Here is a 55841-nt window from a genome sequence, read left to right on the forward strand (position 1 = left end):
CCTGTACACGGGACCAACGGCTTTACGTGACTTCCGAATCACGGACGAAGCACATACACTGCATATATCTGCACGTGATAAGCAGTGTATGGGGGCGAGAAGAAATATTCTTCAATTAAATTCTGGAATTAAATAACTGAACTGAATTGAAGGATTCCTGACCATATAGGAACTTTTGGGAGGGAAGAGAATTTTCACCTACGGCAAGCCCAAGGCTCGAACCCTCGCCGATCGTATCTCCCGGCCGGCAGCGCAACGCCTTAACCACTGGACCATCTCGCCCTCTTATTATCCTTTAATTATCGCATCCTTTAAGGGCTGGGGTTTGAACGTTTGGACAGTATTTATTGTGGGACATTAGAGCACATCAGACATATCGAATTGCATTCTGAATACGAAGAATGTCCTTCTGATATCAAATAATTTTGATTTTTTGAAATTCGCAATTTAATACACATTTTATGGCAAATCATTAAAAATTGATATTTTTGATATTTTTTATCAAGGGTTGATTTACGCAGAGCTACAATCTTGGAAATAAGTCTTGGAACGCTCATGCCTGTAAATAACGGAAAACTATCACCCCCTTTGCCCCATGCAATGTTGAGAAATGCCAATGTCTTCAGCGGGTTCCCAATGTGTCCAACATTAATTGATGGGGAGAGGGGAAGGGTAAATCATTGTTGACATGTTTGTTCCCAAGCACAATATACGTCATTTTCATGATCATAAGAAATTATGGACGGAATTTACGTGTGCCAAGCGTTCCAAGTACTTTTTTCCAAGATTGTAGGACATAGAAACCCTTACCCTTTTTTAGCAGCTGAACCTTGGTTTCTTTAAACTCAGTACACTTTCTTAGTCCAATTAACATCCAACAGTGGCTCCGGAACCGGGGGTCCTGGGGCGGGGTGGCCCCCTCAATAATTGTGGTGAGGGGGGCCCATGTACCCTAGAGCCCCCTCCCCCCAATAATCTGAGGTAAAATTCATAATTTTAGGATCAAATTCATAATTGTAAGGTAAAATGATAATTTTAGGGTAAAATTCAAAATGTAAGGTACAATTCATGTAAAAATTATTCATTTCAAAAGCTTCCGTGCTTCAAGCCCTTCAGCGTTTCTCGCCTCGGAGCAGGTCAAAAAACCCCCCTAATATTCAAAATCTTCCGGAGCCTCTGTCCAATTAACATTGTGCAACGACGCTGGATCCGCAATCAAGGAAAAAATAGTTGGCACACATTGACAATATATTGCAACTCAGCTAACTCTTCACTGCCGCTCTGATAGTTTAATGAAATTAGTATAACTATGTTTGATGAGAAGAACGAACCTCCCCCTTTCCTTCTCATCAATCAATGTTGGGGAGACTAGAGATTACGATGGCAAAAGTACTTTCATCAGCATTGAATTACGGGAGAGGGATGGCGATTTACACATTAGTATGCCAGAGTGTGCCAAAATTAATTTCTTTGATTCCGGTATTCAATCGTGTTGTTGGAATGAACTTAATTATCTAGCTCATTAATGTTTAGGCGACACATTGTAAGTGTAATTCAGCCTAAAATTCTCAAAATGCTTAAAAACAGTACAAAATTTCAGTATAATTAATCGTCCTCCATACAAATAATATTGTGACTGCATATAATGCCGTGCAATAAAAGTATACAGAAGTAAGGTAACAAAATGTATAAACAAAGAAATAAATGGGAATAAATGTTTAGATTTCTTAAACACCTTTTTGCACCCGGGTATGATCAATGTTATAGATATGCAGATTCTGTCCCAGAAAAGCAAACTTCATTAATAATATACATACATTTCCATACGACTTTTAGATAATATTGCTTGTAGAGTAAGCATGATTCTAGCACATTCTCGTAAGAATTACATTGTATATAGAAATTACATCGTATACCGTAAACGTTCGCCTAATGGCGGTATGGAGTTCATGGAAATGAGAGAGCGCCATCCCTGTAAAAGCCGACTATTATCACTGATCATTAAGGGTACGTGTAGTTAAAGGATGAAACCTATCGACACATACAATTATGAGCAAGATCGAACAAACTTGTTCATGATAATGTCGTAATCATTCACCTGATACGTTGTGGCCCAGTGAGCAGAGCATTAGACTATAGACGAATCCAACGAGCCAAGTCATGGTCAGGATTTGGTCGGACATCTTTGGTTTCCCGCTAGCACCAACCTGGGGTATTAAGCTCCCGATTGTGCAAATAAAAGCCGCCTAACACCTGGAGAAGATGCAAAGACGAGGAGGATTAATATAATAATATATACAATACAGGTAATCCTGTCGCATCTATGCATACATATGGTCGAATCCAATGAAAAGTGTACACGGCATGTTCAGGGCCATAACTTAAAAGTATTAATCAATTGGCACTTGTTTTTGTATTGTGTTTATTCGCCTTGATCATACGCTTCGCGCCATATATAATAAGACCCCTTCTGTGAAAAACTTAGACACAGAGACCCCAAAACATGCTATTTTTACCTTTTTTCAAAATATTTCTTAAGGTATTTTTAAAAACATCTAAATCAGTTATGAAAAGAAGTCATTGGATTGAATCTAAATTGATTTCCTGTGTATATTCAAAGATTGCCTGTTCAATTTTTCACATATTTGTACATAATTATGAATTTTTGTGATAATTTTTGAGTGGTCTTTTTTTTCATTACCTACGAATACAATTTTTCATAGCACTAAATATATCTTTAAAAAATTGAAATCACTAATAAATGCGCAATTGATACAAGCTTTGATATGTCCAATACTGAAATGCATTGCATTTGGACATCTTTATTATTGTGTTTAGCTGCCAGAAATTCTAAATGGCACAAAGGTAGGTTTGGTAAAAAATATGCATTACCTCCGAATACATGTTAAAAGCTGTGTCATTTCCACAAACTGATAGAATAGTAAACAATAGTTAAGCAATAGGTGCAGGGTAATACACTCTTTATTTCTATCAAGTTTCAATAGCCTGCGTTTAAATATTTCTGAGATGTCAACAATAAAAGCAAGTATTCGTAGGTAAATTTCGGTAACCGAATGTTACCTACGAATACAATTTGATCATGACAGTATTGTGAAACACCGCCATTCATGCCAATGCCCATATTGGTACATAACGAAGGCCTGTATGTTTGCTATCAAATCATATGTCAATGAAAGTTGCGAATTCACATACAAGCCCACCATGCAAAACTGAATACGGCTTAATTGTTGAAAAATATGTACTGAAATAGACGACGGTCTGCTCATTTGAAAGAAAAATCAGATTCGAAGAAGATTAGAAGGGGATAAATACTTGGATTTGTCAGCTGTCATGTGTGTTTTATTTTAAACGTTTACCAACCTTCTGGTTTGAGTAATTCGTGTCCAAATTGGTTTATTCGAAGGTAACTTTTGACGTTTTCGCTAAGTTTACCTACGAATACCATGGACAAAAACGACTTTTCTCATTGTCTCATGATCTAGACAACACAGTGGTGGACCCTAGTACAAAGCTAATTATAGTTGCCCTCAAATGAAAGGCCACAATACGTTACTGACTCCAAGATGGACTTCACAAGTCTGCAATAACGGTTTAAAGCGATTTGTGTGCAATTAAGCAAATTAAAGTCACTTTAGTGCCTTTGTTTCTTACTTCAATACCCTTTCAACCACTGTGAACCGACATTAGATATACATGATATGGTCTCAAGTATCAATAAACGCACATAAAGAAAATAATACATTCAAAGTGCTTTATAAAATGAAGATTTGATTGCGATATCCACCAAAAGTCTAATTCTTACCTACAAATACTGAAATGTTACTTACGAATACAGCCTAATACATGACATGTGTAATGAAGTGTCCCTACCAATGGAAATTAATTGTTAAAAACTTAAAGCGGTACCCCAGGACACTATTATTACCCATATACGGATTCATTCAACAATTATTTATTATGTAAAATTGCTGATTAACTACTTGTATATCAAAATGAAGTGGTCAAAATCTTGCTAAAAGCATCAAATGTTTTTGGATCTAAGGTAATAGCATTTATTCATTGGACGTACCATCTGAAAGAGATCTAAAAACTACCATTTTATTAATTCATTACCATAATAGCAACATTTAAACCTCTAAACTCAATATAGATATTGTTAAATCGCTCATGTTACCTACGAATACCCGGGTTTCTTCACCTTTTCATTGTATAAAGCGTTAGGTGTATGCGTATAATTCCTAGTATTCTTGAAAACATATATCCTACTCGTTCTTATACAATGTGTAAATTGATTCATACTCATTTGATAAATAAAATACAGAAACTGACCTAAACTTCGTTTTCAAAAATAAACTAGCATAAATTGACTAAAACCATATTGATCGCGTTATAAAAAAATAAAAACAAATATTTTCTGGTTGAGTTAGCATTTTCCTGACACCCTGTGGTCTACATTACACGAAAAAAGCGTTAATGGGAATATTCCATTTGTTTTAGGTTGATTAGTATTGCGATAATGAAAGCATCCTAGTGGTATTCGTAGGTAACATTGGGTTTTGATATCACATTTACTATCACACGTCCTGGATTTATTTTTCAAAATTAGTAATGGCACTTTTGGTTCCTATAAGGCCAATATGTCATCAATCAATGGGCAAAAGGAAAACATTGTGGAGACATTTTTATTTCGGATTTTTATTTTTGGCCCGTGGACACTTTTGGTTGGATTCGACCATATAGTCCTTTTGTTCATCCATTTGTACATCTATGAATACATGCGACGGGACTACGTGCGGAATTATCTTTATAGTATTATTCTATTAACCCTCCTCGACCTTATCTAGGTGTAAGGCGGCTTTTATTTGCACAACTGTTGGAACTGTATTGTGTTGTAAACTTAAATGAATCTTTTGACTACCTGTGTTTTCGCGGAAGGTGTAAAACGGGTGATGGAATGCAGTTTAAAATTTCCACCAAGGCCGAATCATTTCACATTTTGGATGCATTGTAGCCGGCGGGGACCCAACTAAAGGCTGCTAGTCAGGTGTAGGGATGCGTGTATTTGGATTCCTCTATAGTGCGAGGATAAAGAAAACTTGTTGAGAAGATTGATGGTTCGAATCTCATGCAGTAATTTCTGACAGATTATGATGTCTGTCAATATTTTTTTTCTGATTTGAGGAAATTTTATTCTCTATTTTCTTGATTTTATCTTTAACATTGTTTATATAATTTTATTATTTTATCTTGTATGTGTCTTTTTTTTATTATTCTTTGTTTTTTTCGTTTCATTTTAGAGTAACTCAGTCCATTCAATCAAATGTTGTAATGAACCTATTTGATTGTATAGGCATTTGTTATGTGTGTGAGACGAACTGTCGCGTGCGACAAGTCTTTCAATTCGCGCGAGTGTCCTTGCCTATGCATCAGTGGTCATAAGAGGTATATCATTTTATTCGAAAGAGGGGTCCCAAATATACGGGGGTCATAAAGTCTTGGAAAGAATAATAGCAGGGGGTCATAAAATGTTTTATGACCAAAATGTAGGGAATCACACGATGACCACAGAAAGTGTGTTATTTTATTCAAAAAGACTGATTTCAATACAATTTTGGGGTTTGGGATCATAAAATTTTTGTTGCCGAAATAGGGGGTGCGCAATTTTATTGACGCAGACTTTTTGTAAATTTGGGACCCCCCTTCCGAAAAAAAAAAAATGATAGCCCTCTAAGAGGATTCAAAAGATAACCTCTGCCCCAATAATCCCTAGCTATATTTGTTTGAAACTGTTCCACGGAGGATGTATCATAACAGGCTCAGTCTTCTAATGATATAAATAAAATTTGAATGAGTGAACGAACAAAATCATACAACGATCAACTGAATAGAGGCTGTGCATATGACGTATCATCCCGTAAATCTAGTGGCGGACTACTCAAATGCATTCAATAAAAGCATGATTACATCTACCGCGACAGTTCGTCTCACACACATAACAAAATGCACTACGATATAGGTTGATGACAACATTTGATTGAATGGACTGCACTGCGCCATGATTACGGGGAAGAAACCGGTTCAAATCTTTTGTTTGGAGCCAATCGATAAACGCAAGGCCTCTATAGCTATCATTGAATACTGGCTAGGATTCCACAACACAATGAGAACATGTTATAAGGCGCTTTGGAAGGCACACAATACCCCAATCGCTTTCCATATTATGTGCCTCAACAACTATTCAGTATCGAAGCCCGGTATCGAAGTTACGTAATGTTACTATGTCAACGGGATCACGCGCTTAAGTAATGAACCACGATCGAAACAATCAGTACACAAAAGGCATACCAAAATAGCGTGATCGTAATGATCGCCATATAAACAGTGCTTGGTTCCGATACCATCACGGAGTTGCGTAACTACTTCGTGGTCTGATAGTTATATGATCAATGGTCTGATCTACTTGGGTTCGATCCTTGTAAGAAAAGAAAAAATAGCTGATCATTTATAATGCATAAATGAATAAAGTAATCTAGTTACACAATTTGAAACATTGAGGCCGTTCTATTTTTCAAAGGTCATTTAACTGTTAAATGTAGTGGAATATATCACGCATTGATAGGTAGCAGGTGGAGCAAATTTTGTCAGCGGTTTTTGTTGCCGTTTGTTCGCAGTGCCTATTTATCTACAAAAAATAAGAAAATTAAAATTAAATTAAAAAAAATTCACAATATTCTTTCGTAAAATGGGGACAAAATCCAAAAACATTTCTTGACCCTTCTTCACATAAAAGTGGGGGCAGAAATCAAGATTCGAACAAGTACCATTCACCATTCAAGGCGCACCCTCTACCGACTGAGCTAACGGGTCAGACAATAGAAGTGTGTAATTTTGAACTGAAGAATATTAAAAAAATATGAAGAAATTACAATGTTATAAAAGATTTACCAAAATGAGTTAGGTATAACGTATGAATCGATTTACAAATTAAGTCCAATGACACTTTGAGAAAGAATACCCGAAGAAACCCCAAAACATTTGCTGCTCTAGCAACTAACCTAGTGACCTAAAGTATTGGGTCATGTCACGATATTTTTTTCTGAGGCATTATGTCCAGGTTTAACATACACGTATCCTTAATGCTGTTGAGATTTTACAAGGATGGCGCTCTCACATTTCTAAGAATCCAAAAGCGCCATTAGGCGAACGTTTACGGTATAGTATTAGTAACCTGTACACATGCTGCAGAAATGTGCTTAAATGATGACCTTTAATAGTCATTAACTAATAACTACTATTATTTCCAATACTTACACAAAATGAATCATATCATAAGTCAAATTGTTTATGGTCGATACATTGACGCAAAAATCCGGTTTTACCTTCATGCAGACCTAAACAATCAATGTCTTATAGCATTAGGGCTAAGTTTTGCTTCCGTTTAGTGTTAGGGTCTGATAGGGCTGACGTTAATGTTTAAGGTCATTAACTTTCATAACCAGACTTCAACTGCACATATTATGCGTGAATGCTCACATGTAAAGGCAAGTCCAGAATGTCTCGACACCTAGCAACAACGAAGGCGTCGCCAGCATAGCGTAACTAAACGAAGTGAACCAAAAAAATAAAAAAAATCAGATAGCGAAATTCTGTGAGCTGAGAAGATGTGCAGAACATTTTTGGCACAATGGATAACATACTGAAAGTTGATAAGTCAATTTTCCTTTCACAGCTTCATCTAGCCCTTGTTTGTTTGTTTGTTTGTTTGTTTGTTTGTTTAAACGGTCGCTCCGTTGATCATGATCACTTCTTGCGATTTGGTTCAACGCATGTTCATGATTGTAATGTTTGCTGCTTTAGAATTCTGTAAAAACAAGCTATAATTATTCTATTAACTACTGCTTTTTAGCCCAATGGCTTCCAGCAGATAATACGCGGTATGTCAGTTTATGACACTGCTTGGGCACTGTCGGTCTCAAAATAGGTCGTCAAAGCGATTATTTGCCATGTTAGCTTCATCAGACCAAGCTGGGTATTCGGCATTGTCCATTTCTGGTGCAAGCTGGTTGCCTTCTCGCAGTCTGTGCCCTGTACCTCCAATCGTTGATCTACACTCAGGACAAATCCCTTCTTCCGCTGCACCTCCACAGTCTCCAATAGCGTAGATATGTCCCTTGGGACACTTGAACCAATGTCCAGCAGATAGTCCCATCGCTGTGACTATGCTGACACGTTCTTTGTCAGAGATTGGTAATCCACCGACGGTTTTGTTCAGTCGCTTCAGTAAGCTTCGCGCTGTTGTAGTCTTGTCGTCGGTCAGAGGCAAACCATCAGTAAGCATACGTTTTACCTGCACAAATATAGTATAAAGAAATTGAATACAACTTTACATATCCTTAAAATATTTTCAAAGAACCTTGCAAAAAACTTACCAGATAATGTATTTTAGTCTGCATAAAGTGAAATATTTTTCGAAAGGTTTTTAAGATAAGATCGCAACCATTGAAAGGGAATTTTACTGAATATCCTAAATAACCAAGAAGGAGAATTACATGAACAAGTAGTAGTATGTGAAGAAACAAACCCTATCGAAAAATAAGAGTGATCATATTAATTGACAGCTAACATGAGGTGCTTAGGATTAGCAAACAGTTGGATTAGCATTACGATTATGACAACACTCCCCTCCCATTTTGAAGGTGCCCTCCAAACGGACGCCCTGAAGTATAATTAGTAAATATATTATGTGATGCGATCAAGCAAAATCAGTTGGATCTCGGAAATATCGATTTTGAAATATAACCAAACGAAATATCTCCTTTTGTTTCCTGTTGTTTTGGAAACTCTTTTTAAAGTTGCTCATATCTTTGGAACTGGTTGTTTAATTTTAAAGGGATTTTCTGCAAAATCCAGCCTTGTAAATGCATTTTACTATCCTATAAGAACATTTTATATTTCCGAGTTCCGACTTATTTTGCTTGATCGCATCACATATGCGCATATACAATGGGGTGATGTCAATGGCTTAGTTTACAAGGAACAATAATCCTTTGGTAGGTACATGAAAATCATAATTCGCACTTTCGGCGAGCACTAATCATTTCAATTATTAAAATCAGTATCTTTAAAGCATGGAGTAGGATAAACTTACTCTTAGTAGATCTGTTTGAATTTCAAGACTCTGCAGCCGTCCTTGCTCCATCGCTCTGCTCTCAATCGCTACCATCTGACAGACCATAGATAGACGCTGTATCTCTCGGCTTATATCCTCCAATTGCTGCTCACTCATTCGCATACGAGGTTCCATCAGCCACTCCTCAAGAGCACCAAGTTGCTTCTCTATGCTACGTTTCTTTGACAGCCTTTCGGCATGCTTGATACCTTCTTCAGCGTTTTTTCGCACAATTTCAATCATAGACAGCAGGTTGTACTGATTTTCTACGAGCGTCACCTGCTCTAGGGTTAATCGCTTTAAAAGCTGCTCACTCATGTGCATCCATGCCGTAAAGTTCAATTCTTGATTCCTTCGGCTGGTTGTTATTTTCTTTTTCAGCTCAAGACTCTTACGTCTGATTGCAGTCTCGTCTCCAAACATTCGTATCTTGACACTTTCTATATCCAGCAACATCTGCTTGATGATATTTCCATAACGAAGATTTCGTCTGATGATCGTCTTGCATTTTGGACACTCTTTCAGTTGAATATCAACTTTTTGACCAGTTGCGGCTTGTTCCATCCACGTGTCCATAGAATTCACTTCTATAAAATGATCACAATCTTCCAACTGCACAAATCGAGCATTGGGGTCATCCTCTTCTCCAAACAATATCTCCGTGACTTCTTCTTTATCGCATATTCGGCATTTCTTCGGGCACGGTTCGCCGCAGAGACCGATACATGGATGTGGGCATTTGAGAGGCTTCCTCCTACAAGGCTCATTGCACGGCGTACGATCACATGGCTCACTACATAACTTACTGCATTCCTTATGCTTGCATCGCCATTCACAGAGCTCCTGACACGAAACGCATGGATTGCCACACTTATCTTGGCATTTGCTGTGGACACATCGGTTGGTACAATTTTCCTGGCAAGGTGGACACGTCTGAGTACATGGTTCTTGACATAGATGACCGCACACAAGAGGACGTCGACACCCTTCTGCACATGCTTTGTGAAGTCTTCCTCGCTGACATTCCCCACAAGTTCCAGAGCATTTGTGCTCGCATAGAAGAATCGACCCACATGGATGTGAACAGTCTTGGAGTTTAGCTGAACACGGCATAACAGGTCTATGTCCACAAGGCAAGCCAAGATGTTCCACCAACTCATCGCACTCCCGACTACAGGTCTCTCCGCATTTGTTTTTGCATTGGTGGCCACATTGCAGTTCTTCCAGACACGGCTGCTGGCATTCAAAAAACTCTGGATCAGAAAAGCATGGCATAAATGCAATATGGCCACACGAAAGATCCTCTTGCACCAGTGTTTGACATCTTTTATCACATTTTTGGGAACAGAACTTCATGCATCGATGACCTTTTTGACAACCAGAGATGATCTTCCCGCAAGTTTTATTGCATTTGTATTCTTTGTGATCCAAGTCACGTGGATGACATGACATGGCGCATGCGTGACCACAGGCAAGTCTCGCCTCGCATTGTTTGCTGCAGCCACCTTCGGGTACATTCAAGAAATCCAGGGATGTGCTTACTTCTGTAACCTGATCTGGGTGGTTACGGCAGATAAGTTTGAGACTTTTCCCGAACGATCTGTTGGCTTTCATTTCAACAACAATGTCTTCCCAAAGCTGACCTTTACTGGCTAGGAGATTGAAATTCCCGATACAAAAGAGACCTTTGCGTGCTCGAGACAGTGCAACGCAGACACGGTTAGCTACTTTCAAGAAACCAATGCTCCCTTCTTCGTTGCTGCGAACTAAAGATAGTAGAATAATATCATTCTCTTCTCCTTGGAAGTTGTCAACAGCACACACTCGGACGCTTTTCAGCGATTGGAAGGAAGCAAGTTTGCCTACTGAGCGTTTGAAGTTGAAGAGCTGCGCAGTGTATGTAGTCAGTATTGTTATTTGGGAAGGATCGTATCCTTGCTGGATGAAGTATCGCGCCAATGCTATCAGGAAGTCCGCTTCGTGTGGATTTGAGTGGCTCTTAGTGTCATCTATATAGGATTCCACTTTATCGTGATCAATGAAGAAGACGTTAGACTCAACACCTTTGATATCATCAAAGTTGCGAACAGACACGTGATCTTGTAGTGTGGGGTAGAAGTGCCTCAGCTTCATAATGGACGATATCTCTGGACGCATTCGATGTTGTTGCGTCAGACGTTGACATGGCAATCCATTTTTGACCATCCTTTCGAAAAGTGATATCTCCAGGTTAAAATCCTTGGCCAATTCAAATACGGTGGGGTTTGGTCGCAGCTGCTGGTGATCTCCAATCAGAATCAGTTGTTGGCAATCGCTACTCAGTGTGCTGATGATGTGAGACTCTAACACTTCTGCTGCTTCTTCAACGACAATGATCCGTGGCTTTACTCGTTGCAGCAAGGCTCGATACTTAGCTGCACCTGTAGTCGTCACTCCAATAACCTTGGTTGTTTCCAAAATGGCCAGGTCTTCTTGGGTTCGAACCTCTTTCATCTCCATTGCTAGTCTTTCATATTGTTCTTGCTTCTCAAAAAGAGTCTGTGCTTGTCTATCACAGTAGCCTCTAACCCAATATCTATATAGCCGCCATCGATTCATGTGATCAGGAATAGCCCACACGTTGGTAATTCTTTCTGCTTCACGCATGGTCATCATGTTTTTCGACTCTAGATTTCGTCTGATGAGCTTCTTCATACGACCCTTTCGTACCTTCTTTACTTGTTGCCATTCATCTACAACCTCTTCTTCCTCCATGTTCATTGCTTCAACATCTAATGCAAAGTCGTGTCTTATAGTATTAATGTCAAACCTATTGCGAGATGCATTGTTATCTGCTACATCTTGATCATCTAACATCCGCTGTTCCTCCATAACATCCGCTTCTTCTTCTATCTGGTCCTCATCTTCAAAGTCCGCTTCAAAGTCATCGTCTGCGTCCAGAAGTGGCTGTTGATTCATAGCAGGTGCGACATGAAAACTACCATCTAAACCTAGCCATATCAGCATAATACCAACTCGATAAGCAACTCTCGCGGGAAGTTTGACAGGGCACTGGTTGACTAGACTGGAATAGTGTCTAGGCGCCATGTACGGAAGAAGAGTGTCTTCTTTTAGTACTGCATGTCTAGTCGCATTGATTCGTGCCTGAGCCTCTTCCATAGGTTGTCTACATCTTCCCATCGACATCGCAACATCACGGCTTGTTTCAAATATGAATCGCTGCACTTCCCTACGTTTTCTTATCTCTTGTTTTAGGGAGCTCAAATTGAATGACTTCAAGGCTTCGCTTGAACTCCTGCCACCAATGCGAACTATATCCGACTTCTGAAATTCTAAGATTCCTTCTAAAAACTGATCCAATGCATGGTTGGTATAACAAACAATGAGAAGCGGACGTGTCTGTGAATTTCTGTCATTGAGACGTGCACCACCATGATCATCTTTACACCATACACGACTGTTATAAAGCAAAGCTTGAACAACCTTCAGTCCAATATAGGTCTTGCCGGTCCCTGGTGGTCCCTGAATGACAGATAGTTCCTTTGTTAAAGCCATCTGTACCGCGGCTAGCTGTGAGTTATCCAAATGCATGTCTTCTGCCGAAGGCCATGCTCGCTGTTTCATTATCTGCACTTTGGTGTTTTCTGAATCTATGAGATCTTCTTCATCGCTTCCTTCTGATTCATCTGACAGACTCACATCAGACACTAATGGTCGTAAGTCATAGGTGACAGTCGGGTTTTGTTGCAAATATTGAGGGGCGTCAACCTCTTTAGTAACATCGATGATGTACTTTTGGAAGCACAGTGTGTCTCCTGTGACTTCCTGCAATCCTTCCAGAACATGTCGATAAGCTTCAAAATAAGCTGACGTTTCGGCCATAACGAATCGATCGTCTTTAGAGTCTTCAATAGCTGCCCTGTCTTCAAATCGGAGATCAACAAATCCCTGTTCTAAATCATGTGGATTTCGATTGGCAACTGTGGCGAACAAGAGAGTTTGGAAATCGTCCTTTGAGAGACATACAAGAGATCCAAAAATCAAGCGCTTGGTGGCCTGCCATCGAACTCGCCCAAATCTTGTCTGATCAAAATGGATTCTGTAAATTATTCCATCCCAGGAGCACATTGGGTACTGGATCTGAACATCGCTGTAGATTCGGATATCTTTTGGTCGCTGGTGACGCTGTTGAGCCGGAGCCGCTGTTTTCATTCGCAGATATTCTTCAATACCATTACGTAGGGGTCGGACGAAGTCTTCTCGTAAAAGTCGAAACTGCACATCCAAGTAATGATCCGCGTCTTCATAGCCACCACGTACGATGTTCTGTCGTAGAAAAGGTTCCACGTCTGCGTTCAAGTCATTGATGTCGGGAAAAATTGAGAGTTCTCTGAAATTATCTGGAGGTGGTCCAACGCTACCAACTTGCCTCGGCCGTTTCGCCTTGTTTCTGTCTTCCTCTGCTTTTCGTTTCATTTCCTCATGATAATCTATCAACTTCTTCAGTGTAGCTTTAGTTTCATCATCGAGGTCACCACATCTTAATTCTAAGCCTGGAATCACTCCCTGGAGAAGCAACACGTTAACAATTACAGAATTGGCTGATCGTGGAAGTCGTTGCAACATTACCAAAAGCAAAGTGGTTATGCTTTTGATCTGTTGTGGAATAGTTTGGACATACCTGGGATCATATTGTACAGTCATTTCAGTGACATACTGGGTCAAATGTTGCGACAGAAAATACTCGTTTGCTATGTTCAATAGCTTGACTAGATTTTTAGGTTCTGTATCGCTTTGACATGCACGGCCAAGTAGAGTCACAATGAAAGCTTTTATGTCACGTCGAATGTCTGGTTGTTTAAGAAGCTCGATGAAGCCACTTCGGGATGAGGAGAGTCTAAAGATAATTTCAGTTGGGTTGGTATCAAGCATTGCCTCAAGGCTTTTGTAGCCAAGTCGTCTTGGGCCACGTTCTGATCTTGCGGAATCCCCGCCCTGATGTCTCCCATGTCCAGCATCAACGACTCTGTACAAAAATGCAAAGATGGCCTGTGCGTAATGATCAAAAACCTCGTGCAATTCATCCAGAAATGGTTATAAAAAAACACTTATTGAAGAGGTTAGGACGATCAAGGCACCCATACTTCATATAATTATAAGGGCTTAGCTGATGCTTTTCAGGACTGCCCCAGTTATAATCAAATATACGACTATAATCTTATGCCTGGTGCTGATAGAAAGATCACTGTTCAATCTCTGGAATCCAGGGACTGCCTTTTGAGAAGAGTGAGAGCGATCCTCTACAGCTCTTCTTAAGTTGCATTTGAAAGAGCGATTTATAGCTCCTCTAGGTACTCGTTATATTCTCTATGCTTTAATGGCCACATGTGCAAACAGCTCGATCTTCTAAAAGCTCTTCTTGAAGAGACCAGAAGAGCATTCTACAGCTCTTTTCTCATTTTCAAAAGGCAGTCCCTGGGAACCTTCATTTACTTCCATCGTCCAAATTCGGGCAACAACTGTCTAGTCTGAAGGCTCCTTAGTCCGAAGGTTCGCAAGTCCGAACTCATAATATACCATTCGCTAGTACGAATTCTGAAAAAGGTTCGCTAGTCCGAATATCGGGTTCTCTATTATAGTCCGAATAATAAATAAGGTTCTCTAGTCCGAATATAGAATAAGACTCGCTAACCCTACTAACCCTAAACCCTAACCCTAGCTAAATACATTCGGACTAGAGAACCTTGGATTAGCGGACTTAATTTGGTTTTCGGACTAGCGACCCTTCGGACTAGAGAACCTTTGGACTAGTGATCCTTCGGACTAGAGAGAAGTCACGCATATTCGTAAGCTAGTTCTTTTATCCGTACCCTTCCCGCTGTAGTACTGTTTATTGAGAATCAACGGTCATTTAAATCAATGCAGATGGGCAATAGGCTTACCTTATAGATGAGCTTAGAAGGTCAGGTTTGAGGATCAGGTTGTACAATGATTAGGACTTGCAGGACGATTTGAGTCAGAACTAAGGTATTTTGGTATTGAGATTGTCATTCGAGAAGAGTCGGGGTAAGAGGTCAGATAAGTTTTATTTTCAGTGGTAAAATGCCCTCAGTGTGAAAGACACACAGGTAAAAACAACATCAGCATATTTTAATGTGATGTTGAGCCGGACTGTTTATTGTATTTTAGGAAGTTAACATTCTTACACTTTAATTGTGACATTCACACAAGACACAGGTCGAATGTCGGTTCACGCACCATAGCTTACACAATACACAGGGGCGTAGCCAGCTTTCTTGGTCGGGGGAGGGGGGGGGGAATAACAATTTCTTCTCGGTTTTTTACATTATTTTGATCCTGTATTATCGATGGGATATAATCATACATATACCATATATAAACTGTTCATGTAAAGAATTCGAGCTTCCAATAAAGGACGCATGTGCGCGAGTAGCGAACAAGTATTTTGTATTTTATCCTATTTTAACCCATGATCGGGATGAATGTTGGTGGGAAATGAGCTCCTTTCCCCCTTACTTTCCGTTTGCCTTATTAATTTTTCTCTTTCACTTTTTTTTGGGGGGGGGGGCACTTTTCTCTTCCATTTTTGAGAACACGGGTAAAATCCACTGTAGGGCCTACCTGATCCTACGTACCTGTGAGGGTATCCGTTGCCATCCCCTCTCGGTCTCTGATGAAGCTGACGATCCTCTCCCCGCCGCCTCAGATGGTCCATTCTGTCTTCTCCTCGTCGCCTTCTGTCGTCGTCCATCGCCGGCCGTCACGTTCTGGCTCTTAACCTTATGGACAAAACAGTAAAACACGTATTAGGGGCCTAGTCCCACGCTTTTGTGCGATTTTGGCCCGATAATATGGTCCAAGACCATATGGTCCGTCCTGCTCCATCATGGTCCTACACCACAGTCCAGCACCATATGGTACAGGAGCATGTTTGACTTATAAATATTTTCAATTGAAGTACATATGCTCCAGTAGCATGTTTGACTAGCCAAAAATATTTTTAATTTAAGTACAAAGTACATGCTCCAGGAGCGTGTTTGTCAAACAAGCTCCTGGAGCATGTACTTAAATTGAAAATATTTATGGGTCAAGGTGCTCCTGTAGCCTACCATATGGTCCTGAACCAACCATTTTATCGGACAAAAACGCACAAAATCCAGTCCCACCTAGTGATGTTAGGTATTATACCTTGGCATCAGAGTATAGTCACAGTAACTTCTTATAGGCTTGTATTTTGAAGCTGCAAAAGATGCAATATGACAATCAAAATATGACGTCACGATCAAACTTCAGGTGATAAGGAATTTTACATTACTTAATTTTACATGGTAAATCATGGAAAAAATGTAACAATTTAAGATATTTGAAATAAAAAGTACAAAATGTATTGATATGAATGTGTAGGCCTACATCAAAAAAGCCAATCATGACAACTTCCTGAAATCAAAGGTTTTTGACTTATGACCTCTTGAAAATCAAAATGTCAGCATGAAATGCTCGTATTTGGCTAAAAATGACAGTTTTGGGGTAAAAATGACCTTTTTTGTATTTATTTACCGGTATATATTTATATGAACCGGAAGATATTTGCAGAAGTCACAGGTGGGTTAGTTACCATAACAACCATGTTTCCCGCCATTTTCAGTCGATTTTGATGGCACTTATTTCAGAAAAATGGCCAAAATTGGCATAAATGCAGGGGTGGTGCTGGCCTTCAAATATAAGGGGTCCAAAATATCAAATTTAGGGGCTCAGATGAGCAATTCCATGTCAACTCCAGGGATGTGTACCGCAGCACCTCTTCAATTTTTTTCTTTTTCTGTGTGGTGGTAGATATTGATGAGAAAGTAAAATCCTGAAAATTTGAGCTTCATAGGCTACTCCATTTCGTTTTCCCGTGGCATCAATTTGAAATTTAGGGGGGTCGGCATAAAAAATGTGTCGCAACGCAAAAGATGATGTTTGGAGGTCCATAAATGTATAAAGGGAACCCCCAACAACTTTGAAAAATATGTATCCTGGAGTACTTTTTTGTGTAGAATTCAAATCTGGCATCAGAAAACTTGTGACTCCTTTACTTTAAAAGATATACGGCCCTCAAAATGCAACTTCGTCCATCCAGGACCAACTTCGGGGGGTCAGAACTCCAAAAGTAAAAATAATTTTGCCGTCCATTTTTTTGCCAGTCAGTGCCCTTTGGTAGGACATTACTCTTATCCCATATTGAGCCTATTGGAATACTTTTAGCTGAGATATTAGCCATGCAAAACTCCAATTGTACATTTTTTGTACATTTTGACCCCCCTGAAAACCAATGTCAGACATTTTGCCTCACCATCAACTTCAGGTATGTTGAAAATATGTTCTTGTACAACATTTCTGAGAGATATTGGCTTTGGGACTCGATGACTTTGCTTTAAAAACATCAGTTAGGTTTGCCTACTCACATATATGTCATTCCAACCACATCAACAAAATGGGTTGGTTGGTCAGTGGTCATCCACTCAAATTTTGTTGAAAATCATTTCTAGCATACCTCTATGAGCATAATGAACGCATGGAAAAAAATGAATGCTCAACTCCAAGTGGTTTTGGAGATATGGCTTGTCAAAATTTGGCCCAGGCCCCCACTTTTTGCTCTCTCAAGTTGCATCGTTGAATTAGTAGCATTTTGGAACACTCATATTTTGACTTTGTGAAAAAGATATTAAGCTGACTTTTGAACTTCAAGATATCATAGGTCTAAAAACTTTGGTTTCAGGAAGCTTTCATGATTGACTTTTTTGATGTACATGTAACTTTTTGGGGTCAAAATTGAACAAAATTATCAAAATAATGGATTTCCGCAAAATATTGCATCAAAATATAAAGATGCAAATTTTTGTAAAGAATATTTGAAATAATAATAATATGTATATATAAAGTAGCATGTTAATTAAGGTGGTATTGGAGGCATTTTCTAGAAATTAGGAAATGCTTGAGCATGTTTTAATCAGATTAATTGAGTAGGGTAAAGTACACTGATCAATATGCCTTTTGTTTGGAGCAAATCGGACATACGGTTTCCATAATACATCAATTTATATTTTCTTTGCATCCTATTGTTTTTGTCAATAATCAATATAGTTAATGGCTAAAAGGACTGGAAAGGCTCTAATATGCAATTTTTGCCAATATTTTGCTAAAAATCAAATGTTCAGGGTATTTTTGTTTTGCATACTTTTGCCCTGAAACTTGGTCAAAGTGTTTCTAATATATATTTTAATGTATTATATAGTGAAGCCGCCCTCTAATTTGCATATTTGCATAATTAATGAGCTAATTTGCATAAATGCAAATGCATATTAAGGGGAGGCTTCACTATATAATACATTAGAACATAATTTATTAGAAACACTTTGACCATGTTTCAAGGCAAAAGTATGCAAAACAAAAGTACCCTGAACATTTATGCATGGACTTTTAGCAAAATACCGTATTGGCAAAAATTATGTGTTAATGAGCTTCTCCAGACATTATAGCTCATTAATTTATTGATTATTGATAAAAACAATACGATACTAAGAAAATATAAATTGATATATTTTGAAAACCGTATGTCCGATTTGCTTCAAACAAAAGGCATAGGGCATACTGATAGCGCCTAAGTGTGCTTTGCTCTACTCAATTAATCTGTTTAAAACATGCTTAGAGCACTTCCATAATGCCTCCAATACCACCTTAATTAAAAATAGGCTATACATAAATAGTAGCACGTTAATAGTACGTTCTATTCTTAGACCAAGCATGATATTTCAGATGCACTCTAGATTGTTGCATGCTCTAAGTAATATAATCCTACATTACAGTATGGCACATGACATACAAGCTTTTAATTTTTTTTTTTTTAATAATTAGACCTTTAGGCCCTATATTCTGGGTATATTCTACCTTGTTTTTAATACTTAAGTATAGTATTAGCTACCATAGGCTCAACGTTGCAAATAAATGAAATACGATTTATTTTTAAAATGTTGCCAGCAGAAATTTACACATTGCCATAATTTGATTTTAGACGAAGTACGAACTACTGACTTACCGATGGTATAGATCCAACTATTCTATGTTATTTCAGTCTTATTTTCCTGGTTATTTCGCGTTTGTCGATGGCATTTCTGATTCTGAATGTATCAAAAATGCCAAATGATACGGTATCTCTCTATGAACTGATCATCAGTAATAATTGCGTCGATGGGAAATCCCGTCATGGGCGAGCCTACAGATATGGCGAAATATTTCTTTAATATGTAGGGATTTCCCCACTCATGAAATCATAAACTTATACTCTGCACATGCGCGCAAAAGATCAATGTTGTCAATGTCATGACTCATGTGTAGAGCTATAGCAATATTACAACATATGATTACAAATATTATCATTATTTTGTGTGTGTTACGAAATATAATGTTATATCAGCGGTGTATTAACCAAATTTTTGTAATCATGAAGCCAGAGCCGGGAGCCAGAGGATGTAAGCGTCTTGCTAAAAACCCGGGCTAAAACACCCAAATGTCACTCCAAGGGGCGATATAAAGACCTTCATCTAATAAGTTATAATAGGCCTATTTGGGTGGGCAGTGCAGTGACTTGAGGGGGGGGGGGGGATGTTTTAAAAAGGCCTAAAAAATCTAATATATTTAAAGGGGAGTGGTGGAAGGCTGGAACTTGTGCTCCTAGCTGCGGTGGTGTAGCTGGCAGGTGGAGGCAACCCCTTTCCATGGCGACGCCCAATTTCCTTTTAGCCCGAAAACATCATATTTTGGGCCAAAAATTGCAAACTTTTAAGGACTTTTCACTATTTTACCGTGGTCTACCGGTATTTTTTATTTATTTATTTCAACGCGGGTGCATTGTGATTTGCCCCTGGATGGATTTGCCCTGAGTATTTGCATTATGACAAAGAGGCAAATCCCCGGGGGCAAATCACATCTAAATAGACCCAGATTCTTTACCTGTATTTTACCAAAATGAAAATACAGGTGAATATAAAAAAAATACGAAGTTTTTAATACTAAAACAATTAATTTAGGGAATTTCCCTGTGAGATCTTTCTGCCTACGTCATCACCTAAAACGAATTTGATTGGTCAAAAGTTACGAAGCTCAATAAGGTTAAAGGTCAAACAACTCACGTGTCACACTGACACGGAAGTAAACAATGATTTTGTTTTTTCGTCGAAAAGGTCTCTTCCGGTGCACGTCAGATAGCATTTTCGTCATCATGGCGGCAGGTAGCAGTGAGAAAGCTCCTCTTTTAGTCAACACAGAAGATGAATACGGAGATGGATTTTTGGCAAGTACATATCCAAAAGAAGCAGCATTAGCATTGCCTAATGAAAGAGCTCGTGGTGTATGCAGTCTCTCGGCTGGAAAACCTAGGGAAGAAAAGTTGAATGACTCGATCGCTAGCCCATCTGCGATACCATCAGCTGGACATACTGGAGTGGCGAGGCAGCTGCGAGTGCAAGACAATATCGTGGCAATATTTGTTGTAGCATTTGATACACATCGAGGTAAGCTTAAAGTTTAATAAAGAGCTATAGTATTAACTAGTATCTGGTGTCCTAAAACTCTGGAATTTGCAAGTTGCATGCTTGCCATGGATGACAACATTCACTGGAGTAAAAGTTGAGTTTATTATCAGATTTATCTTGTACTATGACTGGTCGAGCACCCTCACAGACCCGAACGTAGTGAGGGTGCTTGGTTTATCTGCCATGTTTCAAATACATGGATGGCCAGCATAATGGCCCGCAAATTTAAGCTTTATGAGAAGCCTATTTTAGTTGCAAAATGAGAACAAGGCTAGAGAGGGTCTCCTGCCCCTACCGGTCGACGACCTCCTTCTGCCGGTCCAACGTCCTTCTAGGCACTCTCATCAGAACTCATATCAAATTATAACAGCAAATAAGGACTGCTACAAGTACTGTTCTGGCCAAGGACAGTACAAGACTGGAACAAACTACCCTACCACATCACCACGATACAAGACTCAAAAGAATTCAAGAATCAAGCAACCAACCACCTAAAGCAACTACAATAAATAGCATTCCGCATGTGCACAACCATTTCCTGTTCGTCTGGCTTCACCTGAAGCGTTGAGCAGTATTGCCACAGATACAGAACACAGAGTGGCTTATCTTTAACCCACATTCTCAATCTCTCATGCCAGAGGCTAAAATAAAACGATCCCTAACTAATGATCAAAAGATCGCAAATTTAATTTCTTGAAACGTGCCGGCGACAAGTAACAATCCTTGTTCCGACACCGATACCGTTCATTCAGCTTCATTCGGCAAACCACGTGATCACTCAGGTGAACTAGAGCGAGAGAGAGAGAGCGTGGCCTAGCGGTTAAGGCATAGGACTGTGAACCCAAGAGTCAAGGGTTCGAATCCCAGGTCCGGCTCTTTGTGTCCTTGAGCAAGACACTTCACTCTACTTGCTTAGTGCTTGGGAGGGCACTTTAAGTTGTCGGTCACGTGTACATGCATATTTTCTCACATTAATGTAGTGTGCATGTTAAAGAACGTCACAGGCTATTCGAAAAGAGCAGGGGATCATCCCGGTCATGTTGACTGTACTTCAAAATACACTCATCTACTCTAGGTTCCAGAGTAAAAAAATAAGTACAGCTTGTCTGTAACAAGCAAAGCGATAAGATAATACTCATACATATGAGGGAGGCACTTATAAGGAAGAAGAAGAACTAGGATTGGACGATTGATTGCGTTAAATTTTATCCAGGTTACCGGGCCATGCCTAATGGCGATACTCGCGTCTTGGAAATATTTTTCAACCACGTTGCAAAATGATCGGAAATACACCATCAAGGCGACTCGATCGGTAAGCATCATTAACTAAGCAATATTTAGTATTTCTTCTGTTCAATTTTTGGATAAAATTTGATTTTTGCTGAACCATGAAATGGATCAGCCTATAAGTAGGGATGACCAATGAACCATCAACTTGATTAGAACACTCCCATAGACATGCAGGGAGCTCAACTGTGCACTGCTTGCACATACATTTCTAAATTGATCTCATTCTTTTATTTTTCAATATTTTTCTATAAAATTTGGGGAAGTTACTGCCAATTATATTTTGTAACTATCTTGCAAATTACAGCAACATAACTTATTTTGTTTTTCTGTAAGTGCGAGTCAAAATTGGTCCATCGCCACAGTGCGCTTAATTGCCAGTGGCTGAGTTTAGCACTGCTCAAGAATGGCACAAAACATTCAAATCAGTAAGATCAGGTGAAAACGTGGCCTACTGAGCTGTAATTTGGCAGAGTTGCCAGTAATACCTCTATCATACCCTCTGTAAAAAGGTTAAAAAATTGAACAAGTAGATCTCGAGTTACAAATTAAATCACCAGCTTCCCTTTGGAATTTTTATATTCCTTTCAAATCATGTTAAGAAGACACCTTTCTGAACATAAATGTGAAGTTTCGTGCTCATTCGATGTATTGTTCACCTGATCTTAACCCTAAACGTTTTCTTATATTTAGGCCTATAACATCTACAACTTGCTGCTGGCTATACCTTGTTTAGGACTTTCAAAAGAAGTACCTGAATGTGCAACCATAACTGTTTCAAAATAGCCCGCGATAGTCATGCAGGTAACTCCGAGGTCAAGCATTGAATTGGTTTGAACAAAGATACTCATAATGTATTGAGTGCTACTTTGGTTTGAATGAGGAATACTACAGGAATACACATGAGCATGATGAGGATAATCTCTATTGTTGTGAATGAGTCAATGACCTTCAAAACTTAAGATTTTGTTTACATACACCTACTAATTGGTCATATTAAACCCAATAACATTGAAATTCTTGGTTGTGAAAAAAAAGTTCACCTACTTAGTGCAATTTTGATTTTGTGCCATATCGGCTATCTTGGATGATTTTTGGCAAATGTCCTCTAAATGCATGATTTCAATGCCTTGGTTTGAAAAAATAAGTTATGCCAGTGCTAGTTAAGTGCCATTTCATAAGAAACCCTTTGATACTTTCACAATATGCTTGTTTCATGTTTGCAAATATGTTAAAATAAAGAAATATATAAAGGTAAATATATGCTTATGCCAATTTTGCTCCCAACTGCTATTTTTGGACCTTGTCATTTTATTTCGTTCCAATGACCGGTCAGAATGGGAAACTTTGATAATTCATAATTCAAAAGTTTTTGACCGATTTTGACCATTTAACCACCAAAATACTTCTGTTGATTAGTTCTACTCAGAAAACAATCTTTTGTAGCAATAGGGTCAACATGAAATTTTGATGGTTATCCCTACTATAAGTGCATATGTTACTAGGTTACTAGGTCCCTAACTAACCATTTGGTCTGAAATGGACATATCTCTAAATGCCACGAAGGTATGACCCCATGAGTGGTGTCATATGAAAGAGAAAAACATAAAGAATATAATAAAAATATTTTCAAACGTCAGAGGTCATCCAGGGGTCACAGGGGTCAAAAAGGTCATTTCAACCAAAAATGCTCCGATTGGGCTTAAATTTAAATGCAATGATCCTTTTGACATTCTAAACATGTTTAAAACATTTTTAAATTTATTTAAGGTCAGTAAGGGGTCCTAAAGGGGTCAAAGGTCAAGTTGTTCAAAATGCTCCAATTGATCTGAAATTTAAACGCAATGATCCTTAATGACATTCTAAACATGTTGCAAATATTTTTTAATTCATTTAAGGTCATTAAGGGGTCATAAAGGGGTCAAAGGTCAAGTTTTTCAAAATGCTCCAATTGAGCTGAAATTTATATGCAATGATCCTTAATATGACATGCTAAACATTTTAAAAACATTTTAAGATTCATTTAAGGTCATAAAGGGGTCAAAGGTCAAGTTTTTCAAAATGCTCCGATTGAAATGAAATGATTCTTATGACATTCTAAACATGTTGCAAATATTTTAAAATTCATTTAAGGTCATTAAGGGGCAATACAGGGGTCAAAGGTCAAGATTTCAAAATGTTTCAATCATAGGTATAGGCCTACCACAATATACTGCCAAAGCCACATGGTTCAGCTATGGTGCGGTTATCGCTCTAGTTTTAAATTAGTTTGATGAGAGTGGATTTAAAAACCAGTCCACTAGTAGACGTTGTAATTGTCCGGCACCGTGTAAAAAAGCAATGGAAGTTTAGAAGTAAGTTTACACAGTCAATCGCAACAGGCGATTGCATCAAAAATGTTGCTAAAATTAGGGATGACCATCAAAATTTCATGTTGCCCCTATTGCTACAACTCATCAACAGAAGTATTTTGGTGGGTAAAAGGTCAAAATTGGTCAAAAACTTTTCATGAAACAAGCATATTGTGAAAGTATCAAAAGGGTTTCTTATGAAATGGCACTTTACTAGTCAATGGCATAAATTATTTTTTCAAACCGAGGCATTGAAATCATGCATTTAGAGAACATAAATCATCCAAGATGGCTGATATGGCAAAAAATCAAAATTGCACTAAGTCCAGGTGAACTTTTTTTTCACAACCAAAAATTTAAATGTTATTGGGTTTAATATGACCAATTAGTAGGTGTATATCATGCAAACAAAATCTTAAGTGCCATTCAGTGCTGTACGGTGCAAAAACTGATTGAGGAGCCAATGGCTCTTAACTTGATAAATTTAGGCGCCCAAATTTTGCTCCCAGGTAAAAAATCTGAGGTGCCAGCTGAACAGCCACGTACGTTGAATGTTCATAGCTGCTGTACTCTGATCTACATATTCCCATTGAACGCTATATACTTCATACACAGCATGTACTGTGTAGCTGTAGGCCTATATGTTTTCCAGGAAGTCCCCATTGAGACATCATGATAAATGCATATAGCATACATTTCATACTCTTGAATGCTACATTATACGTACATGTTTTGTTTTTGGCGATTAAAAGCTTCAGCAGTTGTTCGCCATTGGCGCCAGGGATTGAATATAGTCGCCATCAGCAAAAATCTAGTCGCCAATGCGCCTAAAATGGTCGCACCGTACAGCACTGGTGCCATTGAAGCTCATTAAATAAATAATAAATAAATTTTGGATTTATAAAGCGCTAACTCGCCCTCCTAACTCATTGACTCATTCACAACAATAGAGGTTATCCACTTCACTCATCTGTGACTTCTAACAAAAGGTGCTGGTTCCCTTAGTATTCCTCATTCAAACCAATTCAATGCATAACCTCGGAGTTACCTGCATGCATGACTTTGGCGGGCTATTTTGAAACAGTTATGGTTGCACAATGCACATTCAGTTACTTTTGAAAGTCCTAAACAAGGTATAGCAGTCGCTGATAGGATATGCAGCTTATAGAACACGGATAACCTCTATGGCAGCTTTGGGTGCTTTATCTAGCAACATTCAGTTCTTGTGTTGTCACAATACAATGATGTGTGTCTTGCCCAGCAGCAAGTTGTAGATGGTATAGGCCTTAATATAAGAAAAAGTTTAGGGTTGGGATCAGGTGAAAAATACATCGAATGAGCACGAAACTTCACATTTATGTTCAGAAAGGTGTCTTTTTTTAAAACATGATTCGAAAGGAGTATGGAAATTCCAAAGGGAAGCTGGTGATTTAATTTGTAACCCGAGATCTACTTGTTCAGATTTTTAACCCTTTTACAGAGGGTATGATAGAGGTATTACTGGCAACTCTGCCAAATTACAGCTCAGTAGGCCAAGGTTTTCACCTGATCCTATTGATCTGAATATTTTGTGCCATTCTGAGCAGTGCTGAATTCAGCCACTGGCAATTAAGCGCACTGTGGCGATGGACCAATTTTGACTTGCACTTACTAGAAAACGAAATAAGTTATGTTGCTGTAATTTGCAGGATAGTTACAAAATATAATTGGCATTAACTTCCCCAATTTTTACAGAAGAATATTGAAAAATAAAAGAATGAGCTCAATTTAGAAATATCTGTGCAAGCAGTGCACAGCTGAGCATGTCTATGGGAGTGTTCTAATCAAGTTGATGGTTCATTGGTCATTCCTACTAAAATGTCACTTCAACAAAATTTTAGACTGTTAAAAATTGGCAAATTTTACTCAGAAGAAATAGTTGACTAATCAAAATAACTTTCATCCGAATTTCAACATTAACACAATAAATAACATCTGGTGCAAAAAATGCCTGACCGAAAAACAATAGCAACATACTCTAGCATTGAATGCGCAACTATCATGTGCAAATTCGAAGCTAGAGTTCTCGAGTAATGACAATGACATACATTTCTATCAAAAAAAAAGTAATCAAATTTTAAAACAAATCCAGCCATATGATGTCACTTCATCCATGAAAGTATATACTTCCATGCTTCATCCTTGAATTGATCATATAATCCAACTTCCAAGGTGTTTGTCATTCTTTACAAATCACATGATTCACTGATTGCACATTAAGGGGGTACTACACCCCTGGCCAATTTTGTGCCTATTTTTGCATTTTTCTCAAAAACTATGGCGCATTGGTGACAAGTAAGATATGTATATTATAGGGGCAAGGACTGCATGCAACTACTGCACTGAAAATTCAGCAACTTAAGGCAAGTAGTTATTGATTTATTGATCAAATAATGGTTTTCCCTAATTTTTGTCTGTAACTCCACAACTGTTGTCTGTGCTGAAATAAAATTTCCAGTGCAGTAGTTGTAGTCCTCGCCCCTACAATATACATATCTTACTTGTCACCAATGTGCTATAATTTTGAGAAAATGCAAAAATAGGCACAAAATTGAGCAGAATGTAGTACCCCTAACAATCGATCATCAAAAGATTCATAATCATATCTGAATAAATTTCACATGATTCATGATAAAATAGGCTTATTTTTAACAAATCAATGAGTGATCATGCTCCATGTCTGAAAAATTTACAAATCACATGATTGCAGATTCAGACAGGTCATGGCTTGGTTGTGCCAATTGGGCATTGGCTTAACCTTTATTTTTGATGTACGGTAGTTACTCTTCTGTAGTGACTCCGTCGACCGTCAGCCATCATGTTGTAGGTTACTGGAGTGATGGTGGTGGTGACTGCAGAATTCCAGTGCAATGTAATCACTCTGCCGCCAGGAATTTTGTAATGTAATTACAACATTAATTCAAAATTGCTCTGTTGCCCTACAAACACAACAAATTTGACTGATTCAGGTGTGAGTTGGAAATTATACCAAAAAATCAGGTTTGAAAAAAAATTCAATTTCATTTTCAAGGACTGTACATATGCACAGTAAAAGATATAAAAAACCAAAATCTCTCGAAATATGTTTTAATTTGAAATCTATAGCCATTTCGATGTTATTTGAAAATTGGAACTTATTCAAGTTTATGATGACTATGAGTATATTTTCCCGGAATTGCCCTTGTGGTGATATCTATTGTATGCCATTTTTGAATTGTTGAGGTCCCAATTTGCAAACCTTAAATGGTCACTATACTTTGATCAGCTTGTAATCTCGAGCCGTATAACATCGCATATTAACCCTAACACTGGACCCTGCTTTTTGGGATCGGAAGTCAAAGAAGATCCGAAAAAGTCAAGGAGAAGAAGAATTTTGGACTTGGCACCCCGGGATTCGAACCTTTGACCCCTCGCATGCCAAGCACACGATCACGGACCGGTAGCTACATGGGTTATTGCTGCCCGGACAGCAATTCCGTGCGCATATAACACTTAGGGTGATTGTGTCATCGCAGACCCTGGGATTCATGCGTGCGCAGATTTTTTCATCGTAAGATTTTGTAAGATTTTTGGGTGTTAGGGTTAATTAATATCAAAATATTTTATTTTGAGAATTGTCTTGTGACATCTCGCCAGAAGCATCAACTGCATCATAAATCATTAATCCAAATCATATACTTTGTCTACTTTCTTTTTAAAACACAGTCCAGACCAGTCAGCTAATAGCAGTAGCACTCTTAACATTGGGTCTACTTTTTGACGTAGTGATAAAATCCTAACAATTCCCGCCGATTACGAGCTGATAAAACTATATTGCGATGGAAAAGTCAGGAAAATTTGCATTAAGCATTTCCGTACTGTTTTCCTAAGCCTTAATGGTTTTTTAGAATGTTTTATTTTAAAGGCGCCCCATGAATGTGTGTCAAATATCTTTCCCCCCCGCCAGCTTGCCAAAAATTCTTGCCCCTTCCCTTTTGGCTGGCCAAAATATTCTTGTCCCCCAATTTTACCCTCCCCAGGGCTCAAAATTATTGCACAGCCCCTCAGCCTCTGGCAGATGCCCTTTTCTACACTACCAAGTAATCAAATTGTTATTGTGATGATTCTGTTTCTTTTTGTTGCTCAGCTATAGGATCCTTGTTTTTGCTGAACCATGAAATGGTATCAGCCTATATGAGTGAATGTTACTAGCTTACTTACTAGCTTACTTACTAGCTTACTTACTAGCTTACTGACTAACCATTTGGTCTGAAATGGACATATCTCTAAATGCCACGAAGGTATGACCCCATGAGTGGTGTCATATGAAAGAGGAAAACATAAAGAATATAATAAAAATATTTCCAAATGTCAGAGGTCATCCTGGGGTCACAGGGGTCAAAAAGGTCATTTTAACCTAAAATGCTCCGATTGAGCTCAAATTTAAATGCAATGATCCTTACGACATTCTAAACATGTTTAAAACATTTAAAAATTTATTTAAGGTCATTAAGGGGGCATTATAAATTTCCATATTATTATTTATTATTATAAAGGGGTCAAAGGTCAAGGTTTTCAAAATGCTCCAATTGAGCTGAAATTTAAATGCAATGATCCTTATGATATTGTAAACATTTAAAAAATATTTTAAAATTCATTTAAGGTCATTAAGGGGTCATAAAGGGGTCAAAGGTCAAGTTTTCCAAAATGCTCCGATTGAGCTGAAATTTAAATGCAATGATCCTTATGACATTCTAAACATGTTTAAAATATTTTAAAATTCATTTAAGGTCATTAAGGGGCAATAAAGGGGTCAAATGTCAAGTTTTCAAAATGCTTCAATTGAGCTGAAATTTAAATGCAATGATGACAGTGGTATAGGCCTACCACAATATACTGCCAAAGCCACATGGTTCAGCTATGGTGCGGTTATCGCTCTAGTTAAAACATTCTTCAGTATAGATACAAGTGTGGTAATGATGCCCAGACAGGGAATTCTTAATGGAAGGTGTGTCAGTGTACACTGTACATGGTGTATGTGTTCCTTTCTCTTCCTGAAAGGAAAAAGAACTTCCATGCCTAGAGGCCGGCATAAATTGGCAGAGAACCATCCTGTTTTGCATCACATAATTGATTTTATGCCAACTCTTGTAAAAAAGTAACATGGAGATGTTATGATGAACTTCGATACCATTATAGGCTGTGATTTAAAAGCAAGTTTGATATAAGCTGAAAATGTAAACTTGAAATATTAAGAAGTTTAAATGTGTTATTTCAAATTATTGCTGAACCATGAAATGGTCTCAGCCTATAGTAGTCTATGTTACTTCCTACTCCCTTCCTTACTCAGGAACCTTTTGGTCTGAAATGGACATATCTCTAAATGCCACAAAGGTATGACCCCATGAGTGGTGTCATATGAAAGAGGAAAACATAAAGAATATAATACATATATTTCCAAACGTCAGAGGTCATCCAGGGGTCAAAGAAGGTCAATTTAACCAAAAATTATCCGATTGAGCTTAAATTTAAATGCAATGATCCTTATGACATTGTAAACATGTTTAAAACATTTTAAAATTTATTTAAGGTCATTAAGGGGTCATTAAGGTGTCAAAGGTCAAGTTTTTAAAAATGCTGCAATTGAGCTGAAATATAAATGCAATGATCCTTATGACATTCTAAACATTTAAAAAATATTTGAAAAAATTCATTTAAGGTCATTAAGAGGTCATAAAGGGGTCAAAGGTCAAGTTTTTCAAAATGCTCCAATTGAGCTGAAATTTATATGCAATGATCCTTATGACATTCTAAACATTTAAAAAACATTTTAAGATTCATTTAGGGTCATAAAGGGGTCAAAGGTCAAGTTTTTAAAAATGCTCCGATTGAGCTTAAATTTAAACGCAATGATCCTTATGACATTCTAAACATGTTGAAAATATTTTAAAATTCATTGAAGGTCATTAAGGGGCAATAAAGGGGTCAAAGGTCAAGTTTTCAAAATGCTTCAATTGAGCTGAAATTTAATTGCAATGATCCTTATGACATTCTTAACATGTTTTAAATATTTTAAAATTCATTTAAGGTCATTAAAGGGCATTTTGTGATCCACAGCCTCTTTCCCCACTTTTCTCAAAAAAGTTGAGATTTTTATATCACTGGAATACTCTGGCTTACATAATGTTTATGTACAAAATATTTCTTGCAGATTAATTCGTTTAGCAAAGATATCGCTTGAAATTTGAATTTCGTTCTGGTGCACCAGAACGAAATTACAACGTATTGTCTATGGAGCAGTGTAATACACATAATCATGCATAACTCGCAAACGCAAAATCGGAATCAACTGAAATTTTGGGAATATGCTTTTTTCGTGGATATGTACTGAAAAATGTCATAAAAAGAGGATGCTAGGATCACGAAATACTCCTTTAAAGGGGTCATACAGAGCAGTTGCTCTAGTTTATTTTATATTCTTTAATTTTCCTCTTTCATTAACACCACTTGGCTGGTCATACCTTCGTAGCATTTCGCGATGTCCTATACAGACTCCGGGTGACAGAGGTGTAGGCCTACCACAATATACTGCCGAAGCCACATGGTTCAGCTATGGTGCGGTTATCGCTCTAGTTTTTTTCCAGTTTTTTTCAAATTTCAAATCAACTGTTTTTGATTCGAACTTTTCTTGATTTTAGTAATATTGAGCATGCTATTTACTAAGCAGGGAATGTTAATTGTATGATATTGCAAGCTTGTCCTATCTTTTATCATGTTGATCATTTTCAAGGAGAAAAAGTGCTGATCAGACCATGAAGGTGATGTAGTAGAGACTACCTTCATGATCAGACCATCTTTCTTAGCATGAAAGTAATTGGGATAATTTGGATTATAATAGGTTTTGAGGTATTAGCAAGGATAACCATAAATTAGATTGATGGTAAAGCTTTTATTTCCTTTTTGCAATGTTTATGGGGGAGAAGCTGTGGATGAAAAAGAGATTGGCTTTTCTTTTTCGAGTTTTTTTTTGTAGTTTTCTTTATTAATTGGTTGGTTGGATGATTGATTTGATGGTTGATTGATTGATTCAATGATTGATTGATTTTCCTTTCTTTACAGGGAATATAATTGAGTGGTGTCAACCAGAGGATGTCAATTTAGAAGGAGTAGAATTCAAAGCCATGGCCAGTGGAGCACATACAGTAGTATCAGACTTTATGTAAGTATGCATGATGGTGTGTGACCCAACTGGCAGCCCCCCCCCCCCAACTTTACCTCGGTGAGAATAATGTGTGAGTTATGAGTTTATACCCCATCAAAATGCAAACTTTGGTATCAGTTGAAAGCTTACATACATTTGTATATCATTGGAGAAAGTACAGACCTTAACTTTTTTTTGTTAGGGGTACTACACCCTGGCCAATTTTGTGCCTATTTTTGCATTTTGTCAAAAACTATAAGCGCATTGGTGACAAGTAAGATATGTATATTATAGGGCAAGAACTGCAACTACTGCACTGAAAATTCAGCAACTCAAGGCAAGTAGTTATCGATTTATTGATCAAATATTGGTTTTCTCTCATTTTTGACTGTAACTCCACAACTGTTGTCTGTGCTGAAATTAAATTTCCAGTGCAGTAGTTGTAGTCCTTGCCCCTATAATATACATATCTTAGAAAAATGCCAAATTTGGCACAACATTGGGCAGGGGTGTAGTACCCCCTTAAGCAGGTGTGAACCAAAAGCTTGGTAGATGGGTCACTCACTACTGTGAATCGGTAATACACATTTTGCTTCTAGAGTTCAATCCACTGGAGCAATTTAACTCAAAACCTAAAATAAGAATGTTTACACAAATCAAATATTCATTCAAAATATAACCAAAATCAATTTGAGAGGGCATCTTGTGTTAAAATTAATTTAAAATTGTATTTTTCTCTGAATTATATCCATGGTTTCCTTTTTAACGGAAAATTCCCTGCAAAGGGGTTTTTCTGCTGAAACTCGGAAGTCACCCTGAATTGGGCTACCAAACTGTGGGTTTGGCAACCCTGACTATAAGTTGAAAAGCCAACAATTCCTGTATCAATATATTTGATCCACTGCTAATTAATGCAGGTAAGGTTTAATATACATTGTAGCTCAATTGTGTGTACCAAATGATGAGTTTATGATAAACTGTTGGTCGGACGACGATCACATGCGTGGCTTGCTATATCCGTTCTGCTGGTTGGCACCCAAAGGGTGGGTGGGTCAATTCCCGGGCAATGAAAACACCTTTTCTCTTCATCTTCTTCCTTCCTTCCTTCCTTCTTCTTCCTTCCTTCCTTCCTTCCTTCCTTCCTTCCTCCTTCCTTCCTTCCTTCCTTCCTTCCTTCCTTCTCTCCTTCCACTAAAGCTAAAATCAGAAAGGTAGTTGGGGTTTTAAAATAAACTTCACATTCTTTATTTAGGCATCAAGATCATTGAGATAAAAATAGATTTTTTTATCTCAATGAATTAGGTATACATACAGTACTATACACCTCCATATCTCCACAACATGTATGACATTTACATGGTGAATTTTTCTATGAATTTAATCCAGATGTTATGTTTAAAATTTTGTAATTATTGTTTTTTGCTGAAAAGGATCTCAATTGATTTTTTTTGGGGGGGAGGGGGTCAAGCCCTGAACAGAACTGAAGTTGTGACCATTTCAAGTTGCAGGATTATCTAACTCCTAGTTGGGCTACAAAATCACAGGTTTGGCAACCCTGACTAAAATTGACAGATATGTAAATTGTGCAAAATACTAGCATGATTATATCACAAATTATGCATTATAATGCAAAGTATTATTTTTGTAAGCTCATAGTATTCAAATCAGGGTGAACATATGCATGGAAGAAAGAGATAAAAGGTCTTAGTCTTATCTCTTTCTTCTATGATAGGAAAAAAAAAACATGTTTGTTTCCTGTAGCAGGTTTAAAAAGTCAAATGCTAAATGCAGTTTTTATTTATTTTTTTTAAAATCCATGCCTTGAAATGAACTTTTTTAATGCGAATTGGAATGGGAATTTACAGTGGGTTTCTCCGACACCCACAAAAAAAAATCATATTTCTTCATTAAAAAAAATTGTGATGTTTTCTCCAGTACTTTTTCACTACACACGTTTATGTAATGTGTAAATGTTTTCTCAAGTAGCGTTTTATATCATTTTTTTGCGATTTTCTGGTTTTGTTTTGTTTTTTCTCCTTTTTAAGCAAAAAAAAAATCAAATGCGCAAAATAACTTGTTTGGTTTTTTTTGGCCTAATACTATTATAGATGTGGGTTGAATATAATCATGGAAGAAAGAGATAAGACTAATTGGAGCTTTTATCTCTTTCTTCCATGATTATTAGAAGTGGGTTTTGTGATTGTGCATGGGTGTAAAGTTATTAAGTTATTGATCATAGTGGTTGAAATAGACAGAGATTCATCTCTAATCAATATTGGGTGGGGTCTACATTACAATCTCATGGTAAGACCAGTAGACTGCATCAGTGCATGGTAATATTCTCTTATTTCCATGATCAGTGTTTCCTCCAGTTTGGAGTGTTCAAAATGGCACTCAAACACAGGCTCAAACATCATCATAGTTTTCTGGCTTTGGATATATGAATGTACTATGCAAACATGTACCAAGATAGTGCTACTTGGATTGTGCCTTGCATTGTGTGAAATTTCAGGTAAATGTGATACAGTTGTTTTTGTATGTCTCATGTGTATGAATGTGCTAAATTTAGGATTTTTCAGGGACTGTCTTTGGAATTTGCAGCATTAAAGTCCCATTCAGTGATCACAGCGAAAGTGTTAAAAAAATTAAAATTGTTGATAAATTGCTGAAAAGTGAAGGATAAGTCATTCAAATTATCATTTGATATTTTTGAAATGAAAAAAATTGGCAAAAAATGAAGAAAACAGCAGTATTGACGAAGTTGAAGCCCCATTCAAATTCATGTAGCTATTTCATGTATAATGCCTTATTTTGTCTGAAATACACGACTTTTGGCTGAACCACCAGCAGACTATATTACATGTAGCACATACAGTCATACATACATGACATGTATTACAATGACAAAGGTACCAAAATCTGAATTTTGATGATTTTTATGATCGTCCGGATGAGCAAGTCACTGAATGGGCCTTCCAAGGAGAGCTGTTTAGAGCATTTACAATAGAATGTAAGAAAATAATGGGCTAAAAATCACTCTCCTATATCAGATTTAAGGAGAACAGTAGAGAGTGATTGGTCTTGCTCTCCTCAAAAGGCAGTCCCTGATTTCCAAATCATGATGAAATGTAAAAATCAAATATGTGTTCACCAATTAGTTTCCTGGTGTGGTGTTTTTTTTTTGGTTTTTTTTTTAGTTTCCTATGTTTTCATGGGATAATAAGTGCCCCAATTTATTGACATGATCACATGATATATCCCGTATCATACCTACTTAGTGCATATTATTAAAAAAAAATAGGTGCGGTTGAGTGTGATATGAATATATGTGACCATCCATGACGAACCCAGTGTAAAGTCGCCAGTACACATTCAGAGATATGGACCAATAATCCAAATAAAATTCAATAGAAAACAACGGATTTTAAGGCAAAATATTGAATTTTTGAGTACCAAGTTTACAAGTAATTGTGACATGTGATATACCATTTTAAAGCTTGTTTTATGGGGATTTTAACCAATTCAAAATCTAAGATACTGAAATGGGCAACTTTACACTGGTTTCGTCATGGACAGTCACATATAGTCTCAGAGTCGTATCAGATGAGGGCGATACCTATTGGTAGCTGTCGTGTTGGTAAATTGAAAATCACTGTGTAAAAAGACTTTTATATGAGTGTTAACATTTTATAGTTTATAGTTGTAGTTGTAGTTTATAGTTGTAGTTATAGTTGTAGTTGTAGTTATAGTTGGAATTATAGTTGAGTTTATAGTTGTAGTTGGAATTATAGTTGAGTTTATAGTTGTAGTTGGAATTATAGTTGAGTTTATAGTTGTAGTTGGAATTATAGTTGAGTTTATAGTTGGCTAGATAACTAAAGACATTCTCTATACCATTGTTGAAATTATTCCATAGCTTCCCATAATGCATTGTTGAAACTATATGCTATACCTATACTCTGTAGCGGAAACTCTGTAGCAGAATGTCTTCCCATAATGCTTTGCTGTAGATTGTATTGGAATGCTTTCCCATAATGCATTGTTGGAATTCTTGCCCATAATGCATTTTTAAAACCATGTTATTGTCATGTTAAATAGGCCTAGGCCTACATGCATCAGCTGTACCTTATATTCCCATACAAAGTATTGATGAAATGCCATAACTTCCCATAATGCATTGTTAATACTATGCTATAGGTCTGTAGTCAAATGCATTCCATAATGCATTCCATACCCTGTACTGGAATGTTTTCCCATAATGCATTGGTGAAACTATATGCTATACCTATACTCATAATGCATTGCTGTAGATTGTATTTGAATGCTTTCCCATAATGCATTGTTGGAACTCTTGCCCATAATGCATTGTTGGAACTCTTGCCTAATAATAATGCATTTTTAAAACCATGTTATTGTCATGTTAAATACATGTACACTATGTATTCTTCCCAGAATGCATCAGCTGTACCTTATATTCTCATACAAAATATTGATGAAATTATGCCATAGCTTCCCATAATGCATTGTTGATACTATGCTATACATGTAGTCAAATGCCATAGCTTCCCATAATGCCATAGCTTCCCATAAAATTATGAAATTATTTCATTCCCATGAAATTATGCCATAGCTTCCCATAATGCATTGTTGATAGTATGCTATACCTGTAGTCAAATGCCTTCCATATTGCATTCCGTAACCTGTACTGGAATGCTTTCCCATAATGCATCATAGTTTCCCAAAATGCATTGTTGAAACTATAAGCTATATCCATACTCTGTAGTGGAATGTCTTCCCAATAAATGCATTGCTGTAGATTGTATTGGAATGCTCTCCCATAATTCATTGTTGGAACTCTTGCCCATAATGCATTTTTTAAACCATGTTATTGTCATGTTAAATAGGCCTACATGTACACTATGTATTCTTCCCAGAATGCATCACCTGTACCTTATATTCCCATACAAAGGATTGATGAAATTATGCCATAGCTTCCCATAATGCATTGTTGATACTATGCTATACCCCGGGGCTATACCGGTAGTCAAATGCCTTCCATAAATGCCTTCCCTGCTCTGTACTGGAATGTCTTCCCATAATGCCTTTTTGTCAAGGTAAACAAAGATACTAAACTGGGGTCCTGGGAGTTGAGACACACAGTGAGGGGTCAATGTGTTGATGGTTAAGCAGGAAATGAAAGCCTCTGGGTGGTCAAATCATGGCCAAAACAGCACCCATAATACTAGTATGCAATTTATAGATAGCTCATGTCACTTCATGACTTAATTACTTTTTATAGCATGATCCTTCATCAATTCAAAGACCCAGAAGAGCAGAGGCATACCAGCATCAGCAGTAATGGGGAGTGGGAGAGGCTGGTCTCCGGGGGGTGGGGGGCACTCAACACAAATGACCATACGGGTATGCTCCTGGAGAGACCCCCTTTTGGATTTCGCAGCTCCGAAGACCCCTATATTTGACCAAAATAGAACTCCGAAAGACCCTTGATTTTGATCATTTCAGCTCTGAAAGGTTTTTTTCAGGCGATTTTCAACCAGCAAGCCAAGGTAGACCCTTGATTTGGACTGTTCGCATCTCCAAAAGTCCCTGTTTTACTTGTTCGCAGCTCCAAAAGACCCCCTTTTATCGGTACGCAGTCAGCTCCCAAAGACCCACCACCTCAAAATTTAGGGGGAGCATACCCACCAAAATTGTTTGATGCCCCCCTCACTGGGCTGGTCGATATTGCCTCGGCTCAAAATACTGGGGCAAAATTGACCAAAGGTATCATCTTTTGGCCTGGTTAGACCACAATTTTTAAACATTCTCTTGGCCCCTTCTTAATTCTCCCACTCCTGTACAAGAGTTTATACTCTGTCTTTTGAAGGTGGCTCCATCACCCAAACACCCCTCATATACCCCTAATTATGAGCTGTGGGGATTTGGCACTTTAAAAGAGGGGGCAGTACAGAAATGTGTGCAAAATGTCATGCTTGCTATACTCGCATAACTATTTATGGACCGTTCACAAACACTTGTAAGGGGGGGGGGCTGATGCAAAAAATGGGCACCAGTAGGCCTATGTACATGTATCATTGGCCCCTGGGCACCACAACCCCTGAACTACACCACTGAACACTAATTAAACTAATAGAGTGCAATTTGCACTAATTATGTTAATATGCTAAATGGTACTACACTCTCAGAACATTGGTTAAAAATTTAACCAACTTGGTTAAAATTTTAACCAACCATGTATTTACAGGTGAACAGCCCAACAGTTGGTTATATTGTTAACCAACCTGGGTTAACATTACGGTAACCAACCAGTTGGGCAAAGCATGTTGGGCAAAATGGGCAAAATATAACCAATAGTTGGTTAAACATGAATGGGAAGTTCATTTCATTGTTCATATTTTAACCAATTGGAGACATTTGAAGGTAGGAAATTATATTATAAACATTTTATCGGGTATAACACTTAGTTTAAGTGTGTGCGAGGCCAGACTGTGAGCAAGACTTGCGATGCTTTATCGACGACAGCTACCACCACAACCGCTAAGCTTCAGCTTAAGCTTGACCGCTCCTGGCGGCAGTTGTCGTCGATCCAGCATCGTAAGTCTTGCTCACAGTCTCGACCTCGCACCGGCCTCGCACACACTTAAACTAGGTGTTATACCCGATGAAATGATATACTTTATAATATAATTTCCTACCTTCAAATGTCTCCAACAGATCTTGAAGACCCCGATCCACAGCTTTGCAGCAAGCCACTCATATCGGCCATCTTGTTTTCTGAAATGCATTTTGCCCAACACAATGACCAATCACAGTTCGCAAAGGAACACCATGTGACCATGGTTGGGCAAAACCATACTTTGCCCAACTTTATTGGCGGAAAAGGATGTTTTTACCAAGGTTGGCTAACTTTTTACCAACATTGTGTAAATACCATATTGACAGGTTTGACCAACCATGTATTAAACTGTATTTTGCCCAACTTCAAGAATCTTAACCATTGTTGGGCATTTTTTTAACCAACTGTTTTCTGCCCATTCATTTTTTATCCAATGTTCTGAGAGTGTAAATGGCACAATTGTTTTTAAGTACCACATTGTTACACCCACCCCACTATCATGACTATTTTTACAGTATAGGCAATGGTAGGTGATCAGATCTTTACCAACTCACAGCACAGATCCTGGAATTTATTTCCAGTGTCTGTTTTCACAACTACTAATCATGCTAATAGTCTCCCACAGTGAAAACATTTAAAATGGCCATAAAACTAATTCCCCTTTGTTGTGCCCTCAAGTAATTTACCCAGGTCTTCCAGAAAAAAAAGAGTATCTGATGTTGGAGTAGGCCTATAGTCTATAGAAGATTTGAATCTATAGACCTAGGTTTTGAATTTACTAGGTTTAATACCTGATCATTATGAAAGATTTCTTACTTCTGTGATCATATGTAGCATATAAAGTGAAATATTCAACCCTAACTCTAAACCTACAACTACTATAAAGTAACTATAAACTCAACTATAACTCTAGACTCAACTATAACTCTCTAATTATAACTCTCAATCCAGCTACAATTCTAACTGCAACTATAAATGCAACTATAATCCAACTACAATTATAAATGATTATAAAAATGTGATTACAACTATAACTACAACTATAACTACAATGTCAATGATAAAAATACATTTACTCCTTTTATATGAGAACAAATTGGTGCTTAAAATCATCTTTTACTGATTCGTAACTAAATTTAGATAAACTTTATGCATTAAAGTAAGATCATACTATAGTTTTTCTTTCTTTCATTCTTGTTTTTTTTCTGTCGTTTGTTCGTTCTTTCTTTCTTCCTCTCTTTCTTTGTTTCTTTTCTTTCTTTCTTTCTTTCTTTCTTTCTTTCTTTCTTTCCTGTCTTTCATTCATTTCTTTCTTTCTTTCTTTTCTTTTTGTAACAATCGGGAAAATTGACCCCCTAAATTTTTTTGTTTAATCTAATGTGGCAAGCATGCCAGGCCTACAAAAGTCTCTCTGTTTCTTAAATCTATCTGATGAGTCATAAAGTCATATAAAAAGCTTTGGTTTTAGAAACTTTCTGGCAACTTCACAAGTTTGTGAGATGACTCATTGTCAGTTTCATCTCAAAGTTCTTGGAGAGAAGATCATCTATACTTTGTCTCTACCGAAATTCATCACGAATTTGTATTAATATATGTAGAAGAGTTTTCCAGCCTTCAGCTGTAACCACTCGAAATATTTATGTTCTTCTGGTTTTTGCCACAGGTATGATTGTATTTTTGTTATAATATTTGTAGATACTATAACTATGTTTTTTAAAGTAGATTTAAGTTTGATTTACTGAAGCAATGTTTATTATTGAATTGGTATAATTGTTTGTTACAACAATCTATGAGTCAAACATTCTAATTTACTTTGGAATACATAATTGTGATTTGACACCTTTGGTGATGAAGAATTTATTTGTTCTTGGCTATTTTAAAGTTTGTAAACTTTGATTACATTGCTTCTGTATGTCCGATGTAGTAGTAACATGTGCCTAAATAGCCTCATCTCCATGACACCATTCATTAATCTGTATTCACTAGGTATACATTGTCATGACCTTAGTATTAGCTAGGGATGAGTTATGATACCCATGACACGCATTGTTGATGGATGAACGGAGGTATAAATCTGCACAGATTACTGAACTGTGTCCTGGGAGACTGGCACTTGGAATGTCTTAACTGGTTTCACTTTATCTCACTAGATTAGTCCGAGTATTTAATGATTTATGTCCGAGCCATCTGTGTAGAAACACAGGCAATTCAATGTGTATGGGAGGTATGCGGTCATAGCAAGGCATCAAGCAGATCATACTTCAGACTAAGCCTGACCATTAGTCATTTTTCTCAGAAGTCTCAAAAGACACTTCTTCCATTTAATGTACTCTCATCCCTATTGTCATAGTTCAGTAGTTGTACATTCACCTCATATGCTTTAGTTGAACTGGGCATGATGTGGGGTTACACTACCCAAGACAGCCAGACTCACTAAACAGTTCAGATACACTCTAATACTTTTGAACTGTGCCCTGTGAGTGGATGTATGATACTCCAGCCAAGTCTCTTTACTTCTTTATACCATGTCCTTGATGTTTTGGTGATTTTATGAATGGACTTATAAATAATATAATAAATTTTTTGGATTTATAAAGCACCTTTCTCCAGATCTTAGAGGACTCAAAGCGCTGTAATTTTGCTGCAATGGTGAATCATCACAATCAGATCGCATCAACTAGGTTGCTGCCGAACGGCGCACACCTATCCGCATTTAGATTGTAACATCCACCAATTATCTGTGCAGCTCCCCAAATTCCATTGGGTGAAGGAAGTTTTGATAACCAAACAACTAATCACCGATTTTTGCGATACAGGAGGAAACCGGAGATCCCGGAGAAAACCTGCGAGAGCGAAAGCATGGAATCGGGATAAACCAAGTGCACATGAGTCCTTGGGCGCGCCGGGCTTGAACCCGGGACCTCAGGGGTGCAAAGCGAGGGAACAACCGCTGCGCTAACTCGCCCTACTTACGTATGTCTTGTTAAAGATATTTATATAAAATAACATGATAAAGGGGACATCTTACTATTGTTCTTTGTGAATACTTTACCAATTAATGTTATCATTTAATTGATACATTTGACATAGTTCAGAAATATTGTTTAACTAATAAGTTGTATATTAATTAGTGGTCACTTATTATTTTCTTTTGAATAATGATGTCAGCAATTTAATTTGATCAATTGCATGAGATATGATTTTGCAATGATTTATGGCTCTTCAGAAATATGCCATGTAGCCTTTATTATCTAATAATTTGAATTTGGATAATTTCTTTTAAAATAAGAAATGCTATAAATGGTTTAGTATTGTTAGCCCCAGTTATTCTATTTTTCCCTCAGTAACACGGTGCCGTACCGGTTACACTTTGTTCAATGATATTGAAATGATTTTACTTTAAATTATTTTTAATTGCATTCTTAAGCAATTGATATTGAATTGCTTTGAAAACCAAATCATTTGCTCGATTTGAGGAACTGATTTAAAACTTAATTAATATGAAAGCAAGGGCTTAGAGAACAGGAAAAACATAAAAAAGAAAGAAATTCTATTCAGAAGTTGTTGAATTTTAATACTTCACGATTTTTGTTAAATTGTGACTGGACACTACTATTGAGGCGTAAACTCGGTAAATTGTATTCTGAGTTACAGTATAAAATGTGCGTGAAGGTCATATTCATAGGTATCTCGATTCGGTGCGACAAGTATCTCATCAAACTCTGTTTAAACCAATCAATAATCCTATGAAGAGGATAATAAGCTTCTACCTATTTCTATACAATTCTTAAATATTTCTTGTCTTTGTTTGCTTTGGCTAAATCCAGTTCATGTGGTGGATAACAAAGCATTGTATTTTGTCTAGGTATGTATAACCAACAAATTAATAATGAGAGGACATTCCTGAACCTCGCTGACTTGGGGATGATTTGTAATGACTGCCAATTATGACTGTTTGATATTTATTACCAGAAATGTGGAAAAAGAGACACATGTAGAACCGAAAAAAGGTACAATTTTGTTGAAGGAACGGAGTTTAACAAACCATAACCCCGCTTGTGGATATCGTTTGAAGTCAAATGATAAAGCTTATGATAATATTGATATATATTTTCTAAACACGAAATAAAACAAAATTGACTGGGGGCCGACTTTACGGCTGATTCGTGGTGTCCAGTCACACTTATGTTATATATATGCTTTGTAATGCTTTGTGATATCCAACTTGTTGATAATAGATCTGTGATAATAGATAATAAAATATACTTAAGCTATCTGTTCACACTATGTAAAAATATCTGTGCAGTGACCAGAACTACCATGTGTACAAATGGTAATGAATGCAGCAGCTGTGTGCTGAAGAATGCAATTATATGATTATTGGCAATGTACTAATGAAATAAGCTTTACTGATAGGAATTGAACCAATATAATTTACAAATGAACTGTCCCAGTTGGTGAGAATATGACAGATGTGTCAATATAGATCAGCTGGATATTCCACATGATAACATGTAGTACGTTATGAAACTGTTTGGCTAGATAAGTGCTGACATAACATTATTCACAGGAGTTTTTTTGTTGTGGCTTACATCTTTGTTGTGTGTCTTTTTCCTCCACCAGTCCCAAGTACAGGGAATAAAAAACAAACAAACAAAAAACATAAGTTGTAAATCATGTTTGTTCAACATCTTATAATTGTCTTTATTGTCATAGCAAATTACGGGGTATAGAGTACCGAAGTGTGACGTCATAAAATTGTCTTTTTTGCATTTCAGCATTTTCATGACCATATTTCAGTAGAACATGATGAAAAACATCCACAGTCCAAATTTGGTGGAAATCGGATCATGATGGCCCGAGATATGGCAGCATGAATACCTAATTAGCCCCATTGAAATCAGTGCCAATTGGCCTGGTTCGCTGTTTCAATGGGGCCAATTTAATTAGGTATTCATGCGCCATATCTCGGCCCTCATGACTCGATTCCCACCAAATTTGGACTGTGGATGTTTTTCATCATGCTCCACCGATACATGGTATTCAAAACGCTGAAATGCAAAAAAAGTTTTCTGTGACGTCATCACTTCGGTACTCTATAATAGAGAACCATGCCAAAACTGGCTTACCCCACCCCCTACATTTTACATGTGCCTAAAAAACCTTGTCCCCTCCCATTCAAAAATCCCCTTGTCCTCCCTCAATGTGCCATCAGAATTTCTGTATGGATTATGGCAAAAATTTTACAAGAATCTTTAGATTTTCCCCCAATTACTTACGTATCTCTTAGGAGATACTGAAGGGATGCTGAAGCCAAACAAAATTGCTTTGCTAGCCTAAGATCACAGCAGTTGGAGAAAGCTTGTAGTCGCCTGCTCCCCAGCCGACTGATGTCTGATGTTGATGATGAATTACTGTGTACATGATTACTTGTAGGACTCAGACAATTTATGAGAATCACTTTTAGATTTGTACAAATCAATATAAGAGAATATGAGCCTGTTCACATTAGGAAATTTCTTCATTCAACGAAAAGTTAATCTGGATTAACTAATTAAGCGTGCATACATATTATGCTAAACGAAGATCGAACGAAGACATTGCACCATACACATTTCATGAAAGTTAACAAAGCTATTAACGCCCGGCTATTATTAAAGCCGACGAGGGTCACTTGTCACATGATCAGTTTCCTTCGTTGAACGAAGCTAGCATACACATTACAAAATTAGCTTCATCGAACGAAGTATTCCTTCGTCGAAACAACCTAATAGCTTCGTTGAAGGAAGCAGTTTTAATCTTCATCGAAGGAAGAAAAGTGTGTACACATTAGGAAAAAACTATTTTTAATCTTCGTTCGAGGTTCGTCAAAATAAGAAAATTTTCTAATGTGAACAGGGTCTATGACAATGTGATTAATTAAATCTACTTGATATTTTATTTACCTGGATGACTGAGAATATGTATACACAAATATAATGTGCCAACACTAAATAAAAAATTAAAAGTTTTAAAACAAAAAATACTAATATAGGGAAAAAGAACACAATCATGGTATCTGCTAGGTTTTTTTCCTGCTACTCCCATCCTGAACCTCTCTTGAAGAAATGAAATACAAGGAACATATAACTTACTTTATTATTTCAATTATCATTTCAGATATTTCCGAAAAGATGACTACTATGGGTTAAGCTGTTTTGAGAATATGCATGTAGACAGTGCAGAGGAGAGAGGAGCACGCATGAAATCTGTGGGCATATTAGCAACTACTTATACAACTCTCTATAGACATATGCAATTCCTGGAGAACCAAGTCAGGTAATGGTAATGAGTGAAAAACATAAACAAATCTTACGGGATTGGATAGCAATGTTGGCGCAGTATTTTTTGTGGACATGAGAGCATATCAGACACAACAAATTGCATTTTGAATACAAGGAATGTACATTGTACTTCTGATATCAAATAATTTTGATTTGGTTTTTTTTAATTCGTGATATAATACAAAAACACAGAATGGTTTTTGCATCAAAGCTAGATGCTTGTGCAGGAGTCATAGGGAGTCTTTGAACCTACCCTTCTCAAGCTCCTCAACATGGTTCACTCTTCAAAACTTATTTTAGGCAGAGATTCACCCTTTGTCCAAAAGTATTAGTTCAAGATTCACTATAAGAAATCGAAATCGAAATTATTAGGTCAAGATTCTCCTGATCTGGGAGTGTTTGTTCTATGTAAAAAGCATAACAATCTACACAAGGGCAAAGATTACAAAATGTAGTCAAAGATTCACCTTTGTGATTATTGTTTGGTTGAAGATTCAATGCATCTGTAAATGCATTCAATGGTCAAATTCACCCTATGGTTTTGCCCAGCAAGGTAAAGATTTGACACATTTCCACCAACAAAATGGTGAAGGCTTGGGGTAGGGTCAGTATTTCATTTGACACCTGCATTAGTCTAATGAGAAACGTGTCTTTGTACATTTTGCTCAACAGGCACCAGTTAGAAACACCAGGTATCTACACACAATTACAAGCATTCTATGATGACAGAAAAGGTTCACTACCGTCCTCACGAGAATTGTCAGGAGATAATCTGTCTGCATCGTCATTATCACCGGCACATCGCGGGGGCGCTTTATCGCCACCACCATCTGAAGATTTAATACCAAATATGAAGGTAGGTATATTGAAACAAAAAAGGATAGAAGGTTGGTATACACCCAAAGGAGCATGTACTGCTCTATATGGGCCATGTGATGCATATCTTTGCTTTTAATAATATCCACTCCACTGGAGTGATTTAACTTGGAACAAGAATGTTTTGGTGATGGGCTGTAGAAAACGTGGTATTATCAGACCACCACCTTCAAACAAATTTTGATAATGTTATCTTGACTAAGAGAAGGTTGCAGTAGGGAACCATGATTCATTGTGACATGGAAGTTGCGAATTCCTAACACATAAATACGCTGCATGATACCTCGAATGTTAATTTTTTTAACAATTCAACTCGGGATATGATATGTGTGGTAAAGCAGAATCTTTGCTGGTTTCAGTTTGCTTGGCATTAGACAACTTTTATAGAAGTAAACTGAAATGTCAAATGTTGGTTTTAAATTTGGAAAAAAAAGTTCATTCAATTGATGGGAACATTCATTCAATTCCCTTTGGCGTATGAGTCCAAAGCTTTTATAATTTTTTCATTGTAATCCTGGTGCAGCAAAATTTGAAAGGTACGATTAATCAAAAACGTAAAAGGCACAGCTAACCTTGAATATTTTATACTAGGTATGTAAGCATATAAAAAGTAACATGTAGAAACATATATTTTATATTTTACTAATACTTTTGTCTCTGTACTCTTTTATTTTTCTCCCAGATTACTCATCCAGCAGGCTGTTTTGCACAATTCCTTAATTTCTTTGGAGACCAAATATTTGTTCTATGGAAGTATGTGTTACTACAAAAGAGAATAGTTTTCTTCTCGCCACCGCCAATAGGAGTTGTATGTTTTAGAGGTAAGAAAATTATATAATGATGTGGTTTAAGCAGACATCAGATGATTTTTAAAAGCACTTCCCAACTAGGATTCCCACTTTGTCCATATAGACTCATTTTTGGTGAGAAATTTGTGTAGTTTGTTGGAAATCAGCATCAGCATACACACGAAGAGGGTTGTGTTACTGTATTTCAATACCAGCCTATTCAATTATAGTCAATTACAATAATATTGCCTTCTAAAATTATTTGAGATCTAGAAACACACAGTTCTCGTGTGTTTGTCCTTCTTTTGTAGGTGTTTACAAAGCACACTAGGACACACAATGACACAACACAGTTTATGTGTCGTATTGCCTAACTTGGGACAAAATGGCAGATTTTTAAAACAAATTCTGACAACTGTGGTCAACAGTAGTGCCCTGTGGATTCCCTGGTTGTAATAATGCAGTTTTTGGGCATCTTCAGACACAGAGTTTCATAGCCAGAAAATTCCAACTGAGGTCATCCTCGATTGTCCCTGTGTGGTGGGGGAGGTGAATCCCAAATTGTGCACCCCCCAGCATGTCCCTCATGTATACATGTCACTCAGTCTAACAAACATGCATAAAATGTATTAAATAAAACAAATATAAAAATTTTACTGGAACTTGCTTCTAAGTTCCAGTTACCCACTGGACTGGTCATGTGATACTTGAAGATGACTAGGGATCTTCTTGATGGCCTGGTAATGAGATAAGTTGTGCTCAGTTGTGTCTTCAAGTTTCACATGACCAGTCCAGCAGGTCAGTTGCCTGAAGAAGTCTGATGGTATCAGATGCAACTTATCAAGTTGTAAAAGTAAGTTCCAGAAAAAGATTTAATTCAAAAGTTTATCATTTTTATGACTGACTAGCTGAGAATATACACTATTTTATCCACTAATTTATTTATTAATTTTGATTTTGTTTCTTTTTAGTGTACTGTGCTTGTTTACTAGGAGCCCATGATATTGCGTTAAGTTCTGGAACAGAAACCAAACCATTCTTTTACATAAACATTGCAGATATAGATATGTTAGAATCAGAAGTTTCTTATATAGCATGTAAGTACTGTGGCCATCTGAAAACATTGCATAACCAGGAGGTGCAAAGGATGCAAAAGTAAAATCTGGATGACGATAATGTATAATAACTAGATTTCGCAGTTCTCGGGTCGGGCGCTTCTCGTGATAGGCCTATTTCTGATTACCCAAACCTGTTACCCATATACCTGCCCTGACTTTTTAAACTACTATGAAATGCATCTCTCAATGATCAAGACCCAAAATCACCCAACTTGACACAACTTAATCAACTCTGCTTACTTCGGTAGTTCGGTAGGCCTACCCATAATCTGGAAACCCATAATTTGCCTCTTCCAAGCCCTGCCCTGTTACCACATCTAAAGAAACCGAAATTAGTACCTGGAAGCTTCTGGACGTGGATATAGGCCGTTACTAAAGTAATGAAATCAATCGCGAGAAACGTGAACGCAAAAACAGTTATAGGCCTTACCACAATGGATAATTTTTATGTTAACCATTCTGGAGGATTCCGGAAATAGTCATGTTCTGCTGAAATAGGCCTATATGCACATGTTTGGTGTGTGCATGTGTTCGGTATTGAAATATGTGTTGAAAATAAGGCCTATAATTATTGGTCCGATGAGATGCACCTGTTAGTCACACTGTGCACCGCGTGAACGCGAACCACGCGGATGAGAACGCCATAGCGCACGGACGGACGGACACGCCGTTATTAGTATTAATAATGTATGTCTTCATGGTCTAATATATTAATATTCAAGTAAATTGAAAATGAATAATATGAAAATTTATTCTTGCACCAGGCTTGCACTGGGCGAATATGAGGCTGCCTACCCGTGGCGCCAAATTATTTGAAGGACGAGTCTCTCCTTTATGAATTTCAGTCAGGCTTTCGGCCGTCATTTTCTACAGATACTTGCTTGATTCACCTGTCGGACTACATAAGAAAGGAATGGGATAAAGGTAATCTTACTGGTATGGTGGTTCTTGATTTACAAAAGGCGTTCGACACAGTGAATCATGCAATTCTTCTTGGAAAATTGGGGGCCCTTGGCGTGGCTTAAAGTTCAATTAAATGGTTTGACTCGTACCTTACAGGTCGAAAACAGGTCGTTGACATAGGCGGAGTGAAATCACAGCCCAAGGATATTACGTGCGGAGTTCCCCAGGGCTCAATATTGGGGCCTCTTTTGTTCTTAGTCTATGTCAATGACATGGCTTCTGCAGTGGGGTGTAAATTACTTTTGTAAGCAGATGACTCAGCTCTGATGGTCTCGCATAGTGACGTCAATGTCATTCAGGAACAGCTCAGTTTGGAGCTCAAGGCTGTGAATGAGTGGTTGATTAATAATAAATTATCCCTTCACTTAGGGAAGACGGAGTCGGTCCTGTTTTTTTGGCACTGCACGTAAACTTACGACACAATCAGAGCTCAGCATCAAATGTGGTAACACACTAATTACTCCCAAATCTGAAGTAAAGTATTTAGGCCTCAATATTCATCAAACTCTAAGTGGGCAAATTACAGCAGATAAAGTTCTAAAAAAGGCTAACTCCAGACTCAAATTTATTCAAAGAAAAGGAAGGTTTTTGGATGTATACACTAAAAAACTTCTTGTTTCGGCTCTCATCCAGTGTCATTATGACTATGCTTGTAGTTCCTGGTATCCTGCTTTAACCAAACAAACAAAACAAAAACTCCAAATTGCCCAAAATAAAATCATCAGAAATGTGCTAAATCTGTCCCCTAGGTCTCACATTGGTGCTAGTGAATTCCAGGAGGTAAACTGGCTCCCGACCCAGTTAGGTTTGCCTTCTCCATAGAGTTGTACATTAAATCATTATACATGCAAAATCAAAAATGTGTACAACTCTATGGAGTAGGCAAACCTAACTGATGTGTTGAAGCCATCAAGACCCCAAGCCAATATCTCTCAGAAATGTTGTCCAAGAACATATCTTCAACATACCTGAAGTTGATGGTGGGGCAAATTGTCTGACATTGGTTTTCAGGTGTAATATCTAAGCTAATATCTCAGCTAAATGTATTCTAATATGCTCAATATTGGATAAGAGTAATGTCCTACCAAAGGGCTCTGACTGGCAAAAAAATTGACGCTAAAATTATTTTTACTTTTGGAGTTCTGACCCCCCCAAAGTTGGTCCTGGTTGGACGAAGTTGCATTTTGAGGGCCCTATATCTTTTAAAGTAAAGGAGTTACAAGTTTTCTGATAGCAGATTTGAATTCTACACCAAAAAGTACCCCAGGATACATACTTAAGTTTTAAAGGGTTCCTTTATACATTTATGGACCTCCAACGTCGTCTTTCGCTATGCGACACATTTTTTACGCTGACCCCCTAAATTTCAAATTGATGCCACGGGAAAACGAAATGAAGTATGAAGCTCAAATTTTCAGGATTTTACTTTCTCATCAATATCTACCACCACACAGAAAAAGAAAAAAATTGGAAGAGGTGCTGCGGTGCACATCCCTGGAGTTGACATGGAATGGGCCACCTCTTTTTCTTGACATATGAAATGGGCCGCTGGTCTTGAGTCGCTGGGTTTTCGGTGGGGAGATTGGGCTCCTTGCCCTTGTAGTGTGCATGGCTTTTGTTGCCGGTGTGTGTTGTTTCTTGGGAGGAGTGCTGAAACTGGTCACAGGATTTGTCAGGGAGTGTGGTACCACCTTGATGTGTGTAATATCATATGTAAAGTGCAATCCAAATATTTCTTTATTCTTGTACCTTTAAGTCTTAGGCTCATCAAGGACCACAGTGGAAATAAGTGTGCTTTTAAATGTATTCTTTTCTGTGTTTTTATCCTTGATTTGAATCCTAAATAAAATGAAATGAAATGAAATGAAAATCTTTTAAATGTGTGAATTTAAAAGGGGGCTACCTGAGTGGGTGGCTCCATTTAAAATCTACAAATGAGTTTCACATGTTTCTAAAGAGGAAATTTAGAGCTTTCAGAAAACCCCATGTTGATATGACTTTTCTTTGTGAAGTTGCATCAATTTATCAATTGCTGAAAACAATATAAAACAAAAGAATTTTAATACTTTCTTAGCCAATATCTCAATCAATATAAGCGACATCCGACTCATTTCCCTTGAATGTTTCACATATAACCACTCCAAATCATTTTCTTCCAAACAGGTACAACAGAGAAAATTTTTGAAGAAAAGAAGTCACTTCATGATGTTTACGTTGACAACCAAAATGTTACGGCTCATACTACAAATTTAAAGGAGATGAAGAAACTGAATGCCATGGATAGGGAGAAATTCAATAAGCTAAATAACCAAAGACAGGATATGCAAGAACTTGGAGAGAGTAGGGAGATTGATGATGATCATTTATTTGCCACGTAAGCATTGTTGCTGTTTCTCCTCTTGGCCTTGTTATTCTAAGCGTTTTCTTTACTGATTCACAAACACAGCAGTAGTCCTCCATGTTACCCATTGTTAACTAATCATGCATTCACTTGCCATCTGCAAAGTAATGCAGAAGCATGTATGTTTGCAGGCCTCGAAATATGGCAGAACCTTGCGCCAATTGCCCTTCAATGTATGTGAGAGCCCCTGGATTTCTTGGAGGCCCCTCAACTATTTGTTCACAGCATACATATCAGCTTCAATGGGCTATTCCAGTTCTAGTTGAATCCATAAACCCCATAGAAGACATATGCACACCTTCATCTCCCACACAGGCAATGTGAATTTCAAATGTGGTTACCTGAATGGGTGACTCCATTTGAAATCTACACTCCCTGTGTAGGAGATTATGATCATATCTAATATAGGGGGTGTATGGATTTCAACTGGAATAGCCCATTAATGAAAACCTGGCTGCTTATTCCCATGTCTGTTGGGATAATTAGTAAGAGAACTGTAAATTCTTAGGATGCCTTTTTTGTGTCACCAACAGGTTTTTCTTGGATCAGAACAACCATATCTTTCAAACGCTACTGGACGTGTCAACCAGTGAGGATCGAGCCGTGACCACTGACCACATGAAAGCCATGGGTTTGGACCCAGTAGGTGACCGCCAATTCCTAATGGATCTCATAGAGTTATACGGTATAGATGTTATTATGATGGTTGATAATCCTTGTTGTCCTGTATGATGGTTGCCATTGGGGATGTTGGAATTGAAAGGACAAATTGGCACAATATATCTAGAGTTTAAGCTTATAATAGGGACGGTTAGATTTATGCCTGTATGTGGGTCTTGTTTGACATTTAAATGAGTATTAAAAAATGTGTAATAAAGCAGTCTCTGCCAGCGTATAATTTTGTCGCTCACTCGAGCTGAAAATTGACTAGGTGATACATGGACCAGACTAGAAGCAAGCACATTTTGGCCACAAGTGAAGTAGGTTATTCCATTAATCTGCCATACTCATGTGTAAAATGAAATTGCATATAATTGAGGTATTATCAAGATATAAATCCTCCAACATTCCAAAGTTATCAACAAGATATTCAACATTCCAGTTTTACATTTTGTGATGCCAGTTTGTCTTTTCAATTACTCCATGTTAATCCCATGGACATTACCACCTTTCTTACAGTGCACCTGATTGGTTAATTACATGATATAATCATCTGAGTAAGCAATCAAAATAGAGCTGTTTGATCTCTTAGCTATTTTATTGTTAATCCCCTTTAGTCCTACACGTACTGTCTATTCTTACTGTATCTCTGATATATCCCTCTTTGTAACCAATCAAAATACTCAAGGCCCAATTTTTCGAGGCTTGGCTAGTGCTCAGGCTTCCTAAGCCAACAGGGTAGCCCTACCAATGTGGATTTATTTTATTATCTTTGCAGGAGATATACAATGTGAAATTGTAAGCTCTGGTATATAGGACTAGTCTTAGTCTGATGGCTTAGGATGCTTGACCACCAGCCTTGCTTCAAGAAACCGGCCCTAAGAGGCCGATAATATGACCGGTAGTGCCCATGAGGTTCAACACATGTAATCGATTTAAACCCTATCAAGTCTTTCCTCATGGCATATTGTTTTTAATCTGTCTTATACAGGTGTTGCATTTAGGATATGTATTTATATATTATGTTTAATTTATTATTATGATGAACTGGTTTTTTTTTTCTGTTGTCTTCCATTTTGAATTGTTTCTCTTTCAGTTTTAATTTATTTTATTCAAGGTTCAGGTACTGACTAAGAAATCTGTAGTGTTACGAATCGGTAAACTATCTTTCATATTATGACAACTATATCTGCTTTTTTTAATGAAAGCTAATGAGTTATTTGTACAATTTGACAATGTGTCACAAATGAACTGCACAGAAGACGGTGTTTCTGATTCCCACATGTGATTTCTTAGTTTGAAATCTGCCTGTATTTAGAGTGACAATGTCTTACAACTGGCAAGTTGTATTTTGAGGGCTGAGAACCAGAAAGCCTTAATGAAAACCATTGTGAGTTAAGGCTTTCTGGTTCCCATCCCTCAATTTATATGTGGGTACACATATGAGAAGTTTGCATAGTTCTTGCCCAGTGATTCTCTTGATTCTTGCCATGATGCTTGGTAAAATGAATTTTTAAACAGTTTTTAAAATAGCTACAATGCTATTTCTGCATTGGTACAAAAAGGTAAATAATGGTAAAAATGTTTTCCACCTGGATCAGTCAGACAGTTAATCTATTCTAGCTTGACAGAAATTATGCAATTCAAACAAATTTCAATCGCTTTGATATCATTTGACACAAGTGTCATATTGGACCTGTAACATTCATATCAATTATATTGCTTGTTATGATTGCTCAAACAGGTAGGCACTTTTTTTCTAATTTTGGAAGGGTTTAATTTACCTGCAATTGTTGGAAGGTGTTTGTTAGTTATCAACAGTGATTCTTATATTTCATGTATATCAGATCGTCAGGACACAGGGAAAATACCATACAGGCCATTGTCAAATGTAAAATCAAGCAAAAGGTCAGTATGGATTTCATATAGTTTACAATGTGAATGGTCAGTTGCTAGGATAGTGCTCGAATATAGTTTACAACATGTATTTTCTTAAGTTCTTTTAAAATACATGTATCAGCTTTGTAAGCATATTATTTCAAATTAAAAATATTTGAATTTCATTGATATTCACTGAAGTTGAATACTTCTTACTATTTTTCATAAACATGAAAACCTGTAAATACTACCCCCAAAAATAGTTGAATGAACTGCACTTATCCCTTTTCTGATACTTGCACCAAGAACTGTAATTATGTACCCATGTAAACAACAAAAAAATTCTAAAGTTTTAATGGGACCTATCACCTGTCCAATATCACCAGAATAGCTTTGTCATTTTACCATACTGACATGATCAACAGCAAAAAAAAATCCTTGGTCCCTGGGTTTTCCTTTGTCCATCTTTGGTAAGCCTGATGGAGAGTCATTTGCATGATGTATGTAGGTTGACCTTTCTTGCCAAGAGTCTTGTCTGGATGAGTTTGAGAGATTTCTGGGGAACGGTTGAACTCAGCTAGTTGCTTTCAACATGCTTTGAAACTTATCTTTCCGAGCTTCCTGAGTTGGCATCGTTGGCTTTTCTGTGGTAGAGGAGCTTGTGTCCATCCTGTATCGCCAGTGCAAATCAAAATGTTTGGATGCATAATTCCAATGTATCTCATGTGGCTGTACTTCTTCAGAACTTTGTTCTTGATGCAACAAGACACAGCTTTCTTCACTACTTGAGGTGCTTTACGATGATCTTCCTTACAGGTTCTGGTCAGGTTTTGTGTTTTGTGTTTCTTCACCGAATCTCTCCTCAAGATCTCTCTTTCTCCTCTTTTCTTTGGATGCTGTTATACCCTTCTCTTCCAGTAGACGTCTTTTTTTTGGTGTTGCCTCATCAATCGCAGATTCTACTTCTTGCACAAATTTAATTGGGCTTTTTGAAATAAGGGACTGCAATTGTTTCACTCTCTTAAATTTTCCTTGTCTGGTTGTATAACCACCACTTGTGCCTGCTCCACTTGTGCTTGCTCCAGACTGGTGTACCCAGTTTAGAGTTTGTATAATTACACTCTCTTTAAATCTTTTGTGTGTACCTGTTGTCCAGTGCTAGCTGGATAGCCTACATCATTGAGATGAACTGTTAATTTCTTCCATTTATTTTGGATTCCCCTTTGCGTCTATTTTTCTCTGTATATCTGCATCTTCCATACCGGTAATAGCTCAATGCTATGATCCTTTTCTGGTTTGACTTTTTCTGGCATTCGTAGCCAATTTTAATCAGATTTACGCATGACGGAACTTATGGTGACATCATTCGCACCACCACTACTCCTGGCTGCGCCTACCACTATTCCTAGCTTTTTGCATTGACCAAGTTCCGCTGGACATACGTCCGAAAAGTTATGAGTAGTTTGGATGTAGGGTTTCGCTCTTAAGCTTGATTTCAAAATATAATTTCTGCTAGATGGCCTTCAAAGTTGGACAAATATGTGTCTGCCATGTTTCGATTATGTTTTTTCAGTGTGGTTTCAAAAGATCATTTCTTCTAGATGACCCTCAAAGTTGGCCAAACATGTGCACGCCAAGTCCATCCATTCTCCATTCCATTGTAGTGTCAAGTTCTCGGGTAGAGATTGACTAGAAAACAAGAGTCTCACACACAATCTGTATATTTGCTCTGGTATAGAGTTATTATTATGCTTGGCATGCAGAGAAGGTCATAGATGTGGTTCTGTGGTAGGCCAAGCCCTGAATGAATCTCAACTCTGCTCCTTTCATAGATTTTCAGGCTCTACTGGGTGCCCGCCAAAATGAGTCATCCTGCAGAATGGTGGGATGACTCAGCTCACTAAATGGTGGGATCTCGTTTAACAGTGGGATCCCGCAATCTTCTTATCCCAATCAAAATCTCTTACCACTTAGCTTTTACTACATTTGCCGACAATCACATGGTTTTGACGACATTAGCCAATTTTTGCAGACAAAATTTGTGTATTTCATACCACCCCTTCTTGCGACGCCCCTGGGTACACACAGAATACCCACACAGTACCAATTCTGCCACTGCACAGGATCCACCAGCAGTGGTACTGCACTGGTTCTACACTGGACTCACCTGGTACTGCACAGTACCAGCCAAGTACATGTACCTCGGCGATGGTGTACCTGTGCAGGCAGCCCAATAGGAATCAGGTAGTGTAACTGAACTTCATAATATTAATCCTTAAACACTTGTTGCCACAGTCCACTGCTTAGATTTAATTTGTAAATTGGAATGTAAAATCTAAAAGTTACTTGTCAAGTGCTTGTTGCCACAAATGGCACTGCAGTACACCAGTATACAGACTCGCATAGGAATGTTTATTGCAACTTTTCGATTTGGTTTGGCCTTAAATTTACATTTTCATTGGTAGGATTCATAATTCGAAATAAACACCGTCCATTGTTTGCTTTTACTAAACATCTCGTTCCAATCAACTTAACCTTTGCCAATAAGGATGGGAC

The 55841-nt window shown here is 37.5% G+C and overlaps 2 protein-coding genes across 2 annotated transcripts; one reads left to right on the forward strand and one right to left on the reverse strand.

Annotated features, from left to right (window-relative positions):
* Nucleotides 1–5309: 5309 nt before the first annotated feature.
* Nucleotides 5310–19466, reverse strand: LOC140135648 (NFX1-type zinc finger-containing protein 1-like). Its single transcript, XM_072157222.1, has 4 exons — nucleotides 19290–19466; nucleotides 15847–15990; nucleotides 9170–14216; nucleotides 5310–8368 (listed from the first exon to the last, which is right to left on the reverse strand). The coding sequence occupies exons 2-4, from the start codon at nucleotides 15960–15962 to the stop codon at nucleotides 7994–7996; spliced, it is 5538 nt and encodes a 1845-aa protein (XP_072013323.1). The 5' UTR covers nucleotides 15963–15990; nucleotides 19290–19466; the 3' UTR covers nucleotides 5310–7993.
* A 1005-nt stretch (nucleotides 19467–20471) lies between these two features.
* LOC140135649 (DENN domain-containing protein 11-like) lies at nucleotides 20472–51542 on the forward strand. Its single transcript, XM_072157223.1, has 8 exons — nucleotides 20472–20763; nucleotides 31560–31659; nucleotides 44438–44596; nucleotides 45274–45457; nucleotides 46160–46298; nucleotides 47237–47362; nucleotides 50510–50720; nucleotides 51281–51542. Exons 1-8 carry the CDS (start codon nucleotides 20472–20474, stop codon nucleotides 51477–51479), a joined length of 1410 nt encoding a protein of 469 aa, XP_072013324.1. The 3' UTR covers nucleotides 51480–51542.
* The last annotated feature ends 4299 nt before the right edge of the window (nucleotides 51543–55841 follow it).

Source organism: Amphiura filiformis, chromosome 16 (genome assembly GCF_039555335.1).
Source record: "Amphiura filiformis chromosome 16, Afil_fr2py, whole genome shotgun sequence".
Classification (NCBI taxonomy): domain Eukaryota; kingdom Metazoa; phylum Echinodermata; class Ophiuroidea; order Amphilepidida; family Amphiuridae; genus Amphiura; species Amphiura filiformis.

Bases quoted from the DNA above. Each gene is read 5' to 3' on its own strand.
- LOC140135648 (XM_072157222.1), bottom strand. From the start codon at position 15,962: ATGGACGACGACAGAAGGCGACGAGGAGAAGACAGAATGGACCATCTG. The intron at 14,217-15,846 runs GTACGTAGGATC...ATTTTTGTACAG, and splicing joins GGCAACGGATACCCTCACAG to AGTCGTTGATGCTGGACATG. The intron at 8,369-9,169 runs GTAAGTTTATCC...ATATTTGTGCAG, and splicing joins TTCAAACAGATCTACTAAGA to GTAAAACGTATGCTTACTGA.
- LOC140135649 (XM_072157223.1), top strand. From the start codon at position 20,472: ATGGCGGCAGGTAGCAGTGAGAAAGCTCCTCTTTTAGTCAACACAGAA. The intron at 46,299-47,236 runs GTAAGAAAATTA...GTTTCTTTTTAG, and splicing joins AGGAGTTGTATGTTTTAGAG to TGTACTGTGCTTGTTTACTA. The intron at 47,363-50,509 runs GTAAGTACTGTG...TCTTCCAAACAG, and splicing joins AGAAGTTTCTTATATAGCAT to GTACAACAGAGAAAATTTTT.